General features: G+C 47.2%; 1 protein-coding gene across 1 annotated transcript; it reads left to right on the top strand.

Annotated features, from left to right (window-relative positions):
• Positions 1-13,423: 13,423 nt before the first annotated feature.
• Positions 13,424-69,711, top strand: CALM1 (calmodulin 1). Its single transcript, XM_069637453.1, has 6 exons — positions 13,424-13,701; positions 23,090-23,120; positions 23,367-23,510; positions 62,441-62,547; positions 63,402-63,537; positions 65,924-69,711. Exons 1-6 carry the CDS (start codon positions 13,699-13,701, stop codon positions 65,950-65,952), a joined length of 450 nt encoding a protein of 149 aa, XP_069493554.1. The 5' UTR covers positions 13,424-13,698; the 3' UTR covers positions 65,953-69,711.
• The last annotated feature ends 2,378 nt before the right edge of the window (positions 69,712-72,089 follow it).

The following is a 72,089-nucleotide window of genomic DNA, read 5'->3' as shown; positions in this document are numbered from 1 at the left end:
GGCCATGGCGAGAATGCAATGATTGATATGAATAGTATGGGATGCGCAATAGCGTAGTGGACGATAAGGCCGGACGTTCCCAAATACATGTTACTTCACAACACTGGAATTCCGGGCTGGAGCACAGTGGATTTTGCAGACTGCATTACGCACAGACTCAATGGAAATTTCACATGTTATGTGAGTAAATAATCAGGCGTTTTCATACCGGGATGAGGGAATGATGTATGGATGCATGGACAGATGATTTAATAGAGAGTTTGCCATGTACATGGCTTTTTGGAATCTATCCACTTCCCCTGCGCTATGTGATGCAGGGCTGCCATAGTGGGACCATCGTCTATCTGCCCTTGTTGTACCCTCCCTGTCTCGACGCGCCTTCAAACACTTGTGTCTATGCACGTTACTAATCCCATCTAATGGATTCTGTTTTAACAGACGCATGCACACAAACACTCGTTTGTAATAGTGTTTTCACCTCGATTTATATAGTTATGATTCGCAAGTGATTTTTGGGTGGGAATAATCCTTTTGAGTGGGCTAGCATGCATATGGCTGTGGATTTAGTGTGATCATTGAAGTGAGTAATTCAAATGAAGTTCTGATGCCCATACTATTCTTTTTAATTTCATTTGGGTGACAGGTATCTCCTCCCCTTTTGCCGCTGCCATCTGTATGCCACTCCTGCAGATGGCTTTTACTCCCGACACCTGCTGCTTCGTGTTAATCAGTGGAGCACCATTACGATCTTATGGGACGATCGCCAATGGGCCACATGCCCTTACGCAGTACTAGTGGCTAGGAGCAACATATCGACCTTTCAGCTGGACTAGTGCCTACCTAATGGGACGGCCCTGCGGTTCTAGGCGCTTCCATGTTGCCTTTTTGAACGTGAATGTAGCCCTTGTGTACCATGAAGGAACAGGGCGTCACACAAGAAGAAGCTGGTCATTTATTGCGGATGCAGCCCACAATAATGAAATATATTTTGGAGTTCATGACCTAATAGCTGTATGGGCTTGGTGATTTTGTTGTGCATTAAATTTTGATTATGATATTGACCGTGTAGCGTTATTCTTTGCAAGTAATGTAGCATATTCCTATTTGTGGAGCGATGTATTGTGAGAAGATCTGCATTGGGTTCCGGCTTCTGAGTATAGTTGCGTGGTACTGTACTGGGCGCGTTTGCCTACGAAGCCCAGTGAGGTCAGGGATAGGGGCTGCCATTATGACTGTTTTAATGATGTCATGCTCAGGGTCGGGGGATTAGCTTTTGTGTAACAGATGCCGGTCAGCCAGGTGGATTGGTGGAATGATGTGATTATCAGAATATGGCTGGTCACAGGTGCCTGTGTTTGCGTGCGTTTCTTGGAGGGAGACTGAGGTCATGTCCATTGGAATAGCTTCTGTATTCGTGCCATCTGTGCCCTGCAGCTCCCATTGGCCCCTCTTGAGATGAGCCTGGCTGCTCAGTCACTCTGCCAACTTGTGTGGTACATGCTTATGCTGATGGTTGGTTTGTTTACTGGCAGGAGTAAAGGGCTGGTGCAGTCTCACTCAGGATACTGCTTTGAATGTTGCCTTACACTGGTGTCAAGCGATGGGGGGCCTGTTTTTGTTTGTCTCATATTTCAGTTCATGTTGCTGTACTTGAACCTTCACATGCCTGTGCTGCATCAGTACGGCAATGGTGCCATGGCAAATATGGATGGCCACTCACAAGGCACTTGGAGCCCCTACATTCATTTGTTCGTTGGCATGCATGGGTGACTTGTACATTTCACTGGTTGCATTGTGTGACTTCATTGCACCTACGAGGAGTTGTGCAATGTGGCCAGGGAGTGGTGTACAGGCACTCAGTAGGGCCTTTTACGGTTGGTTCGCGATGCCGTACTTCTCACCATGGCGGAATGGTACTTTCCGCCATGCTTGATGGCGTTAGGTAAATGTCCGCTAGGGTCAGAATTCGCGTACCGTTGCGCCATGGTGGTAATTACGGTTTCGCATGGCGCGCGTGCGCGTACTTGGTGCAGTTAGCGTTGGCGTTCACTACGGTGTCGCTAATGGCATCGTACTCTACGGTGACGGGTCATAATCGCACCGAGCGCTATTCGATGGCGGTATTGCATTTCCGCCATCGTTTTTCGATTTCCGCCAGGGTCGTAATGAGGGCCATTGTGTTTTCTGCACTGACTCTCTCCAGTTACTCACTTTACAAAACAGTAAAACACTTTTTATGTATTTGTATGTATTGCTTGTATTTCTTAATTTGTGTTTTGAGATTGCATTAATGTATACCCATAGGCAGACTCATCCCTTGATTGCCAAAAACTAGGCAACACATTTTCCTTCTTCACAAGTAACTCAAGAAAACAGGCCTGGCAGCTCGCATGGCTTGTATCTCTTGAATACCTAGTGGTTACTAGCATACAGTAAAGGTACATATCTTGTTTCATGGTGATGGAACTTGTGACCACACTTTGGATCACGTGATGCGAGGAGTAGTAGGAGTGGTATGTACAACACTGGCAATCCGAGATTTCGAAGAAAAGGAAACCCAGCATGCAAGAACGACGGCTGGGATAAGCCGGGGAAGAGCAAGGCAGATGGACACCAAGAAACAAAAGAAAAGGTAATAGGCGGAAAACCCGAGGATGGGTCGGGGTATAGGAAAGCAAAACAGAAGAGGGAGGGGCCGAGGGGCCGCCAGAAGGAGGAAAAGCTGGGAACGAAGCAGGTGAGTGAATACAAGCAGAAAGTAAAAGGCAAAAGAAAGAAAGCTACGTGGCGGTAGAGGAATAAAATGAAAGCGGTAAGCAAAGATACAGTATTTTGGACCGGTAAGAAGGTGGGATGAGGCAAGCAGCGAGCAAGGCTCAGAGCGGGTACGGAGCGTTAACGCAAAAAAGTTGCAACGCGCCGAACCAAACAAAAGGGTGTGGCTAAATACGGAAGCAGAGGAGAGTAGAAAGAAAGACTAGAATGAGACGACAGGAAGTAAAAACCCAAACATGGAACATTCTAATGGCGGTGAAGCTGCCATCGGCTTCCTAGTCGCCAGGGTATCCTTCTTGCAAACTACGGCATGACAAACATGCTGAAAACTCACAGTTATCCTCAGACTGAGGTAAATCGCTTGGGCTTTGGATTCCCCAGATTGTCCAAGTTCAGGTGCCCAGATCGTAGTCCCTCAGGTGTACTGGGGGCCTTCTTAGTTCACGGGCAGTGTATCTCCTTTTAGGTTCGGTGGTTGGGGAGCTTCCACATGAGGCCTGTTTCCCCAGGGTGCTAGGTGCTATCATCTACAGCTGTTACTTGCATCCCTTGAATTCAGACTATTTTGAGGGATGACGGCTCGTTGGGGAGGGCCGATTTTCCTGCTGGGTAGTGAGTTGTCACCAATTCTGTGTCACCTACCACTAGGTCATGTTCTCGTAGGCCTCATTACGCGTTTTTCTTATGGATGGCTGTCTCCCTCCGGGCATGCACACTCTCATTGTCTATTGTCTCTGGAGCCCTCCCGTCGAGCTCAGGGAGGAACATGCATGGGCACCTCTGGAACAGGGCCTCCACAGGGGCCACTCCTGTGGAGCAATGCAGGGTGGTTCTATATTCAAGTTGGAACTGAAATAGTGCTCTTCTTTTACATGCTCCCTGACCATGCGCTATTCGAAATGTTTTTATTGAGTGTGCGCATGAAACCCTCTGCCTCCCAGTGTGGCCATGCAGGTGTGATTTCTTGGTGCTCAATTCCTCTAGTGGTCAGAAATTCTTCGAGGCCAGCGCTTTGGAACGGGGACCATTGACCGAGCATACAGTCTTAAGGAACCCGTGGGTAGCAAATATCTTCTCCATCACAGGTATCACTTCTTGTAGAGGCAGGGATGGGACAAACTCTACTTCAGGGTAGCGAGACTACTGGTATGTCATGACCAGGAAATGGAAATCTCTCTGTGTGGAGCCAAAATCCATGAGAATGGTTTCACATGGCTCCTTGCCCCGGGGCATGCACTGGATGGGCGGTTCTCTGCTTTTCGGAGCACCAGCTTGGCATCACCTACAGGCACAAATGAACTCATCCACTTTCGATTTGAGTGCTAGAAACCAGACTTTGAGCCTGAGATGACTGTTTTTGCAGCGCCTTGGTGGCCATGGTGTGGTAGGGCAATCACTCTGTCTGTCAACTCAGTGGGGATCTTCATGTGGGACCCTCTCAGTAGGAAGCCATCATCTGTGAATGTTAGCTCACTCTGCACTTTCCACAGTTGTTCCAGGGATACCTTTGCTTATTGGGTTCTGCTCCCTAGATCCTCGAGATCTGATTTCCATTGGCCTGACTCCATTGCGTCTCGCAGGATACGGAAGCACCCATTGTGTCTTGATGCTTTGAGCTCGGCAACATACATCGACTTGGGAACTATGCTCTTTGCAACTAGTTTTAGGTATTCATCTGCCTCAGCAGCTTCCCCAGGGTGGCTGTGTTTATCTCTTTAGGATGGTGGGACAGATAATATGCAGCGTTATTTTTCCCAGGCCCATACTTGAGGTTGACGTTGTATTCGTGAAGTGCCAATAACCATTTTTCAATGCGTGGTGGGGGGTTAGCTGAACCACCTGTCATTATTAGCAAAAGAGGTTTTTGGTCCGTAACTACATTCCCAGGTTTTCCGTAAAAGTACACATGAAAATGGCAACCTCCATACAGCACGGGAGTGCTTTGTGCTCAATCTGGGAATCTCTCTGCTCGGTCGCAGAGGGAGCCCTGCGGGTATATGCATTGGTGAATGGGGTGCTGTCTTTGTATGTATGAGGATGGCACCAAGGCCAAATGAGGTTGCGTCGACAATGATCTCTGGACCCTTTTCTGGATCAAAGAAGGCTAGGATGCATTCATCTGACAGTGCCTTTTTGATGTTTTCAAACAAGGTTTGTTCCATGGCTGTTCGTCTCCACGCTGTAGATTGCTTTGAGAGGTTCCTCAATTGCTTGAGTAGAGTGGCCAGGTTTTCGATGAATCAGCCACTGTAGGTGACATTTCCTAGAAAGCTCCTGACTTCTGAGACGGACTCTGGGGATTTGGCCTCCTGGATGTCTCTGATCTTAGCTGGATCAGAGGACAGACCTCCTGCCTGAAAGATGAAGCCGAAAAACTTGATCTTGCGCTTGAGAAATGTGCACTTTTTGCTATGAAGAGTCAGCCCTAGTGCCTGGATTCTCGACAATACCTTCTCCAGACGTTCTAGATGTTCACCTTCCGATTTGCCATGCATTAAGATATCATCGCTTACATTCAGAGTTCCAGGCAGTCCCGCCAAGGCTCCACATATGGCGTTCTGAAACACCTCAGCCTCTGACGAGATGCCAAAGTTCAGCCTCTTATATCTGTAGAGTCCAACATGTGTTGTGAATTCGAGATGTACTGACTGTCCTGGTGATGCAGAAGTTGATGGTATCCTGAGCGGAGGTCCAGCTTGGAAAAGACTGTTGCGGCTGCCAGTTCGGTGATGATGTCATCCAGTGTGGGAGTCAAATGCCTTTCTCTCCTTAATGCTTGGTTAGGCAGTCACATATCCACTGACCGGCTGTTTAGGTTTGTGGGCAATGACGATTGGGGACACCCATGGGGTAGGTCCTTCAATGCGCTCGATGATATTGAGGTTGATGATATCGAGGTCCACTAGATTCTGTATCTCCTTCTCCACTTTATGAGGAAGGTGAAAGGGCACTCTTCAGTGTTTCCATGCCACTGGCTGGATTGTGTCATTGATGGGGAGCTGGATTGGTTTGCCTGCCAACTGCCCAATTCCTGTGAACATGCCTTGGAATTTCTGCAGCAGGGTCTGCACGTCTTCTATAATCACTCCAAGGGCTAATTGAATGAGTCCCAGGGCCTCAACCGCGGTGCAGCCGAGTAAGGTTTGGGTGGCTACCTTGTTAACGTAGAACCGGGCCAGTATGGAGACACGATGGTGCTGGACTATGAAGGCACCTTCTAGTGGTAGTGGAGTCTTGCCCCCGAAGGTGAATATGCGTACCTTGGTGCCTTGGAGTGGCGGAGGTCCGGGTAGCGCCCGGTATTGCTCATCAGCCATGACATTGACCGAGGCACCAGTGTCAAGAAGTACATGGACGGGGGTATTCAGAATAGTCACTGAGCACCTGGGTTGGCGCTTTCCATGGCCGCTGATTGTGAGTACGGCTGATATGAAGAAAACATATTTGTTTTTGTCCTCCATGCTTTCACCCAGTTGCTTCATCTGAGACTCTGCAGACATGATGTTGGCAGTCTGGACTGTTCGATCTTGCGGAAAACCTCTGGGACGCTCTTCACCCCTCGATACACTGGCAGAGGATGTTGCTCTGTATACCCTGGCAAAATGATTTTGGATTCCACACCTTGTGCAGGTGTACCCTTTTAATGGGCAGTCTTTATCGTGGGGGTGGTCATATCCACACTGTGGGCAGGGGATTGAGGTAGAGGGGTTCTGGTGTTGTCTCTGTCGCCAGGTGTTCCTTGTTCATTGGCGCTTTGGGGGCTGTTTCCCCAATGAGCACATCTCCTCAAGTTTGACTGACTTTAGGGCAGACCCCATTTTGGACGCTCTGACGTCTGCTAGTTTGTGGGAGCGTCCCAACTCAAGGATTCTGGGAAGCGTTATTCCTGGCTCATGAAGGATTTACCTCCGTAGTTTCACGGAATAACACCCAATAAGGATTTGAAGTCTCGCCTCTTCCTCCTCATTCTCCCAGGTGCAGGTTGCATCCAGCTGCCTCAGGCGACTGTGATATTTGTCTAGGCCCTCCTCACCTGTCTGCATGGCTGTGCGCATGACAAACTTTTCATGGTAGGTATTCACCATGGGAGAGAAGTAATCAGACAGTGCTTTGACAGCGGCACCGTATGAATTATCGGTGGGGCACAGGGTCTTGAAGAGCTTATGGACCGCTGACCCTTCTGGCACAGGTTGGGGACGCACAGGAACTCCAGGATGAGCTGCTACCCCTTTTGGGTGATGTAATACCCACAAAAACACAGCAGGCACACAGGCACTCCCTGTGAGGGGAGCCGCAGCACACCCCGTGCAGTGGGGGAGGGGTGGTGAACGAGCACTCTCGGGTGAGAGCCGCCCCTACCCCCTAACAGTGGTGGCCCCACATGGGGTGTGGTGTCAGGCGATGCCTGGGGTTTCCAAAAATCTTGGCAATAGCCAATTATCACTGGTATGAGGAGCGTTCATTGAGACCACAAGGCACGGGGTTCCTTACTGGCATGCACGGAGCACGGGGCAACCCTGTGGCGGGCTGAGAGACAGCACAATGTGTGGATCGATAGTCCAGGTGCCAATGACCTGCCAAACTGGCAATTGCGCGCCCTGGACCTCTCGTCGCCAATGTTATGGAGCATGGTGAGTGGACATCGCGTGGTGCAGCGCTGTGCATCAATGATGACAGACACAGTTGTGTTCACTTCACATGCCCCACTCTGCTCTGACTAAAAGAGTGCAAAGCTGGCCTCTTTATTCCTGTTGCCGTCGTGACGTGCACCGTCATCACGCTGGCTACGTGATCCATCAGTAGGGCCAGTCAGTTGGACTGGTTAGGATGGAGGAGGATTTTTTGTTATTTTGACATCCTGGTTGTGGAAACAAGGGTTAAGTATATAAGAATTTCTAGACATGTGGACGGATAAGCACATACAGGTAACATATGTCCTGGGAAGATAGCTCAGCAGCAACGTGCTTGCCTTTGAAACAAGATGACACGAAGCAACACAGGGTCGATCCCCGGGTCCCCGCTTAGAAACCTCTCGGTATTAAGCGTGTTATAAACACACAACTAAGAGATATTCATGTAACAGCGCCTCAATGCTCCCAGACCGTGTGAGCACCTTAAAAATGCAAAATAAATAATTAACTATAAGTGGGAAACAAATACTATGGGCCTGATTACACGTTGTGCGCTAAAGATCTCAAATTACCGGCATGGCGCTCTTAACGTGTCCGCCCTCGCAAGAGGGCGCTAATAGCGTACCATTACGAGTACACGGACACGAGCATATCGCCATGCCGGTAATGACCCTACCGCCATGCCGCTAAAGTCCCCAAGAAGTCTCTTACCGCCTTCGACGAAAGTGCAGATAGCACCTCCATCCTCACGCTGCATGCAAATAGCGGTCACCGCTATTAGCGGTGACCGTTAAATTGCGGAACCGGAAATAGCGTCATCGCACAGGAACGGGAAAGAGCATGACGGCCATCTTTAAAAACACAATCCATTGCCATCCTCTGCCCCCTGGACCTGTTTGGAGTAGCTTGCAGTAGGAAAGCCACATGGACACCCTCGACATGCCCAAGGCATTAAAAAAAAACACCGACCGGCAGCGGAAAGAAAAATGTACCTCAGAGGAGCTATTAATGCTGATCCAGACCCTAGCTGACAATGCCGCCGTGGTCTTTGCCAGCGACATGCGGCGGGAGACACTCATCAAAAAGAAGGCAATCTGGGCTGAGGTTGCATTGAAAGTCAGTGCTGTGGGCACCACCACCCGCAATGTGTGTGATGACCTCAGACTCCGGGTGAGAAGTATCCTTGCAGAAAACCACAACATTGCCACAGCAGGTGGATCTGGGTCGTCCATAAAACTGAAAGAATGGGAGGAGACTGCGCCAACCTAATTGGAGTGGAATGCATAGAGGGAGTCGGGACGATGGAGCATGGCGTGGCAACCACTTCAGATGGAGGTGAGTGTACACATGAAAGCATGCAATGTGAATCTACTGGTCCCCCCAAATGTGAGCCCAGAATCACCTCATGGATGGTCAAACATCCACACATGCATCACACCCTGGCCATGTCAGTGTCAGACCCAAACACACACACATGCACACATCATCAGAGACAAGTGCCACACACAAACATGCATGGATGAGCCACTGAACTGACACATCACCTGCATCCTTTACAATGTAGTCAAAATGCCCACAACTGCATTATTGGTGTATACTGCATTAAGTACATAGAACCGTAACCAATGACATCCCCCTTCTTGTCCCCGACAGGCTCACATACAGGCAGTGAGGATGCTGGCAATGCATCTCAGGCACCCCCTGTGCATAAGAAAACAATGGCACAGGACACAGAGGACACCCCCACAACATCAAGGGGCAAAGACAGAAGGGTCCAGATGCAGAGTGTGAAACATCGGTGGAGCGCCACTTCCAAGACACAAGTTGACACACCACCAACAACTGCCCCACCTCCGGAGGTTAACCCACCACCACCAATCCCAGTCACAGAGGGCACACCCTCAGCTGCAGCTAGTTCCGCAGGAGAGGCCGCAGCCACTGCCCCACTATCAGATGTGGAGGACACAACCTACTTCCACATGGAGATGCACACCCCAACCCCCCCTGGAACTCCTGAGCCATCACCACAGCAGACACCTGGGTCTAATGTCACTGGTGATGAGAACATGGGAGCTTTTAGTAGCCCCCCGGTGGCTTCATCTGTTGACCTGGTAGCATCACAGGGCACAGCAGCCACACCACCAGATCCCAACACTGCCCTCGACCTGGCCAGCATCAGCCAGCGGCAACAGGAAATAACTGTGCTGGTTGGGCAGCATGTGGAGGAGGCTGCCCGTCTCAGGGCAGAGATTACGGAGACAGCAAGGCACTCCAGGAAGGGGATGGAGGCATGTACAGACAGGCTGTGTGGGGAGATTATCCGCGTCAGGGAGGTCCTCACACGGATCACGGACGCATTGGACCGCCAATTCCCACCACCACCACCAGGACAGTCTGCCACTTCCTCATCCGCCAGTTCGAGGCAGACAAACCCCCTCCGCCGCTCCTCACGCACCACCAGGCGCACGTCTACGCAGCCTCCCAATGCTGGTGTTGGCAATGGCCAATAGGGAGTGCATGGTGAAGCCTCTGCGTGCATGGCTGGATGGAAACATTGTGGCAGACACATGTGGAACTGTTGTGGGGGTGGGGGGAAGGGTGTTATGGGACTGTTGTGGGGGGTGGGGGGAAGGGTGTTACGGGACTGTTGTCAGGGGTGGGGGGAAGGGTGGTGGGATGTTTGGGGACATGCACATTTTCTTCTTTACGTTCCTTAATACACTGGTGTTTGAACAAAACACAGGCTTGGACTTCTTCATTGTGTATGTGTACTTTTTGACGCCATGGTCCATTGTGCACTTCCAAACAGACACTAGTGCATTACTACACATATCCATGTGAAAGTACGAAACCATGTTACTCAGAATATTTGGTTGATTAGATGCTATCTCACAGCACGTCCCTCCTGGCCATCCCCTCTTGCATGACCTGCATCCCCTTCACCTCCGTCCTCATCACCATCAACATCCTCATCAGGTGCTTCTATTTCAACGTCAGGGGGCAGTGCACATTCCGTCTGATACACATATTGTGCAGCATGACACATGCCAGTGTGATCTTGGCCACCTTCTCATGGCCATATAGGAGAGTGCCACCAGACCTGCTAATGCACCCAAAACCGTGTCTTCAAAAGGCCAAAAGACTACTCGATCACAATGCGGGTACGGGTATGTGCACGATTGTATTCCTCTTCGTGCCTGTTCTGTGGGTTCCGTACAGGGGTGAGGAGCCACCTCTTCAGGGGATAGCCGGCATCACCTGTATGGGGGGACAAATGGGGTCCTGTTACTGTTCACCTCAAGAGCGGCCTGTTCATATCACACAAATTGACTTTGCATTGTGATTGAAGTACACAATTAACAGCATACATTCAGATGGTCTGTGTGACTGCAATGTGCAAAGGTGAGCTCGACCCTGCAAGTAGACATGCCCCATTAATGCCTCCAACAGTAATTGACATGTCCTGGGTGAGGCCAGGTCTTAGGTGTCCCTGGGTCCAGGCAGATTTGGTACCACACTGCTGGTGTTATGCCATTCCAACATTGATGTTCCCATGCTGAGAGGCATCACTTCAGTGGTGCTATAGGTGCGTGGTGCAATGCTATGGCTAGGGGTGATCCCTTTGCATGCTTTCAAGGGCACATTGCATTATTGATGTTGTGCTGGACTAATTCTGTATGACTATCTTGAAGGCATGTATGACATTTGTGTATTTTGTGGCGTGGAATGTTGTGCAATGTGGATGTGGATGGATATTTAATGTTTCTAGACCTGGATTGTCATCTATGTTGTGTAGCTTATACTTGCATGTCCGTTCATCTCAAGTACGTTGCGGCCTTCCCAGATGGACATTGGCGTGCATCTGTATGTGCATTCGTCCGACGGATGACAAGCTACACCCATTTCGAGTATTTATCTCTCCCCCCCCCAATCACACCCAGTTGGAGTATGTATCTCTACCCCCCCCCAATCACACTGCCACATGCTTGCCCTGCTACTCACCAAGTAGCCACAAATGTTGTCCGGCTTGTCGCTCCATGTAGCGTGGGATAGTTGAGTTCCGCAGGACCATGGAATCATGGATTGATCCGGGAAATCGGGCACAGCAATGTGTGATTATCTTGTTGGCGTCACATACCATTTGGAGATTGATGGAGTGGAATTGCTTCCTGTTTCGGTAGGCTACTTCATTGTGATGTGGAACGACCAATTCCACATGGGTACAGTCGATGAGCCCGATGCAACTTGGGATGCCTCCCAGTGAATAGAAGCAAACTTTGGTGTTTGCAATCTCCTGGGCAGTCTGTGGCATGAATATGTGTTCAGGTGCATGCTTCAGGAGGGCATCAAGTACCTGGTTCAGTGTGCGTGAGAATACTGGTTGTGAGATGCCATGCATCTGCCCCACTGTATGCTGGTAGGTGCCTGTGGCCAGGAAGTGGAGCACAGTCAACACCTTGAGTAGAGGGGGGATGGCAGTTCGGATGTCTATGAGGCTCACAATGTCGTTGTGTATCATGTCCACGATGCTGGTGATGGTATCCCGGTCGAGACGGTACAGGGTGTCTATCTGCTCTGGGGTTAGGTTAAATGGATTGGCTCTGATCCTGGGGATTGGTGGGTGCCTCTGTGGTATGATTAGGTGCCGTGGTGGTGCTTGCTGTGCCTGTCTTGCCCTCCTCCTGCGTCTCCTCTGTGCTGCCTGTTGTTGTTGCTCCTGCGCTGCAATCATGTCCTCTAGCCCAGGTAATGCTGCAAGTATTGGAACCATCTTGGTGTGGGAAGGGATGTGGGAAGGGGTGTGGTGTGCTCCTTTTGAGCTGCCACAGTCTCCATTGCCTCCACCTGTGCTGATTGTGTCCACCTGTGGCAGGTGGGAACACTGCTCAGTTCTCTTAACGGGTGGTTCGCAATTGCGGTATTAGCGCCATGGCGGTAAGGGGTTTTGGGGGCTTTACCATGCCGCTATTGGCATGTCCACTTGCCTTGTGACGCTGTGCTATTAGCGGCATGGAGTTATTTATGGGATGGAGGATCGCGCGCACGCGGACTGCCCGCTATTAGTGGCACTGTACTTAGCGATGCCGCTAATAGCGGTGAGCTGGGTCGTAATTCGCATGGGGATTTAACTTTACCGGTATTCCATTACCGGTAACGTTAAATCCCTACCGCCTACCGTGTAATGAGGCCCTATGACCACTGAATGTAACTAAGAATAGAGTCAGTCATCATTACTCAGAGTAGTGCATGGTGGGGGACAGAGGTGCGAGTTATGGTTGCATAGCTTACCATAACTGGCACATTTGTTTTTTGATTTTGCGCTGCAACCATAACATCCCTATAAGAAAGGTTTTCTCTGAATTTCAAAGGTTTTATTCGAGAAACTTAACCATACTGTCTCTTTAAAAACATTTCATTGATATACAGATGTATACAAAACATGATTCAAAATGACTTCTCAAAAAATAACATTCCTTTCGTCCCATGACTGATGAAGTAATGTAAAGAATAAAAAAACTTGCAAATAAATGACTTTATTAGCCCAGCCGGGGTATCATCCTGGTGTGGTATATCAATATACTTAGAGAGAAGGAGCGCAGTAGTCTTGGTGAAAACAGTGTTATCGTTTCCCTCCCCTATACAATTATAATAACAATGATTGGCATACAAAGGCGGACGGCTGTGCAGCATTTGACAGCGCATCGATAAGTAAACTTCTACACCGCTGCCTGCTGTTGACCGCAGAATACCCGCATTGGCTGCTAAACTGCGCCCATTCGCTTGCTGCAGCTGGCCGTCTCCTATCCGCTTCACGGGCTGCAGCGCGCGATCCCGCCCTACTCTTTAGACCTCGCCCCTCGCCTCTCAGAATGCCGGGGAGATGGGCGTGTACTCGCGCCGCAGTCAAGCGTGAGCCGAGATGTTGGGGGCGTGGCCACACGCCGCAGTGGAGGGGCGGGGGACGGGGCGTGTCTACGCACATCTTTAGTTTGGCAGGGGGAGGCGTGGTTAACGTCAAAACCCAAGTGAGGGTGGTCGCGACTGTGTAGCCAGGCAGCGTGAGACCGAAAGAAGGTCCCAGCTGGCCTGACGGTTGAGGCGGCGGAGGGATACCGTGGTATAATAGGGCAGGTGCGCAGCCTGCTCTCTGTGAGCACTCACTAGAGCCGCTTCAGGAGGGAAGGTCGTTGCTTGGTGCGAAAAGCAGAGCCGGCCGTCCACCCAGCCCATCCCCACATCCAGACAGCATCTGTTTACCCAAGATTTGCGGCGGCTTCGCACCACATTCGCCATGGTAGGTAGCGGAACCTTGCCCTCTCTCGGGCGAGCCAACCCAACCGCTGCTGGTTTTGGAGCGCAGGGTTAGGGGCTTCTTTTGCCGTGAGGCGGCTATCGTGTGGAGTGCCCGGTGATCGCCGTCAAGAGATCTCGCCAGGGATCGAATCGCCATGTAAAGATGACTGCAGCCCTGAGCACATTTGTAAATGCTGTATTTCTCTACGCGAATGGCTGTTTTGCAAATGCCTGTAGTTATTGCTTACTATCAGTTTCATGTTCATAAGGAATACTGTATGTGTTTATCGCTTCTAAGCAACGTATCTAGAATGAACCGTGTTATGCACTAGTATCTAATTAGTGGCACTGCATGTTCATGCTTCTCGTACAGCAGTCCGTTTCATGTCCACTGGGCATTTGTCCGTTTGGGTTAACGTGCACCCCTGACGTGGTCTCTAGGCGCTATGAACAAGATGGCGGTTCAGAAAGTCTATGCGTCTGAATTTATAAACGTGGAATCACAACTCTCCCGTCTGTGGTATTCGTCTCCTTTGGTACCCCAAACGGTGGTTATTCCGCCCTAGATTTACCAGGCAGCAGAAATAAATAATTTCGTAGTTTCTCACTTGTAAGTGACTAATGTTCAGTTCCTTGCCTATGTTTTTTGTTTTAGTGCTGTTAGAAATCTATATGAGCCTCTGTCTTGGTATGTGAAATTGTAGCATTTTCCCGTTACTTTCACTATTTGATTGTATATCTACTGAAACGTCGCCACCCTGGATGCAGGCTGAAATAGCGGCGTTGTTTTTGTGTATAGTGCCTAATGTTCATGCCCGCTTAATTTTAGTGTTTGTAATTTGGTGGATTATAGGACTGAGGTGCAGTAAGGGAACTGGCTTGGCATCACGCGCTTTCTTCCAAATGTGAGCGTCCTTTCGGCGCTAGGTGCTGCAAGGAGAGGCGTGGCGGGGGCCGTGGGGTTGTATGCAGATGGCCGCGGTCTTGGGTGTTGTGGCAATTTAACGAATAGACCTCGTCTCGTCGCAGTATAATTGTCTTCTAATGGTGTGTGGTTCTTTCATGGTTGGCAGTGCCTCATTCCGTTACCCCGTGGACGTGTATGCGTTTGGCACACGAATGCCATGCTGCGGTGTGGTCCACCCCAGCCTAGCATTGTGAAATCGTGCTCTTCATTTGTTTGCAGGGACTGCCTATTGCTAGACCCCACCACACGCATGTATAATGTGGTTTCGCCGGTTACTGTGGCCTGCACCCGCCGGCAGGCATGAGCACGGCTTCGGGCTGGCATGTTGTGGCAGGCGCAGCCCGAGCGGGATCCTTGCTGGCGCTAATGACTGTACGTCGAAGGGTGGATTTTCATGTCCCCAGAGATTTCGGATGGCAACGTAGCCAGTCGCTTTTTGCAATATCGTGGTCGTGCAGCATCGCCGCAATTGTGCCGCTTGACGTTGCATATTAATAAACCCGGTAGAGTGCAATTAACACCATCTATGCGATTTTCGATGGTGGTCTCAGCAAACCTCTTGCATCGGCACCGTTTGCTCTCCATTTACTGCTAGTTGTTGCACTGTTTTAATTTTAGTACGAAATAATTGGTATAAAACGTGTTCGCGGTAATTTTCTTTTACCCCTTAACATTGAAGGCTTATATTCTTAGTTTGTGGCGGGGGTGTATACAATTACGCTGCGTTTTTAAACTTAATGTACTGATGTGCTCTTCCACCTAATTTTTTTCGCTTGCGTGCAACTGTTTTTATAGAAAATCGTTTGGGCGCAAGGTGTATTTTTTCTTCTTCATTTCGGCTTATTGTAGTTTCCCCAACTCTTAAGTTGGTTGGTGGGAGACGCTTGGTGCAAGTTCCCGCAATTACCGAGGTGGGGTCCTCAGAATGATGGCGCTGCCGAGCTGCATTACGCCGATATTGGATTGTAATGAGGCGTGTTAGTCGGCATGCCCTTTCATGGTCACTCTGCAGAACGTGCTTGCTACTCTGTAGATCGTTCAACCACATTAGCTACTAAGTGGGTTTAGCTTGGTGCAAGGATCCGTATGAATGTCCAGTTCTAAAGAACAGATCTAGGCAGTAAACCATAAATGTAGCAAGCACTTCACGAAACCATGTATGGGGGGGGGTCAGATGTTGACGCGTAGTGATGCATAAATACGAGATTTTGCCCGTTTACTGGCATTTGTAACGCAGTGCTCCGTTGCAAGGTAAAATTTAATTTTTTTTTGGCTCCACTATTCTGAGTCGTTGGTACACCATTTAGGTAGATGCCTATCGCTCTACTTATGGGGAATTGGAGTTAACTCAACTCGAGTATTGTATTTGGTTATTAATATAGTGTGCTTTCCCCATTTGAGTGGCCTCAATGTACTTTTTCCTTGGTCACCGTAGTTGATGTGGTTTGAAATTCTAGGGAGTTTAGCTTAGGAGGTGCATATGTCGTTCTAGGACTCGGGTAGCTGGCGACGCCTGACTAAGCAGCCCAAGCGAGGTCAGACACATGGGTGATTGCTGTTGAGTCTGTGAGGCCAGTTATACCGGTTCCTTTCGGGCAGTGGTCGCTGTATACTAGTGGCAGAGGTGTTTCCGTCTGGACGGCTATGTGTGCACTAGACCGGATGTGCTTGGCCATGCCTGCTGCCTGTGTCTTCACTAGTGGTGTGAAGATATACATACCGTAGGCTGTGAGATTGCTCGGGTAGGGCAAAGTATTTCCAGGTCTAGAATTGTATACCAATGGGCCTGGCTTTTCTTACTGTAGCAGATGGCTGCAGAGATGGAGGCTAAACCTAGATTTCCGGATCCTGTATAGTGTGCAGCATGCCTAGATCTCAAAATGCAGTAGGCGTCGTATAGTAAACCAGGGAGGAGGCTACACCTAGCTTCGAGAATACTGCATGGGGAGTGGGGTGAGCCTAGGCTTCACAGTGCTGTATGTTTGAGACTATAGTACAGTAGAGGCTTGCACCCAACAATGCAATTTGAGTAAAAGTGCACAGTATTCTTATGCCGTGGTGCTGTCAAATGTAGAACTGGCGTGGCTGGCTTTGGGCTCCCCTGGGCTGGGGTTGTAAGGCCATATGCCATGGTGCCAAGTGGATAAACTGTAGCAAAGTGACTCGGGCATCCGTTTGGAGTTCCTGGTAGTTCACATCTATGTTCCAGCTGTTGGAAGTGCTTGCATAGTGGCCTAAGCCGTGACCTGGCTGTCTCACTGCCGCAAGGTAGAATATCTAGATTACACCTGGGCTTCGGAAGTGTTGGCTACCTACACCACTCAAAGGATGCATACAACCCTTTATTACTGCAGAAGATGTCCAGCCTTTTACATATGTAACTCAAGAATATGGTTTTTGGTGATCGTAAGTTGATTGATTTCCTCTGCCTAACTTTTTGAACAGATGAGCAAATGCGTAGTATCCTCTGATTGATTGGACAGTAAGTTGTGTGTACGTGAGTCCCATGTTAGGCTGCACTTGTCTGATTTTAAAAATACATGATCCATTTAGGGTAGTTGCCAGGCCCTTTGGGATGCTTGTGGCGGAGTCTTAACTTTCCAGTTTGAAGAACCGGACAGTCTATTGTGGTTTTTGTAGTCTTTTTCTGCACTTATTGGGTGCGTCAGTCTGAGACAGTTGACCTGGCTTAATCTAAACGGTTCACTGAGCGATGCAACTACAAACCTATACTAATTGTGACAGCAGACCCACGTTAATCAGGCATTCCCATCAACCTGCTAATTGGGTCTGGTTAAGTAATGCCTGTGAACTGCGTAAGCTAACGGCCCTAAGGATGGGTGGAACATTTTAAAAATTATTGTTGGGGCTGGTGATTTTACCATTGTTGGTTGGTCCTAGTTCAAATGATTAATACTAAAATGAATGCCGTTGAAGCTTCTCTGGAAGCATGTGCGGGACCTTTCCAAATCATTACGATGTAGTAATGCACCCCTCAAGACCTGCATATTTGGTCATTCTATGGGCTGCTGGCTCACTGCAGGTTACAGATTGCATGGGTGGGGGGTTTAGGCTGACTTCCAGACCATCAAGCCCATTCATTATTGGTGCTTGGGCTTCATGGTCCCATAACACTTGGTGCATTTGTAGTGTGTGGGGGGTTTGGGGCAAAACAGGTTGACTTGCAAGTTAACATTTCCCCTGATAAGATATTGAGCTAAACGTGACATGGATCCTCCTACGTGGCCCCCTATAGGCTATATAAGCAGTTTTCTTCCTCCATACGGTTCCAATACTCGGTTTGGTGGTTTAATTAGTGCAAAATTGAAATGGAGGTGTCAGTATTTTTTTATATATACAGCTGTCCTGCAATCGCACAAGGGAGTTGGATGCAAAATAATGCTGGGTCCCACCCCCAAAACTTGTCCAGCCTTAACGGTTAGCAAACCCAGACATGTTTCGGCCCCTGTGGGTGTCTTCCTTGAATTGTGGGAAGTGTCTCTAGAAGCAGCAGCCTTTTGTATCATTTACCTTGTGGTACACATGCCTATGTATTAGTGCTGCAAATAACTCGAGGTGAATAATTTCTGGGGTTGCTTGTTACCATGCAGGTAACATGGTAAACGGTTGTTTTCGAATGTTCGCTGGCTGGACCGAGCCAGGTTTGCTTAATGATGTCCAGGAATAAAATAAAAAAAGCCAGAGCCAATGCATCACTTTTTGGTGGTCTATTACAAGCTGCACCAATTTAATGTTGACTTTTTTGCTTTCCAAAGTCAAGCAAAGTCCAGTACATAACAGTGGAAAGGTTGGGCGTGGTGGTGGCTTAGTCTTGCAGTGGCTTGGTTCATTTTTATAATGTAAGCAATTTGATGCCTCCTTGGTGGTTTGGCATAATTTTTGTTCTTTTCGTATGATTCTTAAGGGTGTTTTCCAGGGCATTAAATTTATTTCTAAAGCTTTTAAATCTTTAGAATGTGCATGTCTAGTTGCTCAGATAAACGGAAAAGCAGATGTCCTTAAACCTAGAAACGGGGACAGTTGAGTAGAAACAGAAGAACCTGGGCACTTAATTCAAATCCCAAAATACAATTAACAATCCATCACAGAACTAAAGTCAAACACTATCTCGTTAAAAGAAAATGCCCTGTTCGTACCAATCACTCATACTCCATTTAAGACAATGGGGGCTTTGTCTAGTGTTCAAAAACTAAATTCTAATTACAAGGGCTATACCAATTCATGGAACTTGAACTTGCCTACCCACTTCTGCCAGTGTACTGAGCTAATCCAGTGTGTGTTCCTGGGAGGGCTGAAAACAGGAAAGCAAGCCCAGCATACCAGTTTTGGCCGTCATTAAAGCACTTGGGCAAGTTGGACATCAGTCTAGTAGTAATGAATAAGCCTTGCAATCACTAGAATCTGAGGAAGAAAGTGTAGTAAGAAAAAGGCGAATTGAAAGTGAGCCGTCACTAAAGCAGACAGTATGGTGGACTTTATTATTAAGTGTTCAAGTTGGAAGCGTGTGTAACACAGCAGGCAGTGTGCTGCATGTCTAGTTACGCAAACAAAACAATCAAAGTTAAGATGTAGCTCACTGGCGTCAGAAATGACACAGCTTGTTGAACATGCTGCAGCAGTCGGAATAAGGTTGGACATTCGGAGCAGTTAACTAATCGGACCCTCCATCTACTACCAATGGTTCTTCTGTTGCAAGTCTTTTCTTCCATACTAAGAATACCACTTAAGATGTCGAATTTGGCATTCATGGAGCTGGATGCAGCTCCCGGGTATTGACATTCTTTTGGCCACGAGCTAATGTCCAGAACCTGAGTCCACTCTTTTGCATGTAACCAACAATGCACATCTTGGTCAAATTCATCATGTGACTGGCTCAACTGCTAATAGTGTTCCATTGGCTGCATGGAGTTACCAAATAGTCCAGGCCTATTTGGGTGGCTTATCCTCTCTTGACTGGAAACTGTCCACTACCTTTGTACCCCTCCCATCTATTCAAAGCAAGGAGGGGATAAGAATGCAAAGCTTGCCACAGTATTAATTGGTTTGTGCACTCTAAAGATCGATACACTTGGATACCTGCAGTTGTTCTTGCACGTATGCAGACATGAGGCTACACCAAAGGTAACTTAACTGGTGTGGCCACTTGTTGCACACTGCCCATAATGTAATCGACAATTTCATAACCCACTATGTCACAAAAAATGGGTTAGTCTGTGGGCATGACTTGGTCGAATGCGTTTCGAGTTTCTTAACTTTTTCACGAAATGTCATTGTAGATGTCACTCAATGTGCAGTGAAACCCTTAAATAACTCCCGTTTTATAAACGCAATAAAATACATGGGTAAACTATTTACTGGTGTAAATGAGTGATGCCCATACTGAATCTTAACTATACAAATGTATACCATATATAAAGACCCTTCAAATGTGCATGGACTCTAAGCTACTATTAACCACAGTATATACATTTTAAAAACGTCAGCTAACCACTCTCACGCAAGACCCTTACTAAAAAGCACATCCTTAATTCTACAAAATAAATGTCCGTTAGTACCAAGGAAAAAAATAAAGCCTCACCAAGATTACGTGAAAGAAAATCAACCGACCAACTAATCCCTGAAAACACATGAACTGTAAATCCAAAGAACATGCAGTAAACTTCCTGGTATATCAACAACTCTGCTCTTACAGCATAGAGCTAAACATCGCATCCTCTCAGCTGGCAAGGCTTAAATAATGCAGGAGAAAATAACAGCCAAACACCAACAGCCATGAAGTACTGTTGGTTCTTAAAACGGATAACCTGCTAATCTAGGTTCAGGAGAATTGTCTGACGGGTTTAATTCACCTAACGCGGACATTCAGATTGGTAGAAGCGTCTGTTAGGATGGCAGAGACCATGGCCTGTTGGCATACACAACCCTCCCCGAGACACGCTTTACTTTTTGACCAGCAGAGTGTCTGTCTTCATGCGTTTAGGACCCATGCAGTGGTCAACGGAAATGTAGCTGATTCAGTGTAAGACACTAATTTAACAGTCTAGCTGGTGCTCAATACGCGGGGTCCTGCAGTTGTGGTGACCCATGCCCATTACCAAACCCTAAGTAACCATCATGGAGGGGAGCTGAACTTGCTTTACTACGCTTTTAGCCAGGCATAAAATTCACTTGCACCCCCCACCCACCTTCCCAGTACCCGCAAATGGCTCACAATGTCTTAATCGCCTAGAGTCAATACCATTAGCAAATGACTTGTGGGAAGTGCATTTTTTTTTTTTTAATTCTTGTTATGAGAAGGGCAGGTACATAGAGAAAAGGGAGGGTGTGTATGAATGGCTCCCTAGGTAACTGCATGCTTTTGGCCTTTTACCAGTGGGGTCATTACCCATGGTTGGCTGCTTGTTACAAGTGTAGCTAGTTTTATGGCTGCCTTATTCTGGCTTTATCCCTCAGACTGTCAAGTCATTCTAGCAAGTGGCCCTTGACCTGTGCAAATTAGAAAAAATGTTCTGGATGGGCAATTTGGGCCACATTTTTAAAACCAATTGTTTTGCTGCATTATGGCTTCTAAGAGGAATATGTTGACAACACTGCTCTTACAATCATTTTCGAATTGCCTGCCCATTCCTATTTCTGCTCTTTCTAGAAGTCGGGCTTCAGGTAACCCACATTGGTTACCTAGTAGATGCTTCGCATGCTTAATTGATTGACATTTTTGATTAGCAGGAGCTCCTGGTCAGGCATCACTGGTGGCTGGAAACTACCCCTGGAGAACTATTTCAGTATATGATGTACTATTGTAACATCCACGTGTGATTACATACATTTTTGTCCATTGTGTATAGGGTTCATATGCTTTTGAATGTAACCCATTACTAAACGTACAGCTAATCACATGGGAGTAAAATGTAGCTCCAGGCTGTCATAGGCTACAACCAGGAGCGAAGTGACTCCCAGCAGATTAACCCTGCTGTTAACTTGGATATTGGATCAGTGACAAATGCACTTTTCTTGTATGTTTTCCATAAGGGCGGCGTTGTTCTTTGCCTGACACTTGGCCCACTTTCTTTTTTTAAAATATATGTGTACATTATTTTGTGCTTTTTTAAAATTTATATTTTTCCATAAGTGAGTTAATGGTTTGAAACGAGGGATTCGTCAACTGGGACCACTCAAGGGTTTTTGTTGCGCATGATGGTTGGTTATCGCAAAACAGCTGTTGGGCAGTATGTCGTGCCACCATGCCTGCTGTGGGAGCTAGGGCCGCACTGGCTTTTTTCCTTGCACTCTGCTGGAACTGGTCTGGATTTTTGCCTGCCGATCATTATGGCATGGCCCTTTGTTTTAAATAAGGGTTAATACTCTGCTTAAAGCGTGCCAACTGAGTACATGGCTATAGTTATGGGACTTGTAGTTAAGGAGGCCCTGTGTAACAACGTGTACTGGTAGACCTTGGTACCACCCCTTCCAACCACTTTCTTCTAGTTATGTGGCATTGTTCTAAGTAGGGTACAGGCACATAGTCTGGTGCTACATACGTGTCACTCATACAATCTGTTATGGAGAGAAAATATGCAGTTGTATTTCCTTGAAGAGAAAGTGCTAAGGATTTAACATTAACACTCTCACTACAATGCACTGTTCAGTGCTACCATCGTATACGATGACATTTGTACCCGGCCCTAGGCACTTGATCAATGAGCACTGTTCTGTCTGAATTCCTCAATTAAATGAAATACGTGGTTGGTGCCATCACCAGTTGCCCTTATCAAGTGGCATAGCTTTCGTGCCTATTGCCATTCGCATGATTGTGACTATTTGGCATGCACTTTAATAGTCCTTTTCGTCTTTTGCGGAATTTTGCCGAACCCAAGGTTACATAGAGGAATGGCTTCTGAACTGCGAATATATGGTTGACCAAATCAACGTGCACTGCCGTGACTGCATTGCAAATTGTTCTGCGCAGTGATTATGGACACATTTTTTTTGTTGTTGCCCGAAGGCTGCCTTTCTGTGACTGCCCACCCTACAAGTGCTCACTCTGCCCCTCTACTCTCTACCACTGCTCATCCTTCCTATCAGTTTCCTGACCCTTTCTCCCACATTTCCTATTGCTGATCATCAATGGCACCCTCTTGTTTCCTCCTTTGCTCTATTCTCCCTACTTCTCTTGTGCACCCACAACTTTTTCGCATCCTCCTCTGAAAATGTGCACTCTGTATCCTGGTGCCTACAAATGCAGCAGTAAATGGCTTTGCCAATGCTCGTTTATCATAGAGCATCGGTTTACCACCAATGACATTTGCGAATATCTCTCAATAGCCTAGTTTCTTGGTGCCATCCTTGCTTTTTAAAAGTGTGCACTTTGGTGGTAGTAACCTATTTTCTGTCTTCTATCTAGGCTGACCAGCTCACAGAAGAACAGATTGCTGGTAAGTGCAATGTTTAATGCATTTCATATCCATTTTTATGTAATCTGACATCTACATGACTGATGGGTGTTTTCGGTTGCTATTGGGTGGATCCTTTTCTGAGCATACCTGGCTCAACTAGGTCTAAGTCCTGTAAATGCAATCCATTCTCGGTGGAACCCATGCAGCCATCTTGCACAAATGTTAACGGGAGAAGTGTAAATAAGCGTCTTTGTTTGAATAACTTGGTTAAAATGTTTCTTTCAGAATTCAAAGAAGCATTCTCCCTATTTGATAAGGATGGGGATGGCACCATCACTACCAAAGAACTTGGGACTGTTATGAGATCGCTGGGTCAAAATCCAACGGAGGCAGAGTTGCAGGATATGATCAACGAAGTAGATGCTGATGGTAAGTGCTGTTGGTGCTCCATTTTATTTGGGACACCTATGGTGTTGCGCAACTATTAGTGTCTCAATAGTTGTTTGGAGTTGTACCATGCACTGCTACTACTGTCACCAGTGAATCTGAAAGGCTGTACGTTAATTTGGTTGGTGGAGAGAGGTAGTTGACTACAAAATGGTTTTAGGTATTGATGCATGCAGCGCAAGTACCCCAAGCTGTGAATATGGTTCTGTGTACTGCTTCACGAACATAATTTGTCTAGAGTGGGCTTTTGGTGCTAGGATGCATGGCAAAAGGACTACGTTGATTTTAGATTTCTGTTGGGAGGTTTACTCGGTTGCTGTGAGTGGCTTAGTTGTATGCTCCTAGGAAATTAAAGCTTTGAGCTTCTGGTGTGCAACTTGCAGCATCCATCTGGTATTGCCATTGTGATGTCCTAGATAACTAAGGCACGTTGGAGAGGGCTGTTATTTCAGACTATGCAGTGACCGGCCCTCAGAGGGCTGGTGTGATACTTCAGTGGAAGATGGGAGCATGCAGCAATGGCTACCGAGTAGGCACTGTGTGGATATCTTCAAGGAGTTCAGTCGGGATTCCAGATGTGCTGGTGGGAGCCCAAAGAACAACTCCATGCTGGGTTGCACCTGGCGGCCAGTCTTGTGAACTGCATTGTGCCGCAGAGCAAAACTGGAGGTGGCACCAGCCTGGGGCTACAAAAGGGTGCAAAACTAAAGGCTCACATGGAAGCAGTCCCTTCGGGACACCAGAGATCAGTACAGCATAATTGAAATGCATATTGCAAGGCATAAGAGCACGTCCAGGAATAATTTAAGGGAAATCTCAGCATAGCATGAATGGCCTACTACAGCAAACAGTGCCTAGTGGTCCTCTGCACGTCTACTGTGCATGGCTGCAAATCCTTTTTGGAATTAGCCAGTCTTCTTGCTTTTGGCCTCTCGCTGTTATGCACTGTATGCTGCAACAATGGGAGGGGAAGGGGCACAACACAATCTGGAGACTAGACTCCTTATGATATGCTGACCATTAATTGTTATAGGATGCCTGAACAAGTGTCGGAGAAAAGGCTGCCTGAGGTAAGAGAACCGTGGAGCTTACAATTGGGTTTAATATTTGAGCAACCTGGGTGATTTGACCATTTTGCATGGAATTAATTTCTATTTCACTGAAGATAGTCAAAGCTGATTTTAAATAGGTTATGTCCTCTTTGATATATTTCATATGGCACCGCTGCTTCGTAGGGTTTTTTTTCCCACAGGGCACCGTACCTCCATGTTGTGGATTGTCTCCCTCGGCAGCCTGTCTGCTTCAGAATGTGTCGGTGTATGAAGCGTGCACGTTACCTCGGTTCAATTTTTCCGCATGCACTGCACGAATCGACTGTTCATTGCTACTTCATAAGAACGGTTTCTTTTGAAATATGTACTCTGAAAATGGTCTTCAAAAGGTGTGCCGCCTGTGGGTCAAAGATGTCGTTATTTATCAACACCGTATTTGTCTTGGTGTCGACCACGAAGTCGACAACTGTGGCTCCGTCAGTCTGATGGGGAAATGCCTTGAAGGGGACACTCGTCCTGGGTAGGCATACTTCGAAATCCCCTTCGACCGACCACTCCTTCCAAGAGGTGTTTGGATCAGATGTTCGAGAGGTGTTGGCCTCCTTGTAAACATTTGAACATTCAAAGCGTTCTTTCCAGAAGCAACTCCGACAATTTGCCGTCTTCGGCCTCCTGTGAAAGAATTGGAGGTGACGTTGTTCGCGCTCTTCGTCTGACTAGTCACCTGACTGCCTACTGAGCTTTCCAGGGAAGTCGGCTACCAAAGCCAAATGGGAGGACATTTGTCTCCAGATGATCTTTGAGAAGGCAGTTTCTCCCCGCCCTTAGACGCTAAACTGCTCTTCCCCACCTTGCCTCATAAGGATGATGGAGTCCGAAGGTTGATGCGTGTGCACCCCTCTAACGCAGGGAAACTTTAGAATTTCCTTCGTGGCAATTTGGATCCCTCGATGTCTGGGGAGACAGAGCTTTATACCACAAGTAGTTCGACAGGACTTATGTCATAACCATCAGCATCTTCGGCGGAGGGGTCGCAGGTTTTCAAACTCTTTAACAGACTCTTTGAAGTCCTTCAATTTTTAAAAATAAAAAAAATGGGAGGTAACCTAGAGTTTTAATTTCTGATGGATTACAACTTCTGGTGCATTATTTAAACAAAAAAAACAGTGGGCTACATACTTCTCCCAAGGTGGGCTTTGCCAGCCCTGAGCTTTCTGATCATGCAGATGCGCCCTACAGAGCAGTCAAGGGTAAGGTTACTGAAGATCGCTGTCTGCTGTCTAGGAACAGGATGACCTTATTGATATTCTCAAGTGTTCTCACTGTTCTGAAGAGTTGGCAAATTGGGAGTCATGGCATAAATCTCAGTTAACCAGGATTTCACCAGAAAGTGCAGGCCTTCATGAATCGATCCAGAGTTCTTATCTAAGACTTTTCAGGAGAGTCTTGTAGTGCAGGCTGCTAATTCTTACTAGTCCTCCTGATGGGAACGATGAAATGATTTGGTGCTCTGGCAAAGTGTTCTCAGAGTAGTATGGCTTTAAAATACTTTTTTGCCACATGTGCATTAGCCAGTTACGTTCACGTTGTGGGTAGTGGTGGCAATGGGTGCTGAGCACACCCCAGATTGAAGAAAGGGTGTTTTTTTTAAAAGGATGCTTAAAAAAAAAAAAAAAATCTTATAAAAGATGGTAACAATGTGGTGTCAGTTGCTCCAGTTCGGTTTGGACTCAGCTGACGGTGTTGCCCAAGTGATGGCAGCCAGTACTATCAAGGTTTGCCTAGTTGTGCAAGTCTTGCTTTGCACCATGTCCGGCTAAGCTTTTGAACATGCCGTTTGTTGGCTCCATTTGTTTTGTCTTCAATGTGGATGAACGCTTGGAAAGCGTCCTCGAAAGCAGCTGTGAAATTGTTGGGTGCTGCACTTTGATAGTGGCAGCAGACCACTCGGTTTATCAAGTTTGGAGGGGGCTGATCCTTTTGCTACTTCACTTGGCATGGCAAGAGGTCAAAACGCACAAAGGGGCCAGAGCAGATTCTTTGGGTCTGTGAAATGGCTGCTGCAAAAAAGGATTTAGTAAAAGGTTGCAACTGACCCCACACCCCCTGCAGCCCCATACAATAACACTAACCTACCCCCACATACACAGGCATGAAAAAGTGGCCTTTTTGCCACCAGCTTTTATTGCAGCGACTGTATTCCCAAAGAATCGTGGGGAGACTGTTTCAGCAAGGCATTACTTCAGATGCTTGTGCCCTATGAACTGTAGCCCAGGGTTACTGCCTCAGGCTTCACGATTATCCGCACGTGAGTTGGTAGCACAGGAGGTACCCGAGGTTCACCATTGGCAGTGCTATGGGTTCTGCATTTCGTGCTTGTCTCCGCCCAGTGGGTCTTTACGAAGTTGGTGGTGGCAGCAAGTATGGGAAGGCGAATCTACCCCTATCTGGAAGATTGGCTGATCCGGGCCTGTTTTCCAGTGGCATCACCTGACTCTCTCCACAAACTGGACTTCTCTCTTCTCCCTCAAAGTCCCACCTCATACCATCTCAGAAGCTTCAGTTCATTGGAGGGCTCAGCACGTTGAGCAGATGGTCATGAAGTTTCAAAAGGCCCCACATCTGCCATCCTTTGTTCTAAGGTTGCTCGGTCTCATAGCGTCCTGCATTTTTCTGGTGCCAGAGGCCCATGAGAATGAGATCCCTGCAGTTTGCCCTAGATCTCAGTTGTCACAGTTCTCCAGCTCAATAACGTACCTTATTTAGGTTCCAAACAAGGTCATGGAGGATCTCCTTTGGTGTGCCTGTGGTGAAGGGGAACCCTTTTGGCAACCATGGCTGGCAATGATGGTAGTTATGAACGCCTCATTTACAGGCTGGGGAGCTCAGGCCAACGGTCTTGCAATCAGCAGTGGCTGTTCTCCAAGTCCAAACTACACAGCCTCCTTTTGGAGTGGAGGATGAAGACTAGCGCTGATGGAATTTCTGCCCCCTCTATGGAGAAAGAATGTCTTGCTAATGGAATTGCCAGTGGCAATATTAACTCTGCAAGAGGTGTACTAACTACCACTGTGCAGAGGCAATGCACCACTGGTTTTGGGCACTGGAATCTTCATCAGCTGTTCGGCTAGCTGGAGAGAACACGGCAGTGCACTCTGAGCAGGCTGAACAGTCTCTCGTGGGTGTTGCTCGGTCCTTCAAGAGGTCTGCGCCCATGGGAACCCTTCAAGTGGATGTGTTGGTGTCCAATGTCAACACAAAGTGCTACCTGTTCTGATCCAGGACATTTCTTCTGAGATGCAAGTGTAGTGGACTAGGAGTTTCTCCTCTATGCGTTTCCACCAGTCCCCGTCATTCCTCATGATCTGGCCAGGATTGGGTGAGGAGAGCCCCCCCCCCCCCCCCAATTGGATGCAGTTTGCAGGTTGACCCAGAAATCGGTACCTTAACCTCAGGTTCAGGGTAAGATTGGGATTTTCTGGAAGATGTAATGGAGGTGTTACACCAGCAACAAAGGGTCTGTACTGCTGCTCTTGCAGCACGTTTTGCAGCTGTTGCAGAGCTGAACATGGACACTTTCCTGTTACACACCAGTGGTGCATTTTGTTGTCCCCCCCCCCACCCCCCAATCTTGGGGCTGCAAGTTGCAACTGCAAAGGGATATTTTGGCAGCGTTAAGGCCCCATTTGCTACCCGTCTGGGATCTAAATCTGGTGCTACTCTATTTTTCTGCAGCTCTTGTATTGCTTGAAGCTGTAATATTTGCTCATTTGGTGGGCTGAGTTGTTATCCATGCTTGCCTTCTGTTACATTTTCTGCTTAAAAGCATCCTTAAATAGAGCTGTTTCTTAAATTGTTTACTCTTGCTGACACCTATACTTATTGTTGCAATCCAGATGTCTGCATTATACGACGTGCATGCAGGAGGCTAATTTAAAACCTCTTTACTGCATAATATTAACCCCCACTTCTGTAGTGCCGGTCCAGGAAAAAAGGGAGAACGGCAAGATCTGGCTGCAAGGAACATGAAAGTCAATGGTGTTACTGGTCCTCTGTCAATGGAGGATAAAACTACTATGTATCCAGTTTAGTCCATGGGCTCATGCCTGCTGCACCTGTCCAGAGTCTGGGAGCTTTAAACAAGTGATAGTTGGTTGGCAATATACCAACTGAAGCACAAGCCTCCGTCTCCCAATGTAGGTCCAGGAACTCTAGAATGGCCTTGGAGTGACGGTAACCTTTAAATGGTGGTCCACTAAAGTGTACTGAGGGTTTGTGCTTACTCGTTCCAGGAATGTGATTATGGAGGATGGTTTTCCCAAACCTCATTTACACGGTTACAAAAATTGTGGAGGAACATTGTTAATGTTAGGAACTATTTAATTGAGTTGTGCTTTTGGTAGAGCGAAAATGGCAAACTTATGTGCATAACTTGGATTTCATATTCGTTATATTGTGCTATTTAGAAACCGGTGTTCTTTTAGGTGAAGGGGCTAAAACTGACTCCAGATTGTTTGGCCTATGGCTCCATGATTGTCGCTATTAAATGTATTGACAGTCAGGGTTGATGGGGATTTGTAGTTCCAAATGTTTCCAACACTTTTAGGTGAATGAAGTGTGATCATCATCGTGATAAAAACTTGGTGTTGGCCAGCAGATTGGGCAAATGATTGCACTTAATGGACAGGCCGATATTATTTAAATTTTGTGAGCAAGAGAATGGAATGGCCGATATGGTTTACGTTTTGTGAGCAGATTATTGAATTTTAAAGTTTTTGACTAATGTAAGATTTTGAAGACATTCATTTGTAGACTTTGTTGACATCATCAATGTCTCACTTGGAAGTAGTTGTGGCCTGCATAGGAAGGTGAACCAGTCACCTGAAGTGTCCTTGCCATATGTCAGCCTCCTGGCTTGCCTGTACAATATGCAAGAATCTTATCAGCATTTTCTATAATTTCCACTTCAACAAGCTTTTTAAACAGACGCCATCCTCTGGTCGGTCTACGTCTAATTTGGTGATCTGTCATGTGGCTGTATGATTTGCCTTGATGTGCCTAGGAGTTGTGGTGGCTACTGTCTGCCTCCTACAAGGCAGAATGAACTTTGGTAAAACTGAGCCAGCAGATGGTTTCAGAGCCAGGAAATGGCTGTTATAACTGATGGACTGCTCCTGAGCCATACTGGATTCTTCTCTGGTGAAGACTGGGTGTTGCCCTAGTATTTCGTGAATTGTTGAATAAGCAGTATTGGAGAAACTGAAAACTAATGAACGAAAACCTAGTCGCCAACAAAATAAATGTTTTAACCACCATGAACCCTACCAGACAGTAGGGCACAGAGCTCATTAATCCTACTAAACTTTCCAATATCCTCCATACTCGCCCTCAAAGAAAACGCCCAGTACTGCACCTGAGAACCACCACTCTGCAACTCCAAAACCTACCAACACGGTGACCAGTCTTTCTGAATTGTAGCTACCAACAACACATCAAAGCTCTCTTGAGCTGACTAATTGAGCCCTCGTCATATTTGCAAGAGCGACTGCAGACCATAAACTGCAGCGGTGCGTGGTACATCACCATAATATAATCAATTGGGGAATTCGCAGCAGGCTAGCTTGTTTGAAGGAGATGTCCTTGTTGAGAGCAACACAATTGTCTGTTGGTATGCAAAGACGTTTGATGCCTTCCTGCACTCCATAGAGCTTTCACTGAACCAACTATAGGCACTCGTTTAATTTTGTGGCTCCTCTGGGAGCAGAGGTCCTGGGCATTCTGGCCTGCTAGCTTTATGGAGGCCAATATTGGTATTGGAGGCTGAATACCTCTTGGGCTTGACTCTGCCAGATTCTGCCTCATCTACGGTCTTAACCTAGCCTGCAGTTATTACAGGGGAACCTCAGGCCAAGCATCTTTGTGGACTTTTTACAGGTGTCCTTTGGAACGGAGTGCTGCTTATCTATTTTGGGTGTTTCTTGTGTGCTGCATGTCACTGTTCAGCAGGCCTGGCATGCCTTGTACAAAGTGACATGTCGTGAAATAACGAAACATAATCTAATGGGCTAGTGTGCCTTCATGTTAAAATGTGGGGTGGGCAAATATTCTACTCCTAAATCCCTTAATGGCTTTTGTTAACAATCCAAATTTGAAACTCCGAAAAGGGGTTCCGTGAGGGGGACGGTCTCAACAAGAATACACTTTAAAAGCAAGGTCCTGAAGTCCACCCTATGAGGCCCCTTAATTTTTTTAACTTTTGCTGGATCGGAGCTAAAAAGCGCTAACCAAGTATCGTCCTTTGCATTAGAGGGCAACAAGCTTCTGTTCTTCTTGCCTACCTTATCTGGCAGGATTCAGTGGATGTAAAACCCCAATTTAATGCATGGATTAGGACAAGCCTGTTATCTGGGACCTGAATTGAATGGCTGAAGGAAAAGTCAATACAGGTATGACGGGCGGTTTGATTTGGTAATTTAGTTGAGCACACGCATTTCTTATTTTAAAGTTCCTACACATGCGCCCCTCCACTGCAAGGCTGAAACTGCCCATCTACACCACATGGTGAGAATCCTATGTGATAATGCAACAGGCTGGTTAGGAAAGCCAGTCTGGAGAAACAAACGCGTGTTAAGCGGCCAACTAGAGAAATATATATTATATATATATATAAATGACAGTACATACATGCAGACAATCTTCACAGCCCCGCCCCCCTGTTAAGAATGCACTTTGTTGATTTTACAGCAATACTTCAAACACCCAGGAAGTAGCACCATCCCCCTAATTGCTACCCTGGCCTTGCCTTGGTAAACCTACTTCCATCCTAATGGGCTTGGTCTGGCCCTATGCCTCTCTGCACTCCATGTCTGGTTTGGCCAGGCCACAACTGGCTTTGGCTTATCGGTGATGAGACATAGGTTATTGTTGGTGCCCCTCCTCCTGCCTCATCTTGGTCTTCTGCTGTCTGAGCTTGTGACCCTCCCCACCCCAAAACCACGGCTTTCTACAGTGGTGAAAAATCTTGGTCAAGCTGTTGGCATCTATCCAAGCTGCTCCAAATGAGCATGGTCTGTCAAACAGTTCATTTCAATTTCTGTATCTTTTTTTCTTTATTTGGCACGCTGTTGCGGACTCATCATTTTCTTGGGTTGGGCTGAGTACTCTTCACCCTCCAGCTCCTCACATTCAGGGCTCTCCTAGCCACGGGTGCTTCTTGTCTTGCTTCGGCCTCTGCTGTGAAGTCCCTGCACTGGCTGTCAGCCAGGTTGGTCAAATTCAAGGCTCTCGGCATAGTGCACTGTGCCTTCTATAAAATTGGGCCAGAATACACTTATGTTCCCTCGTCTCTGCCAGCAAGGGGGGTGTGTGGCGCATGGGTCTATCGTTCCAATTCCACAGCTCTCCTGTAGAACTCTCCCCTTTTTATATTTGCAGCGTCTATGATCTGTCACTTAGGTGTGTGCTTAAAAAAAAAATTCTGCTGCTTTTCGCTTCCTTCCTCAGTCTTCGTGGTGATGCCCTAGCTGGTGTAGGGTTTGTGCTATACAGCCTCCAAAACCACAGCCCCACCCCTGAGTTGGGGGATGAACTCTGTGTAGAGGGATTTCTTTTAAGACCTGGTCGTGTTGTAACTGATCCACTGATGGGTGATGTCTTTCCAATACAGGGAGGTGGTCAACTATTGAATATGTTGAGTAACTTTGGGTCCCCATCACAACCGACCGCTTTACACAGCGGATCAAACATTGTAGTGAAGTGTAGGCCTATACTATTCTGTAGGAACAGTATAGCACCCAATGGCAACATTACTCATGCAGAATTTTAATTCATAGTTCTCGAAACATTAAAATGCATAATACTCCAATAAAATGTTAATCCTTGAGTCAATATTCTCCATAAAAACGGAGTCTCCAACATTCCATTAGTGAAAACATTTTAATTATTATGGTGATGCCCTAAATATCAGGAGGGGAAGACATACTAAATTGAATCACTAACGCCACATGACAATTGCTAACCAAACCGATTTGTAGCTAGCAACAAACCCCCTTCATCCGTATAATTTGGGTACTATATCCAAACAACAAAGCAGTTGTACATATTACCCCCTCTGTCCTTATCTCTTGCACTTCGATTTACTTCAACCTAAAAGATATCCTATACCCTTCACAGTTCAAATGATGATAATCCATAGCCTAGATTAAAACAAACTTCCCATGATAGTCCTGTACATATATTGCTCCAAGTGAATTATTGCCATCATGCTTTTCCAGGCGTGCAGCGCCGTTCTTTAAAAGTTTGTTTGTGCAGAAAAATGTTGTTGCACAAACGCCGCAGACTATAAAGCTTCTAGTTTTAAGAAGCCTAATAAAATGCACACATCAGCCCCCTCCCCATGGATGTGAGCGCACATCAACAACTTGGTGTGCATTCCCATCCGAGCAGTGCACAATTTTTGTTGTTGGGCAGAGGCATGGGGAGGCCTTTTTCCGGTTTTAAAGGGTGTTGCATGTTGGCTCACTCATTATGTATGCGTGCAAGGAGTGAATGAGTATGATCTATTGGCGGGGGAGGGGCTGGGTGCGCATGTAAATGAGCGACTATCTTGACTGATGTTTTAAGTGAGTGTAATTGTGTGCACCTATAACACTGGGCTGCTACCGTTTTGATTATTGGGCCGCACACTGGCAGCTTCCAGGTTTGCCCTGCCCGTTATCTTAAGTGGCCCCTCCACCAGTTGGTTCCCCCAAATTGCACACCTTCTTGTAACAAACATTACTGGTTCCCTCCAAATGTGATCTTACCCTTTTGGTTTGGTATCCTAAACCTGTTCAGTAGCACCCTCATGTGTGATCCCATAGTATTAATCCTGTGATTTTATATTACTAGCAATCTATATTTCTGGAGCCACATGGCTGACACTTGGTGGTAGATATACCCTCCATCTTGAAAAGGTTCAAACTAAGCGGAAAAGGGATCTTGTTCTAACACATGTCCTAGAATAATTAGGCTCTGAAACGCATGCTAATTTAATCAATGTATTAAGTGTTTCATTCCCGGTGTGCACTTAAATCTGTCCCCCCTCTAAAAAAATATATTGTACGTTGAATGTAAGCAAAAACATGATCAGAACGATACTCATTCACAATATACCATAACCTTTCACCACACGTATCATAATATTCAAAGAAAACACAAAATCCCACGCCATATTTTTTCCTTTCAAGTGGTCAGTTATCAATCATTTGACTCCTGCCATTGACAGGAGTAGCTATTGGATTTGTTTATGAATATTTTTTTGTGTGCTGTCATCGATCTATGCAACTATTTTTTTTTATTCATTTTTTTTTTTTTTGCAGTTACTCTGTGCTTCTTTCTGAGTGGTCACATGCAAATGGACTGATTTGAGTAGTTGTTGGCACATAACTGTGCCAATTGCTTCACTGGAAATGGTATAGGTGCGATAGGTGAATTACTTTTATTAATTTCAGTTTTTTGTTTTGTCCAGCAGTTTTACCCTATGTTGGTATTGAAGATCTTAAGAGGAGCGAGCGAGAACAGTTTCATCAAAGGTTGCATGTCTGTCATTTGAGCCTAGAGCAGGGGTTTGAACAGAATAGCGGCTAATAAAAGGACATTAGATATTTGTTTTGTGGCAAAGCTTTGTTCCTTATAAAATTCCAATTTTCCCCCCAATCTGCAAAATGTTTTACATAGTTGCCAGTTGGGAACCTGCACACTACATGATGATCCCCCCCCCCCCCCCTGGATTTTAGCACATTCACACATGAGGGTTGGCTAAAATCGGCAAAACATCAATGTGTATGTAGGACTGGTCCTGACGTGTGGAACAATTTTGAGATCTTAGTCCTAGGATGCACGCTTTACAAGATCTTTGTACCGCAATGAACCACCAGGGCGAGGTGACAGGTGGGGTGAGCAGATGCTCCCAGTAGGCGACATCATGCCAACACTTGCTTCCCACCAATGTCTGCTCTGGGGTATGTCAACTAGCCACACGTTCCCATTCTCGGTGCACTTTACTTCAGGGTGCAAAGCACACCAAGCGAGTCGGAACGGTGACCAACAAGAACTGTCATGTCTGTCTACAGAACCTGTTAAGAGAGGCAACTGATCTTTACTTTAACTGTTTTAAAGTCGTTCAAAAGTGTATTCGAACCAGGTTGTCTGCTGTGGCCTGACCAGTTGCAAAGAACATTGTAGTGCTTCACTGGTTCAAACCTACTCCTTGCTGACCAAGTTGTCAGAAGCTCTGAACACTGCATGATACCGAAGACTGAAAAGAATACATGGTCACTCTGGCCTGTCTTGCCAGGGAAAGATATATTATACACCTTGGCGCAAAACTGAGATTAAATGAGCCGGGGCTAAAACCAACTACTTGGTGTCTTAACATCGCCCAGTGGCTACAGCGAGGAACCAGTACATGGCGTAGCTGATTTCCAACTTACAAGGTTCTTTTAGGCTAGAAGCGGGAGCGAAATGGCTCCAAGCAATTGCGAACCCTGTAGCGTCTGCTAACACGACCGCGACCCTCTCAAACTCCACTGAGCAGAATATGTTTGGGTACAGACAGCTGACAGATATATTTTTTTCAACTAAGTTTTTCTTTAGTGTCTGTTTTCCTGTGTGCTAGTTTTTGTAATGTAGCCAGAAAACGGCCGTATGCAGAATTTGAACCAAGAAGTGCGACCCTCATAATAATGCTGTAGTTGGCACCACTTTTTTTTTTGTTCCTGTTTCCTTGTCTTGCTGGAGAATGTATGTGATTGTGCATTGCCAGGAACAATGGCTTTAAATAGTTCCTTGTTTTCTCTCGGGCATTTAATTGCCAGGGTTGTTGTGTTTCTGGTTTTTAAACCTTTGTAATATGTAGCCTTTTACGAGAGGCCCCCTTTTGTGGCATCATACATATTGTTTTTAAACGGGGGCTAGTGCATCAGCCCTCTTCTTACCTCTAAATTGAATGACTGTCATACTAGCTGGGACACTGATGGGAGAACCAGAATTGCTGAGACTTCAACCTTTGCTGGAGTATCCTGTGATCGCTCCGGGCACTGGGAGGGGTTTTAGTTTCCATGCTTGAGAACTTGCATAAAGGAGTTCCCCGAACCATGGAAGGACTCTTTGGTAAACCAGTCGCAGTTCACAGTGATGCTACAGCAATATGTACAGTGAAAATGGGGAACACGTTTCACACTGCATATGTTAGGAAACGCATTCAAGGTAGACTTGCAGCTAAGCGTGCTCCCTTTCGTTAGTGGGCAGTAAAGCTATACACTGCTGAAATTGTGTAGCTGAGCATATTGCTGCATGTAGAGAGTTGATCAGCGCGAAGAATATACCAGTCTTGTCACTGAGCAGCTTGTGAATGTTATCCATGGTACTGCACCTACTGTCCAGGCATAACGCCACCCCCAATTCCTCCACATGCACATCAATTGGCCTATTGGTGGGGGGGTCGGGGGGGGGGCATTTGAGGTCTGTGGAATGCCATAGTAACTTGGCATGCAGTGTTAACAGTACCGTAGTTGGAGCAGTTTACTGCAATGGAAGCCTAAATGGCGAAGTGAAAATCATGGAAGTTTGTGCTTATGTAAAATACACGAAAAACTTTGGATGTGGACACCGTGCTCCTTCAGTAATGAGCAAGGCTTGCCAAGAAGCCTGGAGCAGATCGCGCATCCACTGAAACTGACTCCACCTCCACGCCTCATGTGCTTAAGCATGCGAAGCAAAACTGTGCAAATAAAAGCTGAAAAATAAAGTACATCTCCCTTCTAAAATGTTGTTCCTGGTCTTTTTTTTAAAAAAGAAAATAATATGGCAGTGATGTGTGCTTTGCACAGTTCTGTCCTTGGCTTTATTTATTATTGCATGTTCAAGGATCGAAATTAAGATTTGATAACTAGGAGCTGAAGACTGCTTTGGGTGGGGGGGGGGAGGCGGTGTGTATCCCACTTTTATTGACCAGGAGCTCCTACGGCAGCAAAGGTGCTAGTTCATGGCGTTCCCAAATCTAACTTTCGCATAAGATTTAAAATAATCTTGTTTGTATGAACTCTTATGCTTAAAATGTTTGTGTAGGTTGTCCCCAACGCATCGGAAGGGGAGAGTTCCAGAGTAAAGAGCAAAAGCAAGATTGTGTGCTGGGAGACTTGGGAGAAGAGGGAAGAAACTGGTTAGAGCAGGCAGGCCTGAAAGGAACATGGAAGGGGGAAAACTGGCAAAGGCAACACAATGAGTGGATTTATAGACCATGGTGAGAAAAGGAAACTGTCAAAGGCCAAGCCATGAATGGGAGTGCTAAGCAGAGTGCGAATAACAATGGGGCATAAAGGGGGCAAAACAGTACGTTGGTAGACCAATAAGTAAGGCCGAGCAGTAATCCTGCTGGGAAAAGTCCAGTGTTGAGATGAGAAGCTTAGTAGTGTAAAAGAGGAAGGACCTGATCCATGCGGTATTGGGGTTGAAAGACAGTGACAAATGTTTGAGGGAGAAAAGACTGGTCTTTTCTCCCCTGAACATTTCTGCCTGGGCCTAACCCTAACCCCTGCCACACCCTCCTCGCCTTGCCCCTGTCTGACTTGCTGGTCCCTGTGATTGGGAACCGGTGCTGATGGCTGCTTCCAGCACCGACTGCGTAATTTGAAACTTTTTAGCCGTTTGGTGTTACGGCCACATCACACATTCAGACATATATTTTTGGGCGAAACTGCCCTGCGGCTATTAAAGGTTTTGGGGAGAAGGTTTGGAAATGGGGGCAACATGGGTAGGGCCAAAAATCACCCCATTGTGAGCTGCAGGACTGAACGGGGTGGGGGGGGAATTGGGGTGCGAGGGAGGGGGCTGAACAGTGGCCAATGGGAATTTAGTCATTTGGTGAGGGGAAGTGAGTTCATCCAAGATTGGATGGCAAGAAGGCAGGTAGAGATTTTAGAATGACGGGATAAATGGCAGCATAAACAAAGAAAGCAACCAAATGAAGAAATGAGCAGAGGTTGGGAATGTGAGAAGAGGACCCATGCACCCTGGGAACCCAGTGCAAGGGAATTGAAGGAAGTGCTACCAGACCAAGAGACGGTTAAGGAGCGGCCATGGAGAACCACCAGAGCCAGAATTCAAGTGAGGCAAGTGCAGTGTGAAAAGTAGGATGAGCAACGGTATTTATAAGGGTAGAGGAATAGCGTGCAGAGAAGGATGTTGGCAACTAAAGTGGTTTTGCTAATATCGGGGTGATTGAAGCGAAGAAACTAGGGGTTGGTCAAGATGGCACGTTGGGAGTAGACCTGTTGAAGTAGCTTAGGGAGAAGAGAAATGGGATGAAGTTAAAGAGCGATGTAGGATCTTGAGATGGTTTCTTTAGGATGGGGGATAATACTGGAGGAAGGAAACCTAGCTGAAGCAAGGGGAATATTGGTGGTAAGAACAGGAGGGATGCAATAGATCTGAAGCGGAAGGGTCGGCATGGGTGCGAAACAAGCAATGTCTGAATCTGAGCAGGGAGAAAGATGAGCTGGATTGTGGGGAGTGGTCTCAAATGTGGAGCAAGATGAGATACTTTGGAAAAGAATGTGGTCAGAGGGAGACGATGAAGGGTCGGAGGTTTTGGTGGAAAAAGTAGGGGACTAAGATTTGAATAGTGTTTTTAGCCAGGATGAAGGAAGGAACAGTCATGGGAGGACTGCAAGGAAGAGATTAGCAGGGGAGTGGTCCTTTTCACATTTAGAATACACAAGGAGTGGTGAGTTTAGGTGGTAGCCAGGGGTCAAAAGGCTGGGCCAGGTGGAATGGGTCATGGGTATGTGTAGGAGCGCTGTTGGTGTCATTGATGGAGAGCAACGAGAAGTAAAAGGCAGGAGCAAGGCCATTGGTGCCTGTAGAGGGATTAAGTAGCAATCCCTCTACTTTTCTTTCAGTGCCAGGCCTCTCCCACCACCTATTCACAGCTGCAGGAAGAGGAATGGATGCAACAATTGTGGGAGGGGAGGAAAGCAAGGGGAGATCATAGGGGTCCATTAGGCAGAAAAGATGTGAGAACTGGTAATGACGGTCCCCTAAGGGGACAGAAGGGGAATCCGGTCGTCGCAGGAGACTAGATCCATGTGGGCAATAAATTAAAAGAAAACTAAGGGGGTTTTGAGAGCAAGGTGGTGGTATTCAAAGGAGGTAAACTGTGGCAAGGACAGGAAACTACAGGGAAACGTGATGTAAAATGCCACTGCCTCTGCCTGAGGCCCTGGGGGAGTGAGCATTTGGCGACGGGAGAAAAGATTAAGGGGTCGTGGAATCTGATGGGAGAATTTGTTTCAATAACGCAGCAAGAAAGTGAAGATTACGATGGGGGGGGGGGGGGGGGCCCATGCAGTGCAATTTGTTGCAGGTCCTGCGTAGGGATTGGGTCGGTTTAAAAAAAAAAAAGGACTAGGTGGGTTGGAAACAAGATTGTATTAACATGTATTGATGTAGGAGCTTACATCGTTTTAGCATTCAGGAATATTGCATACATTCAGACAGCCAAAAGACGTTCCTCAAGGATGCAAGTCCAACTTGTACTGCTAGTGGAACGTTTTTGAAAACCCCTAATGGCCACTTGATAGACTGCATAGCTAAGTGCACCAAAGTAACTTGCACTGTTCAATCGCCTGAGTGGACCATGCATGGTTTGTGTGCAAAATGCTGGATTGATAAAGATGAAGGGTGAGCTGAGCCTTTGCTGAGGAGCCAGTCTCCCATTTTCTTTTTACTGCTACTCGTACATATTTGCCTTCTTGCCTAACCTACAGATTGGCTGGCTGTCTTTCAGCCTAGGAGGGATAGAGTAGCAGTTTCATAGTCTCTGGATAAGTAATCTTCTCAAGCCCTTTAGACCATCCGTGATTCTCTGGTGTGCTATGATTGCAAGTGATGCCTTTGCCCTGTCGACCTAGACTATTGGTATGCATTCCTGAACCACATTGGCACAAGGGCCACAGTGGCAGTGCTTCAGATTAAACTGAATGTCATATGCCTGGAAGTGACTGATGGTAGCTTGAGTTTTGAGGTCCATTGTAAGGACTGATGCCTAGTGTTCTGTTTATGGGCAAAATCGTCTAATTTGCCTGAACACCAGGTCTCTGAAGGCTGACTTACTTTACCAGGATACCAATGGACCCCTGCTTTATACATAGTCTAATGTGTAAATATTGCAGGGCACCTGATAGAGGGACTCGGCTAAGCAATAATGCATTTCAGACACTGGTTAAATTGGGGGGGGGGGGGGCTTTAGTCTATAGTAGTGTTTGTACTAAGCCCACTTTATAACCTTGTCTCTTGCCCTTTAATTTGCTTTGTCCTCTCCAGGGCACTATTTCCTTGCACAAGTAGGTGCCTGTGGAACAGGTGTGGGACGTTCACACCACCTGCCTGACTCCAGAACCAACAATCCTCCATTTCCTCTTTGGGAATGAGCAACATAGGCTGTGCTCGTTATTTTCAGGATTGGTATTTACTCTCGACTCTTAGGGTTGATGGTCCTAGTCTCTGCTGAAGAATCTAAGCTTGAGGCCAAGCAGTCCTGGCCACTGCTGTGGCGGAATTTTGCATGTATCCTTGTCCAATGCAAGATCGCAGTTAAACCTGACCAATTGTAGTCTGGCATGTTCCTTTATTTGCACCCCTGTATCCACAAGTAGATCGATGCGCCCCATATTATGAAGGAAGGTATACTGACTTACTTTTCATCCGGTATGACAGCCTTTATTCGTTTTTTTAAAAAAAACCTTTTGTTGAAAATAACAAGCCAACAATTTACCCCCCCCCCCCCCCAAATCCCTTGGTCACAGCAGTCTCTTCATACTGGGTCCTGCATTTTCTCCCACTCCCACCTCCCCTCCCCCCCCCCGTCAGCTTGGCGGGCTAGTCTCCTCTCATAGTCTCTACTCTCCACGAGTCTCCTCAGGTAAGTGTTGCTGCTCCTCATTGCGGGAGGTCTGTAAATCATGTAAAAGGATGTTCCGGTCCAGTCCCTTGCTCTCGGACCCAACTTTCCTCCCCAGTGCATGTACCACTCCCTGCTCTGCTGCCACCCGTTTGGCCAAGAGCATGCCCCTAGGGCACATTTCAAGAGATTGCCAGCCTGCATTTAGCTAGTAGTAACAGGAAGGCTGCGTTCTCTTTTTGGACTCTGTGCTGCCAATGATCTCTGCCTTAATGCCAGCAAGATGGCAATTTTCCTCATTGGCACACCTGCACCCTACTTTCCCCATCACTCTGGCTGGCCTCTCTTGGCCCTCTTCCTGCTCCCACCTGTGAGGCTAAGCACCTCAGTAATTTTCGACTCCACACTCCTTTTCTCCTCACACCTGACTTCTCTAAGAAGGCAAACTATCACCTGCACATCCTCTGGTATTCCTTTCATCTTCCCCCAGAAGCTCACTGTCTCTAGAACTCTGGTTCTCTCTAGGCTGGACTACTGCAACAGCCTCTTAATCTGCTCGCTTCTACTATCCGCTTTCTGCAACTCTTCCAGAATAGCACTGCAAAACTTGTCCTTGGCCTCAAGCCCTCAAGCCCAGGGATTGTATATCTCCAGCACTGAAATCTCCATTGGCTCCCAGTGGCTACAAGGAATAAGTTAAAGACACTCAGCATTGGCCACAAGGCCTTCTGGGGCCTGGGTCCTCAATACCTCCAACTTTGTGAATACCTTCCTACTTGAGCTCTTCGCTCCTCCACCTCCCTCAGGGTCAGACACTTCTCCAAGCAACGAGTCAGGGTTAGATCTTTCTTCGGCTGGGGCCTCCCTCTGGAACAGCCTCCCTGCCTCTCTGAAACTTGAGGAACCATCTCCGGTTCCCGGAAGCACCTCAAGACCTTCGTCCCTGCCTTCTTTCTCTCCCCTGCCAATATCTAGTCTGTTACTGCACTGGTCACCTGGCTACCCTGTTCTCGGGCCCCGGTCCCTGCCTCCTGGCAACCCTTGCACTTGGGTCTGAATCTGTAACACTACAGTCCCCCTACCTGCACTTATTGGACACCTGCTGGCTGCACTTGTTCCCATGTACAGCACTGCCCCCCCTTCCCTCAACCTGGCACTTGAGAGATCTCAATGTCACTTGGGTAAGATCGTTGTCTCAGTCCTCCCTCTGTTCTCTTACCTCATCACACCTTGAAACACTTGTGTATAGGTGTTATAAATGCCATATCATAAGTCTGTTGGGTCCTTTCTTGACTCTGGGCTCATCCCTAAGAGATGTCCTTTGCCAGAGGGGAATCTGCCTCCTCTATAGGTCTCCCAATTATTCCGCCACAAAGAAACAGTTGTCACTCCTGCTCCAGGAACAAAGATCTTGCTTCAGAGGATAACGTTTTAAAGGAGGATAAAGTTTTAAAGGAAGTGGAAAGAATTTGCTCTCCAGATGCTTGACTGTCCCCAATGTCCTGTTGGTGGAACTAGGTTCCTTGGTGCCTGTTCAGGCTAGTAGCATTCTTGGTTTGGTATGACACTGCATGCCTGCTGGCTTTCCTGGAACCTGCACCACTCCAGCTGCTCTAGCCTGTCTTCAGGCATAGACACCTTAACCAAGTCTGTCAGCACTTTAGATACAGCGGCTTCTTGAGTTCTTCAAAGGGATGGTGGGACTTGCCCGTTCAAGGCTTATGGGAGTTTTCATAAGGGATTTACCATCGGAACACTGACCTGTTTGAGGGATGCTGGTGAATTGAGAACACCCCCTCTCCTCCCCATCAATCCCAGCCCTACAATTTTCGGAAAGACTTTGTTCTCCTTCAAGAACACTATTCCAAAGATGGTTGAGCCTCTAAGCCTGGTTGCAACCTCCAGATGGGTGGTTCACTTGGAGCAGATGGGCATTTTGGCTGAATGAACATACCCTGCTTTGGCTGCCCACGGATTTGTTACACAAGCCTCCTTGGTTCTTCCAGTGGACCAGGAACTTGCCGAAAAACAAAGCCTCTCCGTCTGATCCAGGGGTTTTGGCCCCTCTATACCAGACCGAGCCTGGTTGTTCAGGCTTCTCCTCAGTGGTTGAAGCTGTTTTTCCTTTCATACTGCCAGACATGCATTGCATTTGCCTCGGGCAGGCTGTCCTTGTTTGCTGTATTTTTCAGCTATTTTGGAGTCCGCCTGTGGAGGGATGTCAAACTGGATTTGTATCTGGAGGAAGATGGTGAAGAGTTTAATCTGGTCTCGGCACAGTGGACTGTTGACAGTGTCAGCCGCACGTCGGTACTTCCAGCTGAGGAATGTCAGGTTTAACCTTAATGTCATAGCTGAACTGCTTGGCATGGTGTTTGCCAGTGATCACTTGGGTGAAACTGATTAAGGTTGGTCAGCTAAACCCAGGTACTTGGTGGCCTGTCAAGAGTTTACTTTTGCCCACCATGCCACAGCAGGGGCAAGGGTCCCCAAAAAGGTGTGCAGTTGCTGCCTCTGCCACAGGTTTAAAATGTCGTCATTTTAATCCTAGTGTCGTGCATCCTTTTCGTGCCATGCAGTCCTTCTCCGGGCTGCTTCGAAGTCATTAGTCTGTTTCAGTGTGACCATGCCAGACATGGCTTCTGCAAGTTTTGTCTGCTGTGGTGGATGTGCTCCAAGGCCTACTTGCTGAGGGAACCTCAGGCCATAGTGACTGGTGCGTCTTAGTGGTTTGGGTGCCTGCTGTCTTTGTGCATGGAAGTGATGCAACTGTGGTTCTGGGCTCTGGACACGGTGGTTGTTGCCTCTTGTTAGTATGAATATGGCTGCATATTGAGCGCATGACTAGGAATTTCTAGAGTGTATCTTAATTCTTTTGGGTGAGGTGACAATTTGGGTGGTCACCTTTGCTTAGGGTGTCACCAGGAAGTGCCATGTTTGCTCCAGTTTCCTCTGCAGGGAGCCCTAGGGCAATTCATGGTTAAGCAGAATCGTAAGCGTATTTATTTCTCCCGATCAATCTACTACCTCCTGCTTCACTTGTGTGAGGTCATTGCCATAATCCTGATTACCCCTTATTTGGCCTGGGGCTTCTGGGCATGTCATCTGTAATGTGTTGGCCCATTGGCGCCTCCTATCGAGGGTAGATCACTTTTTTTTTTGTGGGAGGTTCTGGGTGTGGCCTTAAACTTCATGGTGGTTTACGGCAATGCTGAGCAAGGAGTGGGGTGTGCCTTAATGCTGTGGATGTACTCCTTTCTGCCAGAAGACATGCCCCAATGTCTGCTGGTGGCCTACATGCCTGGCATGTTGCCAACAGTGCAGGAGGCGGGGGGGGGGGCGTTGCAGGTTTGGACCTTGTTCAGCTTTCTTTTCGGCTTTCTTTTCTCTATTTGACATTCCTGCTCTTTGGTCCAGCAGCGGCTCCAGATTGGAATTGAAGGGATAGCTGGTTGCAATAGTCTTTAGATGGGGGCCCCTTGTTCTTCATCACCACTGTCCTGCATTTTTAGTTTACCCCTGCTGTTTGTTGTTCCTGCTTTGAAGTTCCAAGAGGGCCCTTGGTTTTATGTTGGGCGGATGACCAAGTACCTCCTTTGGGTACACTGGTCAGCCAGATAGGGCTGTGACCATGCCTAGGTGGATGGCCTGAGGCTTGTTCGGCTGTTGGGGAGTGGGGGTTCTAGTACCCCCCCACCCACACTGCTTTGTTAGAGGGTTGGACCTTCATTTTGGGGGAGGGGGAGCCTTGCACACTGTTAGAAACGTTGTCTGGATTCCTTATTTGGGCTGGATTCTCGTGTGAGCAGTCCTACAGATTTTTTCTGGTAGTTTTCTTGCACACCTCACTGGTTCTGGAAGTGGATCTAAGATCAATCTTTGTGGAAGGAAGCTGTCTAATGCATTACTTGCAAATGTTTTCTGATGGATTGGTCCCCCCCGCCCCCCCCCCTAGTTTCCAAATAACCCTCCTAACCGATCTTGGTAGTTGGCTTACATGTGCTTTTCTGACTGCTGTCAGCAGCGAGGGCATAGTTGGCTCCAGACGTCCTATCCTCGGACGTCTGGAGCCATCTGACAGTGCAATGGCACTGGGCAGAGCATCGCAGTACACCCACTGGTGGCGTTAAAGAACAAATTCTGGTGAAGATCTATCCAAGATGAGGAAAGACTAATTCTCGCATTACTTGTTCTTCATGCTGAAAGCCATCCTTTACCTTGTGACTACGGTTGTATTAGAAGGCCTGACAAAATAAGTGGCTCAAAACCCATGCCACTGGATAGGTTTAGCTTTGGTGGATGGTCTGTGAGACAGATTAAACATGGCTGAAGCAAAAAATGTGAATTTTATACACCCCATTCCATCCAAACCACACTATACATGAACATTTTACTTGTCTGGCATTGTTACTTTTACCTCGTGTTGGTAGGAGTAGAATTGCAGCATGTCCTTAATCTGGTGCTTGCCTGCACGCTTTTAATAATGGCTTTTACTGCATCATGTGGAGAAGGCAAAACCACCACAACCCCATGCTATCCTATATACAGGATCTAATGTTCGCTTTTCTTACCAAGTAAAAGTTGTTCTTGAAACACTCCACTTCTGTTGCATTATATTTAAATGAAGGGGGTGCAAACATGCTCTGGTTACACAATGTATAAATGTTTGAAATCCTGTGCAATGGAACCATGTTCTGGTGGTGGAGCAGCCTAAGTCCCTTCTGCGGTGGATTGAACAGTAGAAGGCCTGGTTAACTATGTATTCTCAAGCAGGCCACATTAAGTGACCGTCTCAGCCCCTTCCCAGATATTATCCAGCATTGGATCATTCACGGATCCACATGCTGTGATTATTTCCCGTCGTCAGGCTGGGATACCTTGGTAACTTCAATATAGCGTTTTCCTACGGAAAACTGACACTTTAGTGTCCTTTCAACGTGCTGCAAGCTACACCAATAGGATGTCTGATATAAATAGCCCTGCCCCGCGGCTTCCCTTCAGATTTCAACCGTTTCCAACTGTGCCTGTGCTTCCTGTGGCCCTGCTGCAGCAGGAACAGGTTGTGTATTCTGTTTCCTTGGTTCTGGAGGAGGAACAGGATTTTTTTTTTTCTTCAATCATGTGCTCTAGGTCTGCAAGGTGCATGCCTGTCTACGTTGGGTGGGGGCTATTCCACCCCTTTGCCCGTTGGTGATGCAACAGTCCCTGCTATCCTTGCAGGTGTTGAATATGCTCCAGTCGTTGGGGCAAAGAAGCAAGGCTTCCACCGCCTCCAAGCCTGTTGGCTCCAGTGGTTGTGTGCCTGGTGAGGCCCCTAGGAAGTCTCTTTTGGTGCGGTTGTGATTGCCTTTTGGGTTGGACCGTCCCAGAAGTCATCCTGAAAAAGTGTTGCCAGATTCGGATCAGGAGAGTGATACCCTGTCAAGTGTCTTCATCACCGAGGGACGATGCGTTGGATATGGATCCTCAGGTGGAACAGCCTAGCAGCCCGGCTCAACCGTATCCACTGGATGATGTTGGGGCTTTCCATGCATTGATTGCGAAGGCGTGTCAGGAGTTTGGCCTGGCTCCTGAAGAAGGAAAATTAGTTTTTCTCTTTGACCATATGGGAAGGTGGTTTTCTCAGTGCCAATTCTGGACCACATGTGGCAGCAGGGTCTGTGCATGATGATCCACCCTTTTTCTGAGCCTGCGGTGAAGGGGCTTGTAGAAAAGTTCAAGGCTCCTGAAACGACCCCCAAATGTCTCATGTCTCAGCCCACGGCCGAGTGGTTTTGGCAGCCAGCCATAAGGCCAGAAGCTAACACAAATGTGTTACGCCCCTGGACAGTGAAGCCGGGAAGAAGGTTCTGACTGTGAGGGCTACCATGGTGAAGGCTGCAAATTCCTTGGCTGTTATGGCCAGGTATGACTTGGAGATGTGGGACAGGCTGGCCCCGGTACTCTCCTCCCACAGCAACACCGTAAGGAGGCAATGTTGCTGGTTCGGGAGGGGGAGGAGGCCTCAACCACAGCATCAACATTGCAGTGGACCTGGCAGTCAGTCAGACTTTAAGCAATGTTGTTGTACTCCAACAGGCTTGGCTGAGGTGCGTGGTTTTTCGCCCAGAAGTCCATCCTAAGGTGGTGGATATGCCCTTTGAGGGTGAACACTGCGGAGAAAGATTGACAAGGCCCTGAAGGGGATGAAAGAGGACACTGACGGCGAAGTCTTTAGGTTCATTGCAGAGTGGTCGTTCTTTTCATTCATTTCTGGCCTTTTGTGGAGCCTCGGGTAATGCCCAGTTTCCTGCCTCCCGAGACAGGTTAGGGACGATCAGCTATTTGTCTCCAGGCGCTTGTTCCAGTCTGCTCAAAAGAACAGAGGCTTTCAAGCGCAGTGTAAGAAGGGTGCACACGCCTCAGCTGCTAGTCTCAAATGATGCATATGGGCAATCTGCTGGGGGGGGGGGGACAGAGTGACGAACCACAGCAACGAGTGGTAATATCACTTCAGGGTGCTGTATACAGTACATCTCTGCCATTTGTGGAGTTTTGCATTGTCCAGTCCCCATTCCGCCCCTATGTGGCGGAACTGCATCTTCTCCAGCATTGGATCTTTCATGGATTCACATGCTTAGAATATTCCCCGTCGTCAGACTGGGAACCCTCGGTACACATATATATAGTCATTTCCAATAGGAAAAACTTCTGCCCTATCCCCGTCTGCGTCCTCTACGGGGCCGCCCACGTACGCCCCGTTGGACGTGATGGTATATAAGCCCCGCCCCCGCGGGTCCCTTCAGATTTCAACCGTCTCCAAAGATAGTGGGATCTCCTCGTGTATTTTCTTCAAATACTTATCGATTGTTTCTAACTCCTGCGAGTTTGTCTGTTTGGTCCGCTTCTAACTCCTACGAGTTTTGTTAGTTGGTCTGGCAATAATGTCGGGTAAGCCTCTTTTCCGCCCGTGTGCCACGTGCGGTCTAAAGAAGGTTTATGAAGGGGATGGCCATCTTGACTGCATCTACTGCCTTCACCCCCACCACTCGGCGGACCAATGTGATATCTGCAAGGGGTTTTCCCAAAAAACCCTGAAGGACCGGAATCGGCGACTGGTCTCGTGGCTGAACGACGGCGCTGGAGCGTACCCTCAGTCGGAGGTAGGATCGGTGCGCAGTATCGCCTCAGCGAAAACATCAGAAGCCTCCCGACGCTCACATCCGTCGGAACCTCCGGCCAAAAAATCACGACCTACGGAGAAGGACGTGCCTCGAAGTCATTCCTCTAAGGCCTCATCGAAAGAATCGACGAAGAAATCATCTTCTTCTTCTTCGTCGAAGAAAGATAAGGACAAGCCAAAATCCTCCTCGAGCGATCAGAAAAGATCAGCTACGAGTAGAGAGGCGGATAAACGCAGGGAGAGCTCCGCGAGGGCGGGACCGCCTAAGCCACCTGCAGGCCCTCCGTCGACGACGATCCAAGTGCCCACTCCGTCACAGTCCCCCGCCTTTCAAACGGGCTCATCGTCGACGACGATTCCCTCGTCGACGGAGTTCCAGGCCTGGAGGCCAGAAGCGTTCGACATGGGGCTACCCGACACACTGCTACAAGAACAGGCAGTTTCGATCGCCTCCAAAGAAGACGACGGCTTCAGAATAGTGAGCCCGGAAGACCTGGGGCTACGGCCCAGATTTCCTTCTGGTGCAACCTGCTCTCAAGTTTTCACCCAGCCTCCAAACGCCCAGGCTACTCTCTCCATGGAGGTACTTTCCTCCTTACACTCGCTCTTGAAGTCCCTGGACGAAAGGCTCCCACCTGTTCCGACGACTCCCCTCGTCGACGAGCCCGGACCTTCACACCGCCCGACTAGATCGGTCGTGGGCCCAACTGCTCCAACAGTCCAGGAAGAAGGTGAGCTCTCGGACTCCCTCTCTGAACAGGGGTCAGCTTCTGATATCTCCCTCTCGCCGTCGAGAGACCCGTCATGGGTTTCGGATGTGGAGGTGGATCCTCCGAAAAGTCCCATTCACCCATCTCCACCGGATGACATAGGGGCCTTCCATTCCATGATGGAAAAGGCCTGCAAGGAGTTCGGTTTGACCCAACAAGAAGAAAAGAAGGACTGCTTCCTCTTTGACCACATGGGCAAGAATAGGCGTTCCGTTTTTTCGATACCGATACTGGACCACGTATGGAAAGAGGGCGTCCAAACCATGCGGCATCCATTCTCGGAACCTGCGGTCAAAGGCCGCGTAGAGAAAAAATTTAAAGTTCCAGATTCGACGCCAAAATGCCTCTCTGCGCAACCCACGCCTGACTCGGTGGTATCGGCGGCGGCGACGAGAAAGGCAAAGGCCCAGCATAAGTGCTCTACCCCGCCGGACTCCGAAGCTAGACGCCAAGACGCTTTCGGTAAGAAGATCCTGTCAGTGGGAGCGTCAACAGTGAAAGCAGCGAACTCCCTGGCAATCATGGCCAGGTATGACAGGGAGATGTGGCACAGACTGGCACCCATTTTGGACCACCTCCCAGAAGAACACAGAAAATCAGCTATGTCCCTGGTTCGTGAAGGAGAAGAAGCCTCGAACCATGCTATCAATATAGCGGTGGACCTGGCAGACTCGGGGTTCAAACAAATTAACAACGGAGTGGTTCTACGACGCCAGGCCTGGCTCAAGTGCACCAACTTTAGACCCGAGGTGCAATATAAGGTCGTCGACATGCCTTTCGAAGGTGACCACCTGTTTGGCGAAAAGGTGGATGAGGCCTTGAAAGGAATGAAGGAGGACTCTGAGACGGCGCGCTCGCTGGGCTCTCTCCAAAGCGGTAAGCCCTTTCGTTCCTTTCGCCCCTTTAGAGGAGCTACGGGAAACGCACGATTTGCGGGATCCAGGGATAGAGCATTCGGGAGGTCTTCATATCCGTCCCAAGGCTATAGACGCGCCTCACAGTCCTCGACCCGACGCAGAAATTTCCAGGCCTCTAAGAGACGTCCCACTTACTCGTCGACGGGAAAACAAAAAGATCAACAATGACGTTCTAGGAGGGAGAGTGTCAAGTTGCGTCGAGGAATGGGAGTCAATTACGACAGATCGGTGGGTTCTGGACACGGTGAGACTGGGACATTCCCTAAGATTCAAATCCAGACCTCCAAGACGTCCACCGATACGCCTGTCTCAACCACACCTAAGCGTCTTGCGTCGAGAGGTTGCGCTCATGCTAAAAAAAGGCGCCATCGAGTTAGTCCCTGCTTCACAGAGAGGCTTAGGGGTTTACTCACGCTGCTTCATAGTAAAGAAACCAAACGGGAAGTGGCGCCCCATCCTCGACCTACGGGACCTCAACAAAACCCTGCTGAGTCAAAAGTTCAAGATGCTTACTCTACAGGAGGTAATCAGATCGGTCCAAAAGAACGATTTCCTGGCGTCTCTGGACCTCCAAGATGCGTATTTTCACATTCCGGTGCGCACTCACCACAGGAGGTTCCTGAGGTTCCTAGTCGGCCAAACACACTACCAATTTACTGTGCTCCCTTTCGGCCTGAAGTCCTCCCCAAGAACCTTTACAAAGTGCCTAGCACCCGTAGCAGCCTGGCTGCGGAAGGAAGGGCATCACGTTTACCCGTACCTCGACGACTGGCTCGTGAGGGGATCCTCCCCAGCGTCGACCAATGACAGCCTATTGACCACCTTGCGACTGCTACAGCGTCTGGGATTTGCAGTGAACTACGAAAAGTCTTCACTAAAGCCCTCGAAGAGCTTGAAGTTCCTAGGTGCTCAATTCGACACCCACACGGGACTAGTGAAACCATCCCTGGAAAGGTTGTTGAAGATCAAACACCTGACAAGCCAACTTCGTTTACAGAGAAGGTTGTCAGTAAGAAAATATGCGGCTCTCCTCGGCTCCATGGCATCGTGCATCCACCTAGTCGCGAACTGCCGGTTGTTCATGAGACCTCTACAGGAGTTCCTATCAGACAGATGGAAGCAGGCCACAGGCCGCTGGTCGGACAAGATAATAGTCGACGACGAACGAGTTATCAAAGCCATCCGATGGTGGAAAGTGGCGCGCAACCTGGACAGAGGGGTCCCCCTGCAGGAGCCGGAATTTCAGAACACCATCATTACAGACGCCTCTCTGTCGGGCTGGGGAGCACACATGTCACGTCACCAAACCCAAGGCAGGTGGTCGTCGACCGAATCTCGCCTACATATCAACGTCCTGGAGCTAAGGGCGGTGAGATGGGCCCTGAAATCTTTCCTCCCACACATCAAGGGGTCAAAAGTAAGAGTGCTCACGGACAATACGACAGCTATGTTCTACCTGATAAAACAGGGTGGCACCAGATCCAGGACCCTCTCGAAGGAAGCTCAAAAGATCTGGCATTGGGCTTTAAAACACCACATCTCCCTAGTGGCATACCACCTACCGGGAGCGAAGAACTTACAGGCGGATTCCCTGAGCAGGACTATGTCACAAATACACGAGTGGGAGCTGGACTCCACTCAACTCGGGGAAATCTTCGAAAGATGGGGGACCCCGTCGATCGATCTCTTCGCCACGGAAAGAAACCGAAAATCTGCTCAGTTCGCGAGCAGATGGCCCCAAACAGGCTCCCTGGGGGAAGCGTTCTCGTTTCCGTGGACAGGCAAGTTCCTCTACGCCTTCCCTCCATTTCCCCTCATACGGAGGACGATCCAGGGGATCCACAGGTACAATTGCCGGGTCATCCTAGTGGCCCCGCGCTGGCCGAGGCAACCATGGTTCTCAGACCTCCTTCATCTGTCGCTGGATCAGCCGATACCATTCAGGAAAGTACCGAACCTCCTGTCCAGGGACGAGGGGACCGTGTGGCACCACAATCCGGACAGCCTGAACTTAACTGCATGGCTCCTGACTTCTCGGAGTTCGGGAACCTAAAAGTCTCGACTGATTGCCGAAGGATTCTGCAGGCGGCCAGAGCCCCGTCCACTAACAAATCATATGTAAGCAAATGGAAAAGGTTCTGTATATGGTGTCAAACACAACAAAATATACAACCTTTGGAAGTAACTCCGGAGCAAATCCTCCCGTATCTTCTTCATCTTGCGGAGAGCGGACTGTCATCATCGTCAATCAAAGTACACCTGGCGGCTGTTTCGAGATTTACCAGAAGAAGACAGTCCCCTCCACTATTCAGTGACAGGCTAGTGAAGCATTTCATGAAGGGTCTGTTTAGAACCTTCCCTCCGGAAAAACGGTTCCCACCGTCGTGGAGTCTGAACACGGTTCTAGCTGCCTTAATGAAGCCTCCCTTTGAGCCAATGTCCTCTTCATCTCTACAATTTCTATCTTGGAAACTCGCGTTCCTAGTTGCCATCACTTCGGCTAGAAGAATGTCGGAACTACAGGCACTGGTCATAGACCCTCCATATCTGAGGTTCTTTAAGGACAAAGTTATTTTATCAACTAACCCTTCATTCATCCCAAAAGTACCGTCGGTCTATCATAAGCACTCGACCCTGGTACTCCCTACTTTCTTTGCATCTCCTTCGTCGACGGCGGAGAAGGCTCTTCACACTCTGGACGTCAAAAGGGCGCTAAAATTTTACCTGCAAGATATCAGAGCCACCAGACAGCTATTCGTCTCCTACGGCCCCTCGGCTAGGGGTAAGGCTATCTCCAAACAAGGTCTGGCTCGCTGGGTCTCCTCGGCGATTACCCTGTGTCATTCCAAGGCCGGGAGACCTCTACTACATCGTCCCAGAGCCCATTCCACGAGATCGACATCTTCCTCCGTGGCTCTATGGGCAGGAATTCCGCTGACGGTCATCTGCCAGGCGGCGGCATGGTCTGTTCCGCACACGTTTACGCGCCACTACTGCCTGGAAAAGCAGCACGCGGATGAGGTACAAATGGGAAGGGCAGTGCTTCGCCACCTTTTTCAATGAGGTAAGCCAAAGTTTCAAGAAGAATGCTGCCTATTATTATTTGGCCTCAGCTGGTTTTTCAGAGTGTATACATGAATGTGCATAGTTTATTGACCTAAACATAAGTGGTTGGGTAGATATGTGCGCAAGGGGTGCATACTGAGTCATATGACATAGCATTGTATGGCGGAAATCCGTTTCGTATCAGTATAATAAGTTGTTGCTTACATACATGGTGTAAACGGTAGTGTTTGGGGGTGTCTCTACGAATGTAAGTTACATTGCACTCTCACCTCCTTGATGTTACTGCTTTACAATCTATTCTAAGCATGTGAATCCATGAAAGATCCAATGCTGGAGAAGGGAGTAGTTTCTTACCTGTAACTCCATTTCTCCAGCATTGGTATCTTTCATGGATTCACATGCGCCCTCCGGCCTCCCCGGACTGCAATGTGGAAGATTGGTATGTAAGCAAGTTTTCCCCCCGTTATCTTGGAGGGGTCGAAATCTGAAGGGACCCGCGGGGGCGGGGCTTATATACCATCACGTCCAACGGGGCGTACGTGGGCGGCCCCGTAGAGGACGCAGACGGGGATAGGGCAGAAGTTTTTCCTATTGGAAATGACTATATATATGTGTACCGAGGGTTCCCAGTCTGACGACGGGGAATATTCTAAGCATGTGAATCCATGAAAGATACCAATGCTGGAGAAATGGAGTTACAGGTAAGAAACTACTCCCTTCCAGTCTTGCGGCAGGAGGTAGTACTCATTTGAACCAGTTCCGGTCTCGGACAGGGACTTGGGGTGTACTCCCAGTATTTCATCGTAGAAAAAGCCCAATGGCATGTGGAGGCTTATTCTAGATCTTGGGCACCTAAACAAGAATCTGCAGCGTCTGAAGTTCAAGATTCTCACGCTTCCGGATGTCATCCGCTCTGTACAACCGGGAGAGTTCCTGGGGTCGTTAGATCTGCAAGACTCCTACTTCCACATCCCGATGAGGCAAAAACACCAAGTTCCTGCATTTTGTGGTCGGGGAAGATACTTACCAATTCTGTGTCCTTCTGTTTGGCCTCCCAGGACGTTCACAAAGTGCCTGGCTTTGATGGCGCCCTTCCTCCGAAGGGGGGGCCATCATGTGTACCCCTACCTGGATGATTGGTTGGTAAGGGGTCTGTCCCCGGAGCCCGGAGCAGATGTTGGTAGTCTCTCATGGCGACCATGGGCCTGTTGCAAAGGCTAGGATTCGATGCCCACTTCGAAAAATCCTATCTGATGCCGTCCAGGAATTTGTTTCTCAGGGCTCAGTTTCTTACCCAGGACAATTGGGTGCAACTGTCCAGCGTGGTCCAAATCAGGTGAGTGGGCCATAGTACGGTGGTCTCAGTTTGAAGTTACATGTCACTGTTGGGAGCCATGGTGGCATGTATTCCGCTCATTCCAAATTGCCGCCTGTTCATGAGACCAGTGCAGGAATTCCTCGCAGACAGATTGTCGCAGAGTTGAGGGTTGTGGTCATTGCCCAGGAGCTGGTGGAAGCCCTTCGGTGGTGGACTTGCACAGACCATCTCGTACAGGGCATGCCTCTGCTGGAACCAAGTGTCAGTTTACAATTGTGGCAGATGCTTCCCAGGTGGTTTTGGGGGGGGGGGCTGAACCCCTCAATCACAGGTGCGGGGACTATGGTCTCAGGAGAAGACATGGTTGCATTTCAACATGCTGGAGTTGAGCGTGGGGCTCTGGGCTCTGAAGTCGATTCTACCTCGCATCCAAGGGGCAGTGGTGCGGGTGTTGATGGGGATAATACCACTACAATGTTCTATTTGAGGAAGCAGGGCGGCATGCCTGCATCCTGTCGAAGGAGGCTCCGGAGGTGTGGCATTAGTACCTGGCTCGGGGGATCCACATATTGTAGCTTTCCATTTGCCAGAGGTGTTAACGACGCGCTCAGCAGAGACACCAGTCAGCTGCACAAGTGGTGGCTGAAGCAGGTTGCAACAATCTTTGCCACACAGGTAAACAAGCGGTGTTGGGGTTTGCCAGCAGAGTGGCTCATCCGCAGTCAATAGAGGGGTGGGGGGGGGGAAGGGGGTGAGGACGAATGCAGAGTATGGCATCACGATCCAGCGCTTTCTCAGCCTGGCTGCATGGCTCCTGACCACGTAGAGTTCGGTAATCTAGTTATCTCACAGGAGTCGTATCCTGGAGGTGGCAAGGGTGCCTTCTACCAGTATGTGGTCAAAAGGTTCTGTGCCTGGTATGAGGGGCACCCAGAAGTGCAGCCATTGGATGTCTCTCCGGCCCAGATTCTCCTGTACTTGTTACAGCTTGCGCAAGGGGGTATGACGTTATCGTCTATCAAGGTGCATTTGGTGACGATTTCCAGGTTGACAAGGTGGCGCATGGTACTCCCTATTTAGTGATTGGTTAAACATTTTCTGAAAGACTGTTTCAGACATTTCCCTGGAGAAGAGTGTTTGCACCGTGTGGAGCCTCAATGTGGTTCTCTGCTCTGATGAAACCTCCGTTAGAACCCATGTCGACGGCTTCCTTGAAGTTCCTCTAGTGGAAAGTCGCATTTCTGGTTGCGATCATGTTGGTTAGAATTGCAGGCACTGGTCTTTGACCCTCTGTATCTGACACTTGAGGGACAAGGTTCTCCTGGCTACTAATCCACACTTAAAGTTCCGTCAGCATTTCACAAACTGGCTTCCATTGCCTTACCCGTGTTCTTTGCTAATGCGACCACGCTGGAAGAAAAAGCCCTACATTCTCTGGACGTCAAGAGCGCTTTGAAGTTTTATCTGAACTGTACGCAGGGTTTCCAGAGGTCGAAGCAGCGGCTTGTGGCATTTGGTCCCGCCAACAAGGGGCTATCTATTTTCAAGCAAGGACTTTCCCGTTAAGTCTCCTCTACCATTTCATTTTGTCATGCAAAAGCTGGCAAGCCTTTGAGGGGCACTCCCTAAGGCCCATTCTACAGGGTCCACAGCATTGTCGGCACTATGGTCTGGTATACCAATCGTGGACATTTTCCAGGCTGCTTCCTGCGCGGTGCTGCATACCTTCACCAGGCACTGTCTGGGGCGGCAACATGTGGAGGATGTGCAGTCCTCTGCCTGTTTCAGTAAGGTAGTAAGCTTCTGAGGGTTTTTATTTTTTTATCATGCCTGTGGGTACATGTGCTTTGGGATCATTGTCATGTCTTAGGGCATGGGGTTTGCCTGTCATGCATCTCCAATTTGACATACTGCTCGCAGCATGTGAATCCATGAAATATCCAATGCTGGAGAAGGAGTAGTTTCTTACCTGTAACTCCATTTCTCCAGAGTTGGTATCTTTCATGGAGTCGCATGCACCCACCGGCCACCCCTGCAGGCAAACCTTGGTTCGGTTTCCTGTTTTGGTGGTTAAAATCTGAAGGGAAGCCGTGGGGGTGGGGTTATTATAGACTTCCTATTAGTGTAACCTGCAGCACCCAAAAGTTGATAGGAAAACGCTATATTAAAGTTACCGAGGTTTCCCAGCCTGACGGGAAATATGCACAGCATGTGAATCCATGAAAGATACCAACGCTGAAGAAATGGAGTTGCAGGTAAGAAACTACTCCCTTGCGCTTGGTTTCCGTTGGACCATGTTGCACCCTTTTTGTTCCTCGCACATTATTTTGATATTCGGGGAGTTGCTTATGTCGCAAGAACATTCCATTTGGTAGGCAGAGGACCAGAACATATATTGGGGTAATCTTTCACCCAAATGCGAGACCATTTGCACCTGTTGACTCTTGTGCTTGGTGGCAGTTCTGCATGGTTAGTCTGCCTTATTTGAGGATCCACTGTGGTGATCAAGCAGGCTGTGTATCTAGTCTATGTCCACAACTGCCAATAACGGTAACCAGGCTATGGAACTAGATCTGCTCTCGGCACCATGGTAAAACACACCTGCAATGTTTTTGCTGAACAGTGCCAAGGAAATGGAAGTGGGCTGTTCTGGAGCATCAGGCAAAAACTGTGTGCTGCAGATGTTGCTAGCCTTGACGAGCAAAGATTGGAATGTAAGCCCAAGCGCACACCATAAATGGTACAGTGTAAGCCAGTCATCCGGTGAGGGGGGGACCTAAATTTGCCATTTCAGTTCCCTTTCAATGAATATGGGATATTTAGGGTTGGCCAGTGGGTGTTGCTGCTATGCGAATGACGATGGGTCTGGAGGCGAAGGATGGGTGGTTAAGTACTGCCAGTGAGTAACTATTCCACTGTTGGCGATTAATTAATTGCTGTTATAACCTAAAGCATGTGTGAATGGCACACATTGGCCATGAGTAAGCTTGAAATTCTGCAGTAATGATTGATGTATTCGCTGTTGGACCTTCTGAGTGGTATGACTTGCCGGAACGTGCATCCCTTTTCCACTGGAAAAATATGACGTGTTTTTAAATCATTGGTTGCCAAGTTAGTATCACAACCATGTAATCTTTTATTCTTGGAATCTTATTCTTGGTGTTATTCGTTCGTCTCACTAGGTTATGATTTGGCGGAATATGCTTGCAAAATCACTGCTTCATGCTTCTGTCAGATTGTCTGCTGTGGAGCTCTGGGAGCTAGCCCTCCTTTTGGGGCTGTAATCTAAGCCCTTTTTCACTATTCCCATGGGTCTGTTGCACTTCTGTAAAATTGTCCTGGTTATGAATCCTACATTTATTTTTTCCCCATCTAACGTTTATTCATGTCTGTGCCTAGACCCTTTACCTGCTTCACTCCCAGGCTTGTCCGTTCCTATTGCTGTTTTTCATTCCCTGTCTGACTTGTGTCTTGTTACCCATTACTTTTTTTTTGTTTGCTTTCTATTCAGTACTTTATTACGTGTTCGCCCCTACATGCTCAGTTCTATTTCTGTTGTGCTCACTTCTATCCTCCTAAACTGCTATCCTTTCTGACCCCTCTTGCTTGGGTAAAAGCTAATCTATTGACGCACGCTTGCCTTTTTATTCCTGTTATTTGTTGGACAGGGTTATATAGTTGTGCCGAGTGCTTTTGGTTAATGCGGGAACCGGATCATGGGTTTAATTTTCTGAACCTGATGGCATATGCAGTTTGCCACCTGCCCACCCTACTGGGCTCTCCTTGGGTCCTACACTAGCAGCTACATGCCCACCCCATTTATGTCTATATAGGAGATGGTATTACTTGAAATAGACCCCCACCAATGGTTTGTTCGGTTGGAATAATGTACTCCATCTCTCTGGGCTCTGCATAGTTGCATCAGGTGGTCACCATGGGTCATGTGAACCTGGTTCGACTGCTTCTGGTCTGTCCTGGATGACCTTCAAGCAGCAATCCTGTATGCCTCCAAGTCTTGTTTCGTGGAGGACACTTCAGGCTCAGCCCTTCTGTTTTTTCTTCTTCCAGATTTTAGTTTCATCTTTCTCCTCTATGCTCTCTACTTGTCTGAAACTTTTTCCATTATGCGTCCAGTTTGAAAACCTCCTAGCAACCCCCGCAAAACAGGGGTGTATTGCCTCATTATTCTGATTGGACAATTGTTGGCTCCCAACCCGTCCTTGCCTCGTCCCAATGATTAGCCATTGGGTCTCGCTCCACCCATCTGAAATGACATTTCTGACAAACTCAAATGAAGTTTTTCATTTTCAACATGCCACTTCACAATTAAGGGTCACAAACTATATATTTCTAAATTGGCTTGATTATGCCGATTGCACTAAACTGTCTGGTGTTGGCAGGTAGTTACTAGCGTGATCTGCAATTTCTACAAACCGAATGAATGTAATGTTTTACATGCCGGTCGGTATTTGATTCCATAAACTACCATACCTGGCTCTATCTTCTATCTAATTTATTCTGGGAAGCTGCAACATTTCAAAATATAACTTCAATTCCCATGGTCGAATTTTAATTGGCGTCCTGTCTGCATATTGTGCTCTTTTTGTACTTCTGAACCGTCTGTGTCTCAGTTCCCAAGTGTATTTGCATACTATTAGCTCAAAGATCACATTTCAGTTCCTCGTGACTCTTGTTTTTTTCTGTTGCCATAGTCTCCAATAAAACCGTTGTACGTTATTACAGGGCTAATGACCTGAACCGGGTTCCTTATCTCCTTGGGTAGAGGGGACTGTAACTCCACCCCTTGCAACAACATGTTGCATGTCAAACTGTCCCAAGTCCATTGCTGTTCACTTTAGTTTACTCAGTGGCCCTCCCACCCCCAACATAAAGCTTTGTCCCAGGCCTAAGATGCAATCCATCTTGGCTCTGGTAAACTACAAAGGGACAGAATGAGTCTGGCAAACGTAATGAGGGTGTACATTGCTCCTTGGCCTGGCACTGGACTGGTTGACCTCCTTCCGCTCTATCCACCTGCAGCGTCCCTCAAGGCTCTATTCTCTTGCTGTGGCTCTTCAACCTTCTGGCCCACATGATCATCTCATGACACGCAGCTCTCCAAGCTTCCCTCTACTGCCTCTTCCTCTCTCATCCCTTAGTGTCTGACTGTTTCAGCCCTGGTGTGCTGCCAATGACTCTGCTGATTAAATATTACTCTTACTTTGCTCGTCTTGTTCATTCTGACCTACCTGTCCTCGTTTTATTGGTGCTCTGAGGCCCATGGGCGTGTAGCGCTTTGAAGAATATAAATAAATCTGTTCCTACGCAGTGGGACCCCAGCACCCTCTTTCCCACCTACCCTCTGGCTGCCTTCTATGGGTCCCCTCCCTTACCCGCTTGTGAGCCAAAAAACCTTGGTGTCCTCTTTGACTCCTCTCCCTTTCTCTCATCATGGACTTTGCCATGGCTTCTATCGGCTGCACCACCTCGGCGGCATTCTCACCCCCCCTCCCCCGCCAGAAACTAGGCTGGGCTACTGCAACAGCCTCTAACTTTAATCCTCCCTTTGCTCCCTTCAACTAATCCACAGTAGGGGACTGCAAGACTTATCCTTGGCCTCAAGCACAGGGACTGCATCTCTCATCCCTAAACTCCCATTTGCTGCTAGGATCAAGTTTAAGACCCTTTGCATCATCCACAAGGCTTTCTGGGGCCTGGGACCTAGCTACATCTCCCTGCTAGAGCCCTTCCGTCTTCTAGCTCCAACTCTCTGAAGATCAGATGCTTCTCTAAGTAATGGGGGGAGGGGGGTGTAGATCACCCTCTGGCATGGTCTCCCTGCCCATCAGACTTGAGCCGGATGTCCTGAAGTTCCAGATGCTCATCAAGACCCTTCTCGTCCTTCCCTCTCCACCTCACTTGCTAACAACCCCCATCTGCTGTAGTGACTGGCTTTCTGGTTCCCTTGAGTTTTACACAACAGGCTTTTTTTTTTGTGCCCCAATCCACCTTTTTGTCTTATGGCCTTACAAATATCCCCAGAAATGTTTTTGTGATTGAATGGGTGACGGTCTCTGGGCTAGAAGTTCGTTTTTGCCTTTTTTAAATTACTGCATTTGCTTTCCACATGAGCCCTGCCCCATTGTCTTGCATTAAATCTACATTTTGCTTCTGCGCCATGCCATCAGTTTCCAACTTTACATTCCAACATTTTTAATTACTGTAGACCTTCTTGCCCCAGTCGAGGATTCGCCTGAAACCTGCCTCTGGTATGACTCTGAACTTGCCGCCCTGAAATGAAGTAGCAAACCTCCGGCTCACCCTCTGACAAACTGGCCTGCCGCCTGATCCAAAGGCATTACACACTCCCTATCCGTACCAAGAGAAGGGTCCACATCCAGGCATGGATATCTGATGCATCCAACAACTCTGCTGAACTCTTCAAAATCTCCAGGGACCTAGCTAACCCTTCCCCGAGAGTCCATGAACTTGCTGTCATGTCATCACTGATAGTGACCAGAGTTGTCTGCTCCATGAAGGTCTCATCCAAGTTTCCTTGTTCCTCCAGAACCATCAAGGACAATATTGGCTCTCTTGCCCCCTCCCTGCACTTGCTCATTTCTGATCTCTTTACTACTGGTTCTCCTCCCTCATGCTCGCTTGTGCGCCCCTCCTGAATAAAACGTTCAGCAGTCCCTTCCTACCCAGCCAACTACTGCCCTATTTCTAGCACCCCTTCTCCGGGAAACTGCTGGCGAAGCTGGCCCTTCCCCCAACTCGCATCACACACTGAACTTAACAATCTGATTCTGAGCATCCAGGGGCATGGAAACGGTACTGCTCCTGCTAACTCTCCAGCTGTCCTCATTCTACTTGTCTCCTCTACATTTGACAGTCCACTATTCCATCCTTACTCCATGATACCCTGGGGCTCTCGGGGCAGGCACAGGACTGACCACCTTCCTAACTGTTTGTTCCATGTCATTCTGGGCATCTTCTCACTCCTTCTCCACCTCTGGTGTCCCCCAGGGCTCCTACCTTGCTCAGCTGGCACTCATTTCCTCCTTACCCAACGTCCAATGTTACGCAGATGACACTCAGCTCTTTCAAACTTTCTGCTGACCCGCTTGCACCTTCCATCATCCCATCCTGCACTGTCTGCCATCCAGTCCTGGTGCATTTCCAATGACTTTGCCTCTTCCAGCTGAGATTTTTCCTATTAGAACCCCTGCTCTTCCATTCACTCTGGCCATCCTCTATGGGCTCTCCCTTTTTTTATCCTTCATCTGAAGCCAGAAACCTCAGTCCCCTTCGACTCCTCCTTCATTCCTCACTTGGGACATTGCCAAGAAGTCCCACTTTCAACTCTTCTCAAAGGAATTCTCACATTTCCCCAGAAGCTCAATGTCGCCTGAGCCCTGGTTCTCTCTAGGCTTGATTATTGCAATAGTCTTCTCCTGAATCTATTCTTCCACTCTACGAACCATCAGTTAATCCAGAATAAGGCAGAGACCTATCCTTGTCCTCAATTCCAGGGACCACCTTGCTACTGCCCTCTCTTCATTGGCTCATGTCCGGATTAAATTCAAATCCCAGTGCATCATCCACAAGGCTGTCTGGGGCCTGGCATGCTAAGCTATCTGCAACTTTCTCACTAAATAACTACCCCCCCCCCACCCCCGGCCTCTACGTTCCTCTGGCACCAACTCTGTGTGTAACGCGTTTTAACACAGGGCCGGAAGCTGGTCCTTTTTCTTCAGCTGGCTCCCTCTTGTGGAACAGACTTTCCTATTCACCTCGTTACCTTCCTCCTGCTAATATCAGTCACTGTGATTGGTGACCAAAGCCCTTGTGTCCTTGGTGTCCTGGCTTTCCACACCCAATTGACTGCTACTCACAGCACTAGCCTTATCCTGTAGGCTCGCATTTGGCTCCCCGCAGCATAGCACTTGCACACTAGGCACTTACATCTGCTGCTCACCCACGAGCTTGGACACTCCAGCACCTACCCCACTTCTCTTCTCCCTACACTTGCCCTTGGTGAACACTCACAAGGCATAGTAGGTTCGCCTTTTTTCTCTCCCCTATTTGTTTCGATCCCATGTGCTCTCCCTGTTGCCATGTAGGCGCTTTGTATAAGCGCTTAACAAATGCACAAGAGATAAAATAAATGCAGTTTAATCTTTAAAATGTACATTTTTCAATCTGCCAAATGCTGACTACACTAAGTGCCAGTCTAAAAAGGGCATGCACCTTCGGGCCCTGTCAAATGAACACTGGGCGTTATTTTTCCCCTATTTCTGCACATGTGTGCTTAATTTGGGCTGATGCAGTATCTTGGGGCTGAAAATAACTCGCGTGTTCAAACGGGCGAACAATAGGTTTGCTATTCCATTTACATTTTCTTCCAATCTTGGCCATCTGTCAAGTATCTCCAGTGTGAATTCACTGGTTTGGACATTTCTTTTGCAGCATAACTGTATGAAGTGTGTACTGGAGACAATGAATGTCGTTGAAACGCAGAAACGCTTGTTGCCTTTTCTCTTTTGTTTGCTAAAATTGGTTTAATGCTCTGAGCTTCTGTTGTCCCAGGTCATGTAACTTGATCAAAATGCCCATAAATAGCCTACTCCATTCCATGTTGCATGTCCATGTATTAACCTTGTCCAATTAACCTTTCTGTTCAGGCAATGGCACCATTGACTTTCCTGAATTCTTGACAATGATGGCAAGAAAAATGAAAGACACAGATAGTGAAGAAGAGATCCGTGAAGCGTTCCGAGTTTTTGACAAGGTAATTTCGAGCATTAGTATCTGAAGTTCTGATTTTCACACAATAGAACGGATATTTGAATGTAAGCGCATTTCCTTATATACTCGCAGCTGAAGCTGCAGTCACTGATAATGTGCTAACTTGCTATGGATGTAGCAACTAAACTGGTGCTACCATGGCATTCCTGGGACACTTGCTCTTGAAGATATATATCCGATCTGAGTTAGAGTGACGACCCGGTGGGGGGGGGGGGGGGAGTCATTAATCCTGCTGTTAGATGCCATTGCTAAGATAGTAACGATCTTCATCTCAAACGGGTAACAAAGTGCAGGCCTAAAGAAACCATTGCAAAGCACAGATTGCGCTGGTCCTAGCTGAAACTGCCTAGCATTCAAACATACATTTTTGCACAAGCCGTGTAGCCTTTCAATGGCTCCAAAGGTATGACACTGGGGTGCTCCAGTTCCTAGACTGAAATGGGGCATATTTCAGTGAGTCGCCATACATAATTTGTAAAATAATTGTTTGCTGCATCCTAATTTGCAGAATCGCTTTACTTGCTTTTAAACCTGTGGGGAATTATGGTATTTGGTTGGGACTTGAAATCCTTTCTGTTAACAATACGTTGTGAACTGGTCGCTACAGTACAACCCTTGCTGTAACTGGTAAACTGGATTCGTGGGTCTGAAATAACAAATTTCATGTCTTCTACCACTAGTTTCTAAAACCTATTAAATGTGTGGTTGTGTAGCTGAAACGTACTAGCTCTAGTATGCTGCCTTCTAGCAGTAAATTTTTAGACATTGTCGTTTTCAATAACATCTCTAAAATTAAAGATGTATGTATTGAGTAACTTAATTTATTTTAATTTTCAGGATGGCAATGGTTACATCAGTGCAGCAGAGCTCCGCCATGTAATGACAAATTTAGGAGAAAAACTAACAGATGAAGAAGTAGACGAAATGATCAGAGAAGCAGATATTGATGGTGATGGTCAGGTCAATTATGAAGGTTGGTGTTTTTCTCCCTGCTCTGTCGCGCGCCCCCCCCCTCTCAGATTTACTGTCTTATTTTCTGTAATGTAGGTAGATTGTCGGATTAGCAGAATCCTTGCCCCCTAGTCCACTACCCAACTCACTGCCCCAGTTAGCTTGTGGCCTCAATGCTCTGCTCTCTGGGTGTAGGAAGTGCTAATGGGTGGCCGAGCTTATTTTTTTCCATACTTCCAGTTGGGCACTTTATTAAGTGCAGAGATTGTTCTGGCCTAATGAAAGGGCTACATTGAAAATCTTTAGCTCAGGCAAAATGGCTGAATTCTTACTATCTCCCTGATGAGTATATTGGCTCTAGTTTACAAAGTCTTGTGGGTAAACGCCTATGGTGACCACTAATGGTGAGGCTTAAGTGCCACTCTCACTGAGGCCCATGACTTGTGAATAGGCCACTAGTGAAGCTGTTATTTTGCTGAATGACAGTATGAAAAGTACTGAAGAGCCCTAGCTGCAGTAGATCTCTAGACTACGGTTCCCCTCTACCCAGCTTTTGGTGTTGGAGAACCATGTTACTATGATATTCTTTTAGTGTTCTACAACCCATGTATTGTATGAGGGGCTGTGTTTTGAAGCCTGAGCCATATTCCATGCTTAAAGTATGTATTTTAATGACTGGTTCCTGAGAGTTGGCGTGCTTTCTCCAGATTCTAAAAACCAGTGCAAGCCCTTGTGGAATAAGTGAGGTTTACACAATCTAATTGGACTCCTTTGGGCTGCACTAAACCGGAACAATGCAGCATTAAGCACTCTATAAAACCATGATCATGGATGGCCTGGTATAAGGCATAGCATGTTACACCAAGTACGTTTTTGTGTAACTATAGTTTTCTCTGGTGTCCCCCAGAGCTTGTATCCTCCCACTCTGGATCTTCCATGTCTGTCTGGCCCCTTTAGCCCAGTTGATCTCTGCCTTATCTTCTAACTTTCAGTGTTATGCAGATGACTCTCTGCTCTTTAAGACTTACCTGAGCCGCCTAATATCTCTCTCATTCCCGACTGTATCCGCAATTGGTTTATCTAACAAACTCTGCCTTGATGCCATTAAGATGGAGATCCTTCTCATTGGGAATCCTGCTCACACTTTCCCTCTCACTCTGGCTGCCCTTCTTGGGCCCTCGCCTACTTGTAAGTCAAAAAACCTTTGTGTTGTCTTTGACCACACTCCTTCTGTTCTCGCGGACCTTGCCAATAGGCCCACTTCCAGCTGCAACTGAGGTATGCTCCTGACCCCCTCCAGCTCTCTAGGGTCCTGGTTCTCTCCCAGGATGGACTACTGCAACAGCCTTTGTCAATCTACCTGACTCCTCTCTGCAATTCAGAATAGGACTGCAAGACTTATCCTTGGCCTCAAGCCCAGAGGGATCTAGTTAAAGACCCTCTGCATCATCCACAAGGCTTTCTGGGGCCTGCACTACATCAGACGCTCTATGCCTAGATTCCTTCTCAAGCCCTTAGCTCTGCTACATCAATCTCTAAAGGTCAGACGCTTCTCTAGACAGTGGTGGGGTAGATCACTCCCTGCCCCTCCTCTCGTGCCTCCCTGCCCCTCCTCCACCAGCTTTCTTTGCATTGTCTCCTGCCTATCGTACACTTCACAGGCCCCCTCCCTGTGCCCATGCACTTTTTGTCACCCTGGCACGATCCGAATGACATGAAGCCTAGTAGGACCATTTGTCTTCCCTCCCTTGTGGCTTCTAGAAACACTTGTGTACAAGGGCCGTATAAATAAGGCAGCTGAAACACGAATTCATGGTATTGGTAGATCACATTATAAAAGTATTACTGCGAATACAATGTGATTGAATTTTTTTTTTTGGCTGAAAATATAGATGTGGGCTGGGTTGGGTTTTATGGACATAAGGGGATCACTCCCAGCTTCTATTTTCAGTGAAATGTGATAAAAACATTCTATGATTGTATTAACAGTAATGGATTCGATTAATATCTCCCTTTGCTGTTTGGGTTTCTTTGGGTTTCTTGATCATGTGTGATTTTTGCCTCGACATGCCTCGTCTGCCACCTGGTGACCTTGCCAACAAGAGCTTGGAGCTGACTGAAAAAAAGCTGCCTTCAATTATTCAAGCTAGTAGCTTTCTTCAATTCAAGCTAGTAGCTTTCTTCAATTCAAGCTAGTAGCTTTCTTCAATTCAAGCTAGTAGCTTTCTTCAATTCAAGCTAGTAGAATGAAAAAATCGAGTATTCACATTGAGATGCAGGGGCAAATTATGAAACGTGGACATTGCATGCCATGGTGACTCATCCATCAGCAGATCTATTATCTAGTTTAAAATGTTTTTGATTTCAAGGATATGTGAAGATTTAAGTCGTTTTTTTTCTCTCCTTAGAATTCGTACAGATGATGACTGCAAAGTGAAGAATCCTCCCTTGGACAACTTTCCCCTCTAGAAGAATCAAATTGAATCTTTTACTTACCTCTTGCAAAAATGTTCATTACTCATTCTGTTTCTGTATAGCAAAACTGAATGTCGAGAAATGCCTACTGTCCACACACAAATCTGCATGTAATGGTTGGTGGTCCTGTTCCCAAAAGATCAAGTTAACATCAGTTTTACAGTCTAAATGCTTGTTCGACCTTAATCTATAAGGAAGCACTTTGTGGACTCAAGTTCAATTTTCTAACTACTGTTTGGGCTGGCCAGTTTTGCATGCAGCTTGACAATTACACACAGTAAGATCACCGTACAAAAATAGACCACTTAATTCCAGAGTGGATTCTATTTGAACTGTAGTAGATATTGTCATAGCTGGCTTACTTATCAAATTGGTTTGTACCTCAGGATGGTATGCAGATAAAAGGTTGAAGGATACATATTTTTAGTTCCTAAAGGTTGAATGAATGGTTATTCTGTACTTAAGTGTGCTCCAAGTATCCCAATGGCATGTCTGTTTATTGGTTTAACATTGTCTGCATTGCACTAAGTAAAATGGGTGCCAGGCTGTTTAGAAGTTTTAAAAGCAACTGTCATCAAGGGGAGCGTCTTTGGACTCTGTCTTCTCTAATGAGTTGGAGCAGGCAGAGTACTACCATATGCCTATATAGGACTTCAGCACAACGATCAGCACAACGATCAACATGGCTGTTAAGAAATAACGATTTATGACCATTCCAAGTTGTAAATGCTAGTCTTTTTTTCCAATAAAAGACCATTAACTTAAAAATGTTGTACTAAAAAATGAGTTATTTTAAGATTGGTAATATGTATGCCTTCAGTTTGGTAGTACACTGGAGTAGTGGGCTCACTCTTAAAACCAAAGGACTGGCTTGCAGTAGGTTATAGATCAGGGGTGATGTGCACGCCCCAGGCCTTTTCAACAGTTTACGAATTAATTTGCATCTGTCCTTTTGGCAAAGGATAACCTGCCCCCAATTGGTTAACTAGCATTGAGCGGGTTATTTCAGATGCTACTTACCCTTTTGCATTCAATTGACATGGAATAACTTACTCCACATTCATCTATGCGAGTAAAAAATGTGCTAGCAGTGGCTAATTTAATATTTAGGTTTGGTTTATGGCCCGTATCTGCGTTTATCCCTTATGCAAAGTACCATTACAGTTTACCCTAACCTTCACCAAGCCACTTAAATTGGATGGCCAACCACCTTCCGTTAAGTTTTAAAACCAGTGTAGTCGGTTCAGGTTAAAACTTGGGTATTTCGAAGGGAAGTACGTGGCTTGGGACGGAGGGATCTTGCAATGCAAGGGAGGGCCGATCGAGTAATTTGCCAGCATTTCAAACTGCTGTTTGGCTAATACTAACTTAATTGGACAGTTTCCATTTCAGTAAAGTTTGGTTTGTAAAGTTAACTGACGCCACCAACATATTGGCTACCATCTTAGCTGGCGTTATGCCTGATGGGCCTTGACTAACGTTTGGCAACTGTGACTTACCAAGCAATAGAGAATGGGGCACCTTGTGAATGGCGTGCAAAGCTATGTGGTGATGCTTCCCTGTCCTGGTGTAATTTAAGGGAGGGCCGTTCCATAATTTATGACCGCCACCCCATGTGGCAGAATAGACAGATACTGTCTGACTTGAAAAGGGTCTCATTTCTAGTGCCTGGAAAGGCAGGGCACACCAGAAGTCGTGGAATCTTAAACTTGCATGATTAAAGGGACATAGGAAGCAGACTGGCAGAGAGGGGATGGAGGTTAAACCTCATTTGGAAGTCTGTATTGCATTACCTTGGTTTCAAGCAGCTTTATCCTTAAGGGAGCTCAGTTACTTGCATTTTGGAGAACGTTCAGCTTTCTGCGATTTTTCGTTTTGTTATACAAGGTTCATACATGTGGGAAATAGTTACTCCTTGGATGAATACAGAATTGTCCTTACTGGCAATACTCCTGTGTAGTTGCTTTTCTTCGCAGAAAAGGGCTGTCCATTGAAAACAGTTATTTGCAATATCAGAATTCCATCATTGGTGTAATAAAACAAGATTTTCCTTTTTGTTGGCTTACACTCGGGCTGCACTTTGGAAAGACTACTTCGATGTTCAGCTTGCCTAATGAATTTTTTAAAATCTACTCTTGTAAATACTAGCAACATGGCTTGCATGCTTGTATGTGTGTATATATATATGCAGTCTCTATTAAATTAAGACTTGTGTTTTTGTACAATTTGTGTGCCTGCCTCTAAGAAGAAAGTTTCTTTACACGATTCCTTCAGATATCCGTATAGCTAAATGTTTTTGAAAATTACTATTTAGAGCGGTTTTAGAGGCGCTGGGCATGACATTTGAAATGACCCATATTGACATTTGTGGAATATTTCCAATAAATGTACTTGCAAGGCTATACATATGTTGGATTTAATGAAGTTACTTATGTTGCATAGAAATGATGTACATATTTACAAACCTGTACTTGCCATCTGCACATGCATAGCCATTGTCCCATCCGGCCCCATCTACTTTCCGGTCCAAAAGCCATTTGAGAATATTTATGGAAAGTTTGCTAATTACATTTTAGCTGAGCTTATCTCCCGACATTTACTTGAATACATTTCAAAACATTCCATGGTCAAATCAGCTTTTTAATTATTATAAGCGTTAAAGTCCAATGAGTGTACCCGTTTAATATATTGCATCTTGCAGTATGGCCAAGGTAGGTGGGGCTTGATGAAATGGAAAGAAAGGATGTACAGCTGTACAAATGGATGCATCCTTACTATGTCAAATGTAATGTATATCCTGTAAAAAGAAAAAGCAATAAATACACAACAGGGTAAGGCGGTGGCTTTCACGATCGCATGCCCTGGGTGTGTTGAGGCATGAGGCGTAGCCAAGTGCCTTCAACCACTGGGAAAGTGCCCTTGGCACACGCAACCGTGAGTGACTTATAAAAGATTTGGCAACCCAACAGACTGTGTTTAAACCTACCCTAGTAAGGCTAAAAACCTGTTAAAACAAGTTTCACTGGAAAGCTGTTTTGAAACATTTGGGGGCTGTTTTTGTTTTACGGTTTGGGACTTTTTTTTTTATTTAAGCCAGAAGGGATGCTGATCTGCCCATTGGACCAGAGCGGTTACCAGGCCTCCATCATTCTGCCTATTCAATTGGATTAAACTTGAACACTGGCAAACAATGCATTAAATATTGCACACTGCAGTTTTTTTATGGCAGTACTTGGTTTACAAATGGTAGTCGAGGCATATTGTCAGTTTGACAATTTCCCTCAACACACTTGTGCTTTAGTGCTGCCCCTCCCTAAAATTTAAGGATGTTCATGTTCTGTCAAAGTATGTCAATGAATTTTTTTACAACTTTTTGCAGCGTGTAAACTCTCAACCTTTCATCCATCGGAGGATGGCTCGGGTATTGACTTTACATAGTGTAATAGTGCCCCTTCTGTCAGTTAAACAGTACAAACCAATGGATGGGCAGAAGTCTAGCTGGTGACAGGACAGGTTAAATTTGTTTGCTGCCGGAGGGCTTGATCTACTTGGGTGGATTAAAGTTTGAATAATGGGCTATCCCAGATTGCTTTGGAAAGATCAGCTGGTGAGGGGTTGATACTATGTATGGTTTGCATGGTCCAAGGCATTGGGGAATAGAACTGTATGTAACCAAACTGTGAACCTTCTGTAAGATGTGAGAATAAAACATTCAAACTCCTTCGTGTTATTTTGTTTTGCAAACCCATCTAAATTGGGCCTTTGGAGCATTGATTTTGTATCACGAGATGTACAATTTCTTTTGGCGTTTAAGTGGGGGGGCTGGGGGTAAAATAGTTTCTTTTTTTTTTTTTGGAGCAGGGTCATTTGTGAAGGGCAATGTAACTGCAAGAAATGGGACTTTTAAAACATTTTTATTTTTTATTCTGATGCCAAACTTGATTTATTCATAAGTCCAGAAGCGCAGAAATCCTGTCAGTCCATCCAGACATTTCTGCACCCTTTTCGTTTGCATAACCCTCTTAGGACTTTAGCACGTGGTCACACGTTTACAAGTGCAGTAACCCTAGTCTGAAACTTGGGTGTCTGTTCCTGGCAAAATATGCCAAACCAATGTGACACAGCCAACGGAGTGGAGATTACTTCTGGGAAAGTCCTTTTGTGTCTCCATAGTATCACCGTCCCATGACCTGGTCCAGCATCAAACTGACTGGCTCGATCTGTTGGACATGAGCCTGTCCTTGCACCAGTAACCCAGAACAGACTGAGCATGGCTGTATATTGTATTCCCATGCATCGAATGTCAGTCGTTCCCTTCAGCCAATGGTAAATTGGGGATGGGGAGGATAGGGGGGTGGGGTGGACAGCTGCAAAGAAGTCTTCTAATAGAAGCTGGTATGTTATGAAAAGGGGTATTCGGAGCTGAAGTTGATATGGAGGTTCCAATCCCTGCTGACCTTTCAGAGGGTAGGAGTGCAATTGGCTGCTATGGTGTGAGACATACCACTAGAAGAGGTATTAACCATTGTTGCGCTGCTTGTTCGATTGGATGTTGGGGCGGTACAATAGTGATTTCTTAGCGTGTTTAAGGGGGCCTAAACCAAGCCAAATTACTGTTCCGTAAATCCACATCCTTCTACTATGCGTAATGATCCAAATACTAGAGTTCCTGCCCCGCATTGTTGCAATGGCTTTTCAGAGGTCTCTTTTCTATCCATAGAACCAGCTGAGTAGCATAGATTTTCTTTGAGACGTTTCTGATCCTGAGAAAACAGTTCCACATTCAATTGCAGTATTCTCCTGTGGTACTTATAGCACCATAACATCTTGTTTAATATAAAAATCAGTCTTCTGTTGTTCATTCTTTAGCATGGACAATGAAAGACTAGCTCTAATGGCCACGGAAGCTGCAGTCGGTATTAACATTTATAGAGCGCATGCGGACATCGTGGCGCTGTTACAAGACCACATGCTTAGTTACAAAATACATTCATAGTTACAAACAGAATACAAGCTATAGGAGGCATAGGGAAGGAGGTGGAGAGTAGGGCTGTTAGAGTGTGGGTTTTAACACTGCTGAAGGCTGAGAGGGATGTCTCCGCTCTGGAGTAGTGTTGGGTAGGGCATTCCATAGTTTAGGAGCTATATGGGGGAATCCAATCCCACCTGCCTTGGCCCTTTTGACAGGAGGGATGGGCAGTTGATTGGTGTGGCAGGTCTTTTTGGTCGTGAAGAGGTGGCTCAGACAATAGTCTGATAGGTAAGGTGGGGCTGTGAAAGTTAGGCACTTGCGTTAGGGTGAATTTATTCGTTCCTTAACTGGGTGCCAGTGAGTAGCTCTTCTGGCCTGCGTGATGTGGTCTCTTGTGGGGATGTTTTGCTCTGAGTATTTTGTATGACTTGGATTCTCCGTTTTTTTTGCTGAGGTGCCTGCTAAAAGGACATTACATTAATTTAATCTTGCCCCTATGGCAGCTCTAGCTATTGGGGCAGTTCTGTTTGGACAGAAAGGACTTTGCTGCATTATCAGCTTAGTGGTAGGCTTCAGTGGTGTAGAAACTGCTTTGCTAGGTGGGCCTTGGCACTGGCAAGCAGTACAGGTTAGACTTTTGGCAAATGAATACCGCAATAAGGTGTGATCAGTATTTGCAAATGGACTGATCCAGGAGGCCATGGTGGTAGCTCTCTGGGTTACCTCTGAGATGGGATGGGTCTATGACTATTGAAAGCAGCACACGTAAAACCGTGAGTGGACAAACAGATCTTGCCCCTCCCTGAACAGATGGAATGCATCGTGTCACATTGTTGGTGCAGAAAAAAAGGGCCAGCAAGTAACCGTGTAGAAGCCACTAGTATATTTCATGTGGGTTTTTGCTGAATGCTGCAGGGTGTTCTATTGCAAGCTCCACTTTCCAATGTGTGGCTGGTGTTCTGCCACACTAAGCTTGAGTGCCTCAGATGCATTTTATTTTTTCAATGCCTGTTACTACTGGTTTGATTACGTGTTATGCTACTTCAACCAAGCTTTTAGCCGTTAACCATGGGGTTGTAAGTTTGCCTCTCGATAATTGGGTAGGGCTCACCATGTAAAGGGTTCAA

The sequence above is a fragment of the Ambystoma mexicanum genome, chromosome 14 (genome assembly GCF_040938575.1).
Source record: "Ambystoma mexicanum isolate Mex_15411 chromosome 14, UKY_AmexF1_1, whole genome shotgun sequence".
In the NCBI taxonomy this organism is placed as follows: Eukaryota; Metazoa; Chordata; class Amphibia; order Caudata; family Ambystomatidae; genus Ambystoma; species Ambystoma mexicanum.
The sequence above is the reverse complement of the archived record's forward strand: the minus strand, read 5'-3'. Positions and strand labels throughout refer to the sequence as shown.

What these genes read in the sequence shown, in the direction of transcription:
- CALM1 (XM_069637453.1), top strand. An exon ending in CGTTCCGAGTTTTTGACAAG is followed by an intron (nt 62,548 to 63,401) that starts GTAATTTCGAGC and finishes TTTAATTTTCAG; the next exon opens with GATGGCAATGGTTACATCAG. An exon ending in TGGTCAGGTCAATTATGAAG is followed by an intron (nt 63,538 to 65,923) that starts GTTGGTGTTTTT and finishes TTCTCTCCTTAG; the next exon opens with AATTCGTACAGATGATGACT.